Source organism: Mytilus californianus, unplaced genomic scaffold (assembly GCF_021869535.1).
Source record: "Mytilus californianus isolate M0D057914Y unplaced genomic scaffold, xbMytCali1.0.p SCAF_8, whole genome shotgun sequence".
Taxonomy (NCBI): Eukaryota; Metazoa; Mollusca; class Bivalvia; order Mytilida; family Mytilidae; genus Mytilus; species Mytilus californianus.
This window is the reverse complement of record NW_026262734.1, coordinates 43,173,681-43,245,769: the sequence shown is the minus strand read 5'-3', so window position 1 is coordinate 43,245,769 and position 72,089 is coordinate 43,173,681. Positions and strand designations below refer to the sequence as shown.

The following is a 72,089-nucleotide window of genomic DNA, read 5'->3' as shown; positions in this document are numbered from 1 at the left end:
GCTTTTTAATGTTAAATAAAGTATGAGACAAGAAGGAGGTGCGGTATGAATGACAATGAGACAAATATTCACAAGAGACCAAAATGACGAAAATGTTAGCAACTATAAGTAACTGTACAACTTTCGAACCTACATGCGAAGATGTTAATCTGCATATATTGTTCAGGTCCCTTCGGCCTTGATGCTTACAGATGTACCTGGGTTCCAGCACTTTTTGAAGCGCTTCATTCTAAAACTGTACGCACGGTCAACTCTTTTACAACCCTATAAAATTACTAAAAGAATCATTCAATACTTATAATTACGTTTTTTCGTTATGATCATGAAAAATCGATTTTGATTATTTCTTTAAATAACTTGTGCATTTTTTTGTGATACCACGTCTCATCATGAATGTTAAACTTCATTGGGATATAAAGGTGAATTTTAGTATGATGCACAAGCGTTGTTATCCAATCAAAATAACGGATTCTTCTAAAACATACATGTAATGTAATTATAGAGTGATGAAAAGAAGAGAAATGAATAGAAGGACGAGTATAAAATTGAGAATGGAAATGGGGAATGTGTCAAAGAGACAACAACCCGACCATAGAACAGACAACAGCAGAAGGTCACCAACAGGTCTTCAATGCAGCGAGAAATTCCCGCACCCGGAGGCGTCCTTCAGCTGGCCCCTAAACAAATATATATACTAGTTCAGTGATAACTAATATACCTATTTACATTGCGGAAAAAAACCTTGTTGCTGTTAAAAGCATCTTTTTTATCAAATGTTTCATCGAATGACTTTTCTAACCAAAACTGAATTAATGTGTATCCGAAAGACAATCTATGGCTGTACACGTTAATTTTGGTTTTAATAATTATAGTCAAAGTGTGGCAATGTCTCAATATTGTTGTTTTGTGCTATCTTCACGTGTTTATTGTTTATAGATTAGAACATGTTTTTTTTCGATGTCTGTCATGGTATCATCTCGAGACTCCCATATTAGCCCAAGGCACCAGGCAAATTCTCATATCGGTCGAGCGGCGATAGCAGGGGCGATAACAGGGCCATTATGAACATGTTATTTATCACATATTATACAAATACTTAAAAAAGAAGAAGGAAATGAATTACTCTGTCTGGCGAGATTATATATGTTTGTCCTCCACTGAAATTATTCCGCCGTCATTTTAAAATCGACGTTTCTCATCCGCTATTGATGTTGAGAACGCGTATGACAGCTAGGGCACAATAATCAGTTACGTATTCCCTCCGAACAGGAATATAACTAGGACAATTCCGAAGTTATTGCATATGCAAAACCCAATGTTTTCGTAAAAAAATATTTGATAAATGATGTTTATATAAGGGGAGCTTTAATTTGACATTGTCTGTTATAATGTCATTGCATTTACAAAGGAAATTTGAAGAATAATATTTCAATGAAATGTGATTTGATAAAGCTATGTGCATGATCACTTTAAAAAAACCCACTGTAAGCCACTCTTGCTTTTAATCAGCTTTCTAAAAGCTTACAGCCATTACTTCATAGTTATAGAACGTTTTTGGGATATCTTCCTTTTTATATGCGTTTATTTTTCAGTACGGAAAATCAGAAGTAAGCAGTATTTATATTTAGTGTTTTATATATTTAGAATCACGTCACGAAGGAATTCCGCAGTTTTGTTAAAAATAAAATGCGAGATCTGTTCCGATAAAAGTATTTCTGTCAGTACTGAAGCGAAGTTTTTTCTTATATGTTACCGTTATTAAACTGAAATTTGATATTGAACTTCCATAAAGATATGGAGAACCATCTAGGACGTTTAACTCACATATAATATAGTCCTTGCTACAAATCATAATTCTACGGTTTGTTTTGGTAATTAAGCGCATGCGTATAATTTTCTTGACCTTCAGGGACACAAAACTAAATGGTTGCTCTGGATTCCCAACTCCATTGATTAATTTGAAACTCAAGAGATTCTTTCTGTGTCTATCTGCTATAAAGGGTTATTTTAGTTGCATGTTTTTTAATCGTGTGCAACATTTAAATAAAAAAATGTAGTCAACAACGTAAAGGTAAAACTAGAACTCCCCTTCAGCCGAAATGGAGTCTTCCATATTATCGCCCAGAGTTGTCGCCAGTACAATACTTCCGTCAATTTAAAATCAAAATATGACAGCACGAAGAGTAAAATAGGCCAGTTATGTCGATAGACGTCGAATTATATTAAAAGCGATGGCAATTTAAACAGAGGAATGTGTACGGAAAGGAGTCATGCCCACTGACCTGAAGGAAATTAAATATTTAATGTCATTGAATAAGAATTGGGTTTTCTCATAGAATTCGCGATAGGAAAATAGGTGATAACAGGATAAGGTACGAATTGAGATACCTTCTCTCTATATAATATATATCAGTGACTGCTGTAGATAGTTAACTTGAAATTGATAGTACAAAAATAAAACACAAAAATTACATTGTTCATACACTTGTATCAGAGATTGGCTATTTTTTAAAGTTGAAAAACTATTCAGATTTAATCAAATAGAGAATACATGTGCAGTTGAATTATTTTTGAGAATAATACTAATAGCAATGAAAACAATAGCAATCGTATTCCTCAGAGCAATCATGCTCTTTGATTAAGAAATGCATTTGAAAATTGATTTATTATAAACTCTTTCCCCAAAAATGGTTTATATGCGGGGAGGTAATTGTAGTAAATGATATATACAAGTTAACTTCTACGTCATTTGTTCTCTGGTGGAGATTTGTCTCATTGGAAATCATGCCACATCATTTTATTTTAATATAAACGTTTTAATGCTTTCTCAATAAAATTAATCATGTTTCTTAAATTGATTGCATTTATAATGGGATATTTGTATCACTGTTATTATTAATTTGTTTTAAATTTTATTTACTAGAAAAGAAACCTGTGACAAGATAGTAAAAGAAAAAGGATATGCCATTGTTCACACGGCAGACCATGACATTATCGCCGGACAGGTATGACAAATTTAATATCACAGAACATTCAAGAACGATGATGAAGACGACGATGATGAGGAGGATGATTATGAGCGTGTATAACGTACAAAATAAATATATGATCAAACCACACTATTCAGTTACATAAAATTATGTTCTCTGGGAATCGTACTTGGGATGTTTAGATTTCACAGACAACATCTCTTCAATGTATGAAACTTGTAATGTGATGTTGTTCAATCCAATCATTTAATCAATTCAATTCAATTCGAATCTTTATTGCAATTACACTCTATACTTATAGCATGTGACACAACATAACAAAAGACGGGCGAAAGATACCAAGAGAAAATGAAAACACAAATGCCCAATTTCAACAAGTAAAGCCTGAAATCAGGTCCTGCGTATACCTAAGTAGGCATGATACAGGCACAATTTATATAATCTAAACTATATAAATTTCATAGTATTTTACCTGGTCATTTAAAAAAATCTTGTTTCATGGTACGTTTTCTGGCTTCGGAAAGAGCTTCAGTAGCTACACATAATCAATTTTCACTACCAGAAAAACAAGAGGTTTACAGTGTTGTCTCTCCTTAAAACATGTATATTTAATCTAAATAGATAATTATTTCAATCATTCACTCTGTTTTAATTGAAAGCTAACACACTAAGTTTTACCATCAAATACAAAATAAAAAAATGACACTTTTTCACCAATTAATGTAAATTCAAGAAATAATGAATCGAATTTTCAAAGGTAGAGATATTATTCAATGTAATCAAGATTTAATGCTATGGCCAAAAATAAAAAGACAAACAGACAAATAATAGTACAGATGACACACCATAGAAAACTTAAGACTAAACAATACGAACCCCACCAAAAACTGGGGGTGATCTCAGGTGCTCCGGAAGGGTAAGTTATAAAAGTTTTGTATGAAAAAAAAACAAGGGGTTCTTCAATTATCCATGGAGGGAAATCCTTTTTTACATAGATTTAATTTATACTTAACCAATTTCTTTTATTAATAATCAGGGTACCATGGCAGTGGAGCTTTTAGAAGAAGTACCAGATCTGGATGCAATACTAGTATCGGCTAGTGGAGGCGGAATGATCTCTGGTATAGCCATTGCAGCTAAAGCTATTAACAAAAACGTAAAAGGTAATTGTCGTTATAACATATTTTTGTACATACATACACAGGGGTCTTGTCTGATCTGAGACGGGACGTTGTTCAAAAATAACATTTAGCGGATTTTCACTTGGACTTCATTTGATAAAATCCTTTAAAAAGTTATTTCTTTTATAATCAGACATATTATGGTCAAAAACTATTGTGTTTTATATGATATCTTTAATGACTTCTTAACTTTGTCTTTTTAACCCTAATTTTATTCACATTTGAACACGACACATAAATGTACTTGTCTTCTTTTTTGTAACAGAATCATACGTTCTGTATGCCCATGCTATCTCGTATTTCAGTTCATGTTATACTCCACGTGCTCTTTAACGGGAGTTAAAAGACAGCTAGTGCCAAATAAAGGCAACAGTAGTATATTGCTGTTCACAAGTCACAAATCGATTGATAGAAAACAAATCTGAGTTACAAACTAAAACCGATGGAAACACATCAACTATAATAGAAAAACAACGGAACAACAGAAACTCTGAAGCAACAAAAACAAACGCGAACATACATAGAAACGGACTTTGTGATAACAACTGCCATATTCCTGACTTGGTACAGGCTAAGTGTACTCCTGATTCGAAAAAAAAATGTTCTATAATATACATTCGCCAAGACAAATAGACTGACATCTCCTGTGTGAATTTACTACATGTAATTACATAATGTAAGACATGTAAGTAAACATTTGTTGTTTTTCTTTGCCGTAATTCCCGTTACATTTGAGTTGACGCTTTTTACCAGAAATAGTTTTCGAAATGCATGACAAATGACACCAGCCTAGCAGACGATGTTTCATTTTTAAAAACGTCAAAATCAATGCACATTGGACAATTGATATTGCAACCATGATTTTCTTTGTAATATTATGTCATCAATGACTAATGCTTTCATTTCAACCTGTGCAGATAAAATAGCAAAATTAATACAATGTTTTAAGCAGTTTTTATGTTAAACGTATTTTCTCGACTTAACATTGTTCTCTTTTCAGTATTTATGGTAGAACCTGAAGGCAAAATGGCTGAAAAGTGCATGCGATCAGGTAATATAAATACTGCAATAAGAATAGTAACTTTGAACAAAAAAAACCCAAAACAACACAAAACAAAATCAAACGAATATTGTATCAAAATAAAATCAACATCAAACAACAACTACAACTAGATTCGCCATTGCAAGCAATAGCGGATGTCACCCTTCCTCCACTGACACAAAGCAGCAGCCAATTTGAACATTTTAAAAAGTGAGTGCACATGTCACCCTTCCTCCACTGACACAAAGCAGCAGCCAATTTGAACATTTTAAACAGTGAGTGCATATTTATATGCATTGCTTTATATCATTTTGTAAATTTTCAGTATATTTAGAGCATTTTGGAATCTTTTACATTTCAGCTGTTTCCATTGCAACAGCAGCCATTTTGGAAATTCTAAAGTCAAAAGTCTCATTTATACTTGCCAGTTAATAGTCATATTCAGTTTCATTCAGTTTGGAGCATTTTGAAATTTTTGACATTTTTGCAGTTTCAATAGAAACGGTGGTCATTTTGGAAATTCCGAGGTCAAATGTCTTATCTATATTTGCCAGTTAACAATCATAATAAGTTTCATTGAGTTTGGAGCATTTAGAAATTTTCGACATTTTTGCTTATGTCCATGGTAACAGAGACCATCCCAAAAATTTTAATCACAGATGCCACATTGGATCATACCATAAAAGTTTCAATGGATTTGACCTACCATTATAAGTGAGTAAATGCTACTTTCTTTTAAGAATTTCCCATAGGGTCTAATGGCCATTGTTTCTCCAGTTTCCATGGAAATGGCAGCCATTTTGGAATTTTTCGACATTTTTGCTGATTTCCATGGTAACAGAGACCATTCAACATATTTTAATCACAGATGCCACATTGGAACATGGGAGGGAACATACCATAAAAGTTTCAATGGATTTGACAAACCATTATAAGTGAGTAAATGCTTCTTTTAAGAATTTCCCGTAGGGTCTAATGGTCAATGTTTCTCCAGTTTCCATGGTAATGGCAGCCATTTTGGAATTTCTAAATATGGTCAAGACATCTTGGCATGCCAGGCAACATTCCCATAAAGTTTCATCCAGTTGGGTCTTATAATGAAAGATTTAATGGATTTGCAATTTTTTTTCACATTTTTGCTGTTTCCATGGTAACGGCAACCATTTTTTAAATTTCCAAAGTCAGTGGTCCTTGTTATAGTCAACAATCATTAAGACTGGTTCCATTGGCTCTGAGAAAACTCCCGGACAAAAGTAGGTGGAAGAAAAATAATAATAAGAATAGGGAAAAAGAAACAGAGGAAAAGCAATATGTCACCCGACATTGTCGATCGGGTGAAATAACAATAAATGTTAAACAATAGAAACTGTCTTACAATCTCCTTGTCAAAGAATTGTGTGTAAATATAGACAGTGTATGTATGCTCTTGTGTACTACAATCGATTAGAAAATACGAAGCGATAAACGTTTACTGTATCCTTTTATCCTGACTCTAGATCTGTTGCGAGGGAACGGTTAATTAACATTCAAAGTTCTATTTAAGATTTTCGTCGCGGTTTAAAAAAGGTTTTATAGACATGTCAATTTTATTCAAAAACAATTCAGCTGTATGGGTGGGGGTTGCATAAAATATACAATTGAGTGTGACTGTTAAATTGCATGATAGAATTAATATCCGTACATTGCAGGGAAATACAAAATGTATTCTAAATATTTGAGATCGCATCGAAACAGGAGAAAAGCTCGGCAGGCCTCGCTTTTCTTCCTGTTTCTAACGACATACAAAGCTTGTACAATTGATTTTTTTTATATTTTCCTACAATGCACGAATATTGTTATTAAAATCAAGTGATCAAACATAGTTATTGTATTTAGAATATCGTCCGAATATTTGATCGCGCCTTTAAACTGCTCTGAATCAATCATAATGTGATACCGTAATATCACAACTTTCCTAATTTCCTAATTATTTGAAATAGTGAAATACATAATATATTTATCTTTTAAGTAATGCAGAAATCAGTATCTACAAAGTAAGACGGTAGAAATCCGTCATCTACAACTCCTTAAAACCACACACTGATATTTATGAAACTTTCAGGAAATTGATACTTGAAAGTATTGATGCCTTGTTGATTTTCTTTTTTCTTTATAGTAACTTAAATAGGATTTAAATTATATTTTCTGATGTCCTTGTCCCATGAACTACATGTACATTGATTTTTTAAAGATATATTTCAGTTGTTGCTGTTTTATAAATTTACCTTGAGATGAACACTTAACCGTCAGTTTGCTTTGTCTTCTTTATTAAAATAAGTCAGCTTTCAATTCGCGATCTAGTAAAACCATCTTAATGTATAATTAATTGCAGGTGAAAGATTGTGGCCAAACCCTCCAAAAATTCTGGATACGATAGCAGACGGGATTAGTCAACAGCAATTAGGTCATCTCACTTTTCCTATTATCTGCGATCTAGTAGAAAAGGATGTCTTCACTGTTGTAAGTTATACAGTAGAATGAAATATATCTGTATAATGCATTTTTGTATTGTGTCGGCTTAAGGCAGTATTGGGCAATACACAATTTTGTATCCTTTCCATGGTATAGGTTATATAAACTGTTTCGATCATCTTGTTTTCAACGTGTATGTGCAGAGAATTCTTTAATTTCATATTGATGATACAGAGGGAAGTATGCACATGTATTTTGGAATAAATTAGGAGACGATTGCTATTACATGTATTAAGTTTCTGCAGATTAAAAGAAGAAGAAATGGATTTACACCAGTCACCCTTGTTTTATAACAAACAGATGAAATTGTGCTAAAATGTGTTTTATAAATACCGAACTCTGAGGAATATTCAAAACGGAAAGTCAGTAGTCAAATAGCAAAATCAAAAGCTCAAACACATCAAACGAATGATACACAATTGTCATATTCCTTATATTGAATTAAACTATTTTGATTTGATACAAAGATTATTAGTATTCGCCTTAAATATTGACTTGCATTTAGAACTTGACAAGAGGGTTTGATAAGATCAAACTCCAAGACAAAAGATATGATTTCATCTCCCAATAGTGACATTTCGTTTTCTTTGTTTTATTATTCCAGCAGTGCCTGCATACTCCCAGTTGTTTCGATATACCAGAGCTTGCATTTATTACCATGATTTTTATGACAGTTGTTGACCATTCGTTTGATTGGTTTGAGCTTTTGATTTTGTCAATTGTTGAGGGACTTTTCATTTTAAGCTTTATTTGGAGTTCGGTATTGTTGTTGTTTTGCTATTTCTGGATGTACGGTTGTTGCTTATAAGAAACGTATTATACGAAGATGTCTACTTGGGGAAGTTGAAATCGCCCTTCGGAAATATACGGACGCAATCACGAGTTGGGTGAACGTTGTTTCACAGATGACGACAAATCTTTTCCAACTGGCATAACCACAATCCCGTTCTCTTTTCCTCAACAACGACTTAACGAATTAGACTTATCACCGGGTTGCATTCACAAGAGCAATACCTCGGGTACCACAAGAGGACATGGGATTACTTACCATTCCGGAGCACATAAGATCATCCCCGGTTTTTGATGGGGCTAGTGTTGTTTAGTTCTTAGTTTCTATGTTGTGTTACGTATACTTTTGTTTGTCTTTTGATTGTTTTTTTTTACAATTTGTGTCAAGGAAATTTCAGTTTGTTTTAGTCTTCTGAGTTTGAATATCCCTTTTGGAGCATAATAAAGCACCCTCGATTTTTGGTTGGGTTTGTGTTGTCCATTCGTTATTATGATGTTTTTTGTGTACTGTAGTTTGTCTTTATTGTCAGTGTGTTTTCAACTCGTGAGATGAATTTCCCATTGGTATATTTTGCCTCACTTTTTGTATCTTTCGTCTTTCTTTTAATTACAAAATTATGCAGTCAAGAAACCAATATACGCTTGGTCTTATAGATACATTGTTTGTATTACACAGCTTTGGCAATGTAGGCACACCTCTTTCGAGTATTGTAGTTCACAACATGAATAAAGATTTCTTCCACCAATATATGCCAATTCAATTTCCTTATCTACAACTTGCAGACAGACGAAACTCAACTCTACTTTAGCATTATTCTATATATACATGTAAGTATGGTTGCTATATATTTGACGGATCTGTCGTGTACTTATTTTTTTTCTAATGTATAATTATTTAACCACATTATTTACTACTAGAGCATTTGCATTATTCACGTGTATGGATACGTGCCCGGATCGACGTATTCGTGTCGGGCATATTGTAAAAAATAATGATTTAGCCCCGACCTCAATTAAAACTTTATTAACCTCAAATGCATTATAGAATATCTTCATCGGGACCAACTTGACTTAATTTATCAATTCCTTTGATACGTGTTACACGATACGTCGATACGGATACGCTAGCAAATACGTGAATAATGCAAATGCTCTACTAAAAGTATTTACAAAGACCACTTGACATAACCGCTTTCTATTATTCAGGGTCATGAAGATATTATAAAGGGGATGAAGTTTGTATTTCAACATATGAAGGTAAGTTTTAAATTTATATTTTAGTAAAATATTACATGTTTGGTTGGTCTTTGTATATCAGACCTGACATTGCGCTATATGAAATTTACCAATTCGTCATTTAGGGGATTGTCCTATTCATGAAAGCTAATTAACATGATTAATATTATTCTTGTGATTGACCATCGTCAATGCTTATTACTAAAACCGTTTCAAATTATGCAGGGATTCAAAGTTGTTTATTGTCAGTAACTTAAAAACTTATGGTCACTTCAACAAATTTCCGTGTAATACCATATTCTGCACCAATATAAAAAAATCATAGTCAATACCAAATGTCAAGATCATTTATTTTCTTAGTGGCATCCAGCCCTAAGAGTAAGACTGTTAGACAACATGGTGTGCTAGCTCGGTGTCAGAAGCCGTGCTACGTTGTGAGCTTTATTTTTAGTACGTTAAAAATCCGAAATGGCTTTTGATTAAATACAAAGCAGAGTATATTTGTTTCACATTTACAAGTCATGATAGTCTTGATCAAACAATGAAATATATGTCTTTGATTGCCAAATAGCCATCAATCAAATAATCTGTCTTACTAGATTCATTTTTTAAAGATTTTGGTCTTGCAATGTTTCTGCATATGACATGCCTTTCATGTTTTACTAAGCGTGGAAAAAACTGTCATAATATCAATATAGAAGATGATGGTTTTTTTTCAAATGGACAATAAATAATGATGTTTTACCATAGAATGCAATAAATAAAGTTGTTTCGGGAAAATAAACGAAAACGTTACCAATTTTACTGCACCAGATACGTTTTTCGCCAAATAATGTCTCTTTAGTAATGGTCAAGGCCAAAATATTTGAAAATCTATAACTTATTCAAATAGCTGCTAAAACCAATAAGAACAAAAAATATAGTCAAAACTGGGCAAGGAATCCGAGCTTTGCATGAGGGAGATATAGTCTTTTTATTAAAAATAATATCCGAATTTTGTAACATTTTTAAAACTATATTTTGTTTTACTTAAGTTGGTAATAGAAGCCGCTTCTGGAGCAACAGTAGCTGCTGCCATGTCAGAAAAGTTAAGACAAATGGATCCTAGTATAAAGAAAATTGGCATTATAATATGTGGTGGAAACTTTGATATAGACAAACTACCATGGTTCTCGCAGAAGGAACCGAAGGGATAGCAAGCTATAAAACACGAGCAGTTTATTTTGTATACTAAATACTGTATGAATCAATAGAATATGCTTATATACTTCTACATGACGTAGCTGTGCCAAATCGAAAAATAGCGGCTAAAAATTTCAATCAATATTAATGCTTTCATATTTTAAATTAAAATATTGGCACAAGACAAACAAGTTGACCATCTACATGCATGGTTTAAAATATTTGATTTTATAAATTGTAGGTTTAACATGTTTAATGTCTTCAAAGGAGCATACCTAATATTTTTAACACAAACTGTTTGCAATATGACAATAAGTCAAAATAAGATATATGAAGCTCTGTTTTAATTTGACACAGATAATTATCATGTAACTCACAAAAGGAACCACATGGAAAGCAAGCTTTGAGATAGTTAGTTTGTAAAACTTGGTACTGTATGCAAACATATTTTTTTTAAATATTTTTAATGACCTCACACATCCTATATAACACAACAATTGGTGAATAAACATACTTTACTTGAAAACAATGCCTGTATCCTACACATCAGAGTTTTAGATTGTAGAGCTGTTGTTAATATACTCACGTCTCTCTGACCCCGGCTTGCCATTGCCATTTATTGTTTCCAATTCATAATGCTCAAATGCAACTTTGTAAACGATGTGCCATATATTTTTTACCATTCCCAGTTAAAGGCAGCTAAAGACTTTTCATGTCAACATACTTATCTCTACAGACATGAAGGAAAGTGGGGAATTTTCTACACTTTGGATCCATTGTCCTGCGTCATTTAAATTAAAATAATATGTTTTCCTCTGGTATTCTTTGACAAACGTAACCAAAGTGTCACATGTGTCTTTGCACCTACTGTATAGTATCATTTGGTTTTTTTCAAAAACAAAAATTACCTATGAACATAACGATTTAGAATATGCAAATTATCAGTTTCCATTAATATGGTTGTAAATGGGCGAATGGTGAATTTTAATGAGTATATATGAATATATGAGTTACCTTATTGTAGGGAGTATCAAACCAAATAGGATGTCAATCAGGTCTATACGTAGTTCCAAATGTACGTCCACAAAGGTTGTTTACAGGTAACTAATTCAAATCGTGGTTAACGCTATCAGCTGATCGGTATTTCCGGTTTGACCAATTACCACTCAACCAACATATCACAGCAACTTTACCAATGAAACACTATCACAGCAATATTTGAACTAATTGTCTTACAAGGGATGGGAAATTGATAGCTGATTAGTAATTGAGAGGTTACTTTACCTTGACCTGAATTAAATAATAGAAGTTAAACAATGGGCTGCTCACTGATGTACTGTCAAAGGAGGGACAAGAGATACCAGAGGGACAGTCAAACTCATAGATCAAAAACAAACTGACAACGCCATGGCCAAAAATAAAAAGACAAACAGACAAATAATAGTACAGATGACACAACATAGAAAACTAAAGACTAAGCAACACGAACCCCAACAAAAACTGGGGGTGATCTCAGGTGCTCCGGAAGGGTAAGCAGATCCTGCTCCACATGTGGCACCCGTCGTGTTGCTTATGTTATTACAAATCCGGTAAATAGTCTTATTCGGTAGGTCACATTTGTGAAAAGGGAAGGGTATTGTAGTTACGACATAAGGAACATTTCCGATATCATCTGTGAAACGGTTATTTTATAACGGTCAACCAACTCGTGATGGCGTCCGTAAAATTCACGAAGGGATGATTTCAACTTCACCATTTGGAACTCTTGGTTTAATAGCTTCCTTGTGAGCAGCAATCCTCTATCAAGGAAATCATGATAGGAAATACAAGCCCGGGAATATCGTATCAATTGGGAGATATATACTCCGTATGCAGGCGCTGCTGGAATGTTGCTACATAGAAATGGAAAGTTCACAATTGGGAAGCTGAAATCATCTCTTTTGTCGTAAAGTTTTGTTTTCAACCAACTGTCACCAATCCAGTAGTCTCCACTTCTGTTGATCATTGATATGGTCAGTTTTGTAAATTGTCTGTTATACAAACTGTTGGATTGTTCGAAACACTACCATTTTGTTTTACCTCATGCATAAATTAACAAAGCAGTATTTGTAAAACTTATCGTAATTTTGGGCTCATAATACTCTTCAAACTCATTTGGCTATTCAAGTTTGTTATTCGATGTCACTGTAGTGTCTTTCATGACGAATCGCGCTTCTGGCGTTCCAAATTTAAAACCTGGTGTCTTTGATGAGTTTTTTTCTGACAAATTTTGCAAAGGAAAACGACAAGTTGGTATCAATCAAATTCAATTTTATGATACGTGTACCATGAAAAAGGTGTAAAAATTCGTCATTTGAAAAGAAGCAAAGTAAACAGTACGAAATGTACATATTGCTTTACATTAAAAGCAATTTCAAGTATTGCTAACTTGTATCACAATTACTGGCCATTTTCTTTTATACAATACAATACAATAATAATTTATTAACGTTTCACCATGAATAATACAGTATACACATTTCACATTGTAAAAGTAAAGTATTAATGCCATTCTTAAAAGTATTGTAAGAGACGGATTACAAAGGAACTAGTATTTACACATTCTCAAAAAGCTTTTATAAAACAAAAGTTAAATCATAAAACAAATTTACATCACTATCGGTATTTAAAACGTCTCCTACGGTCTAAAATAAGTGTGCGGGTTTTGACACATTTTTGTATCACTTTAATATTGTCATTCGCTTAAATAAATGAAATTTTCACGGAATTCCTCCAAAGACTGAAATTTTCTTTTTCAAAATTTAACATTTTATATAGTTCGGCTCTAAGATCGCCTTTCAACGAACATTCAGTCATTATATACATGCTTCTCCGTTTCAATTGTATTGTCACAAACAAAACAAGTTTTGTGATCTATTGGGAGACTCTCGTAGCGTCCTTGTCCACCCTTATTGGGGCAACACCGCAGCGAAACTGAGAGTAAGCCCTTTGGTGTGGTGGTATAATTAGTTATCAAAGGTACCAGGCTTATAATTTGATACGCCAGACGCGCGTTTCGTCTACATAAGACTCATAAAGGCAACAGTAGTATACCGCTATTCGAAATTCATAAGTCGATTGAGAAAAAAAACAAATCCGGGTTACAAACTAAAACTGAGGGAAACACATCAAATATAAGAGGAGAACAACGACACAACAGAAACTCAACACTAAAATGCAACACACACAGAAACGAACTATAATATAACAATGGCCATTTTTCTGACTTAGTACAAGACAGTGACGCTGAGATCAAAATAGTAAGAAAGATAAGTTTATCTAAGTAATAATATTTTCCTGCATTTCGATCAGTATGGCGGTAAAATGTTGTATTCTCGGTATGGAATCGTTAATTTTCGGTAGGCCGATGTAAATCTATCCAATCAGGGGGCTGAGTTGTGTTCATATATAAGGTGTTTTTGTCTGGTAGCTTCACTTTCTAGCCGTTGTATTGACCGAGTAAACTCCATTATTTTGAATGATGCTGATATATCTATTGTATGACAAATATATTTGCTTTTTGTAAACTGTTTTGAACCGACGAGGTCCGACGTCATTATCCTGAGATAGGCTCGAGCATTGATTTGGATACAGGTTGCCGTAATACGGTTTTTCCTGGTCGGCCCTGGCTATCAATGAAGGGTAATTTATTAAACGTACAGTTTCCACTGTTTTGCTGTGTTTTGTACATAATGATATGATTGGTGAATGAAAATGCAAAATGATTACTGATTTATATGTTATATTTGACGATGTGTCACGATTATATATTATATACAATTATATCTGGCTTCCATCACGTACGACGGGCTGTCGGCAAATTTGAATTTGAATTTGCGTTTGAGTTTATTTATTTTTCTGCCATGCGTACATATAAGGTGTTGGTGTGCTGTCAAGGCAGAAAAGGGTGTCATTTGTGTGTTTGTCGTCTGTAGTATAGAGAATACAGTTATGTATATACATCCTGTTTAAATGTTCTTTATGTACGTAGTTTGTTACCCCCTGGTCCATTTCGTCTAGTAGTGTCTCTATGCAAATCTTCATTCAATTTCCGTTTGAAGTCGGACATAGGTTTTAAATCTATTAGCAACTCGCTGCTTATCAATGTCAATGTCATTAAACCAGTTCGCTATCCCACATAATTCAAATTGTTTATATATTCTAAAGTTTTGAACACTCGATGTCGTCTGACAATTTGCTCTGCCCGATTGTGTATTTCCTTATTTAGTCTATTCACATCAACATTTTGTGACCGATTCCAGTAGTTTATGATAACCCGCCATTGTTTCACAAACGGTGGTGTACATCCGGAATCTCCATTAACTGCAACAATTGGCGCCCATGAAAAAACGGATTGCTTTGTTTTGAACTGAATTTATACATGAGAATGACTTATCTCGCCATATTGCCGTACCGTAACTAATAGTATTCAACATCATATAGAGTCCCTCCAAGTCCCTTGTATTTTGAAATTACAAGACCAAGTGCTCGACTAGCTGCTGCTGCAACATAATTTTTCATGACGTTAAAGTCCAAAAGTTCTGTAAAAACTAAGCCTACATATGTGTAACGTTTTACTGTCTGTAAAAGAGATTTTCGCAATGAAAGCTTGTTTGGCTTTTAGGGATCGAATTTGGTCGAAAACGAACTATAATGGTTTACTTTTATAAATTTTGACTTGGATGGAGAGTTGTCTCATTGGCACTCATACCACATCTTCTTATATCTATATATTTGAAAAAAGTAAAATTACAAAAATACTGACTGCGAGGAAAATTCAAAACGGAAAGTCTCTTATCAAATGGCAAAATCAAAAGCTCAAACACATCAAACGAATGGATATCAACTGTCATATTCCTGACTTGGTACAGGCATTTTCTTATGTAGAAAATGGTAGCTAGCTAAACCTCTCACTTGTATGACAGTCGCATCAAATTCCATTGTATTGCCAACGATGTGTGAACAAAACAAACAGACATAAAAAATAAAAATGTCAAAAAGAGGGTACAGCAGTCAACATTGTGCTATAATCTTAATCACTATAAAAACAAACAAATACAAATGTATATAACAAAGAAGCACAAAAAGGCAAATAGACACAGCACATTAGCAAAAATGAGACAAGAATACAAACATTTACTATAGCACAATAACACAATGACGGGATGTATAAGTACAGAGCCAAGTCATATGTATCAAAGAAACATAAAAAGTAATATAGACTAAGCACATTAGCAAAAGTGAAAAACAAGAATACAAAAATTGTCATAGAACAGTAACACAATGACGGGATGTATAAGTACAGAGTCGTCACGTGGAATGCATATCACTAAAAACAGACTAAACAGTAAAACCAATATTCATAAAGACAAATAAAAGATTAATGGTCGTTTATTGTCATCTTTTTATCGTTACACCATAAAGCAAATGAATCAAGTAATGTTTGTCGTTCTGTTTCTGTGTTTGATAAAACACTAAATCATCGGCGTAAAGTAACATTGACACTTTCTCCCAAGCGATGTCAATGCCAATATCTAGTGAATTGATATATGCAGCTAATCCGTTTATATATTAGTTGAAAAGTAATAGCGACAATAAACAGCCTTGTTTGAGTCCACATTGAACGTTAAACCAGTCGGTTTGTTGTCCATTTATGCGAACACAGCAATCCACGAACTTCGCCAGAGACAATATAGCGTTATAAATGTTCCCGCATATACCAAGGTCGAATAGTTTCTGGAATAAAATCGCTCGACTTATCCCGTCATACGCATTACGAAAATCAATAAAGGCCACGAATGTCAAACGTTTCAATTTCCTAGTCTCGATTATCGATGTAGACGATTTATGGTGATCTACAAATTTATTATACTACACCCTTTCCGTAAACCATTTCGATTGTCGTGAAGAATATCATTTTGGTCCTCCCATTTTACTAGCCTGTTATTAAGTATATGACAGTACAGCTTATATCACACTGGCACTAATGGTATAGCTCGATAGCACATGGAGTGTTTCAAATCTGATGTTGACGATTTCGGGTTTGGATCTATAATTCTTTTTGTCCACGTTGTAGAGATAACACCGCTGGAAAAGCACTTGTTGAAAAGTTTGTATAAAAAGTTCAGTAAACTTGGTACTTTTAGGATTTCTGTCGATATTTCGTCTACGCCAACGGCTTTCTTACGCTTCAAGCTATGCACAGCTTTCATTTCTTCAAAGATTTTGATTTTATTATTCACTTCACACTCTGTATCAATTCTTTGGTCCATTACGTATTCTGAATTGTAAGTTTCTGGATTAAATAAACTACAATAAGAGCGTTTCCATTCAGTAACCACTGCTTCATTACCATGGGCTATGCTTCCTTCCGGCAATTGAACCGACATATACTTAAGTTTTTATCGTTCTCTACCAACGGCAATACGTCCGATTTTTCCCCTCCAAAATTTGCTATGATAAGTCCTTTCCATGTCATTTATTTCAAGCATTTGTTTTCTCCAGTATGTTCGTTTTGCCCTCTGTGTTTCACGATCGAATGTTTTCCTTTTATCAATGAATTCTATTCGACACTGACGTTTTCTTGAATCAGATTCACTTCCAAGTATGGCTTTCTCCGATACACAATCGTTATTCCATAGTTGCGTGAGTTTATCTGTCAACTACGGTTTTTTAATTCGTCGTTCTTTTATGTTTATTAACCCGGATGACATTTTAATCAATTTATAGCTAAAATTTTCCGTCATTTTGACTCAATAAATTCATAAAACCACTGTAAATTTGATCAATTTCGGAACAATTTCCACTTTGGTCTTCAATTGATGAAATTAAATCTTCTATATTCTGTAAATGTGTTGCTCAGAATGAATTGGAAATATTATTATGATCATACTTTTCATATTCACAAGTATTAATTTCTTCATTTCTATTTTCTCTCGCAATTGTATCTTTACTTATATTCCATATCAATATTGAGTGATCCGGTTTTCATCATAAATAAACTCATCATAGATACCAGGATAACAAATTTGTATTTGCGCCAGACGCGCGTTTCATCAACAAAAGACTATAATCAGTGAATAAAAAAAAGTAAAAATAGGTCAAATTAAGTACGAAGTTGATTGACATATTCTAATAATTTGTGCTTTTCTAATAATATAGTGATATAGTGATAACATCATAATTTTTAACACAATTTCGTTCATTTAATAAACAACAACTTGAATTAATGAAATATTCACATAATAGTTCTCCACATAAATTACTCTTACAATCGACTATATTTTTTTCCGCAATTTTATCAACAGCGGGTATACAATCCTCCCTGTTTGAACAACTACTGTTGAAATCCCCCGCATAATAAAAATAAGGAATCTTTTCCGTACATGTGAACCTGGCTCAGTAAAGCACCATATATCTAAGGAATTGTATTTAAAATGGTTGAATTGGTGTGAAAGATAAATGTTCAGAAGGAAACTGGATATGAAAGTTGTATCTCCCGTCAATGAAACGGATTTGACGTATTCAAAATGTACCTTCTTGTAAAAAGATTTATTTATTCAAGGACACCGTCGCGTACTTGAATACTTACATGTGACGGTAGTTGTAACATATTAAATTGTCTCCATTAATTGCCTGTTGTAGTTATATAACAGTGTAAAATTGTTTGTATTATTGTTAGGTTTTTGTCTTGGCGCTAAAATAAAGATAACCAAAAATATTTTTTTGGATACTGCTTCACACTCAAATTAAAAGAGGATGTAACATATATTTTCTTTAGCAACATAACAACACTATTCTGGTGTTATTATTAGCTTAAAATCAAGCACAAGGTAATTTTAGAACCTAACATTGAGAAGTTATGTTCATGACAAAACAATAATTTGCCTAAAATGTTATAATTATATTCTATGGTTATTTATAACTAGTTTCGGTGAATGGAAAAGCAGTATGGTTTATACATTCAAGGCAAATTATGTACGATAATAGGTAAAATGGTCAAATTGGAGTTCAGCAGTTAATGTTATAACATAATCTCAATAACTAGAACACATAGAGACATCTAAAGACAAAGTACAAATGAAAGACTATAATTCATAGCTAAATAACACAAAGGCGGAAAGTACCGAGCCACGTCAAAGGAGAAATACCTAAATTGGACTAAACGGTAAAAGTTAAAAATATACAGGTACAAATAAAAATAGCACTAGAACTCGTAATTAAGATGGTAAACAACGTCAGTATCTAGAATCTATACTCCAGGACCATCATGTATTATTTGTGAGGTTGGGACGGACTATTTCAAAACAAGGTCTTGGTAAAGGTTACTAGGAGGTCTTCAACATAGATTTAATTTTTTCACTTCATTGTTAGTCAGTAATAGTTTGAGTAAATATAAAAAAAGGGAAAAATAACAAAAAATTCCGATCTCCGAGAAAAATTCAAAACAATAAGTTCGAAATCAAATGACAAAATGAAAAGCCCAAACACATCAAACGAATGGATAACAACTGTCATATTCCTGACTTTCCTGGACGGTAGTTCAAAACCAATATAACACTAATAGAAAAATCATGAATCCAAGACAAATCGTTACTTTTTTTAAATTTCACGATGAAATTCTGCTGCCAATATTCAGCTTTATATATCGTATTATCTTTTATTAAGAACGATGATTTCTTGTCTTGTCGGGTCAACAATAAAGTCTTACTCTGTTAAAATGCACTTTTAATAATGATTGATAAAAATGGACATTATATCGACCTCATTCTAATTCAAAATTGTTTTCTTCATATATTCAATTTTGGAACTTTGTACGAAGTTTTCATAATAATTTCTTCAATTTGATAGTTTGTTAGACAAACTAGTTTTATTTAAATTTTGTTATAGAAAACTATACAGGTAATTCTCATCCAATATTTTATGGTAATATTCTTTACAAAGCACAAAAATGTCAGCATTCACCTCAAAAGCTAACATAACTTTTAAACAGACTTATCAGAAAGGGTTATAGTTACGATACTGTTGTCAGGTCACTAAAGATGGCACATTTTGGCTTTAATATGTATTCACTTATAGGGTATTTGCATCGGAAATAAACACATTTATTCTAAAATCAGTTGTTGGCATGATACTGGTTATGTTCTTCTCATATAGTTTATGATGGTATGATACTATACCTCTAGCGGGAGGGATTGTGCTTGATATTCATATGATGAAGACATAATCTATCAATCAGTTTAATTGAGGTCTGGAGCTGGCATGTTAGTAACTGCTAGTAGTCCTTTGGAAATTTATGTATCTTTGTCATTTTGCTTAGTTTCTTTTGTTACCGTTTCTGACATCGGACTCGGACTTCGTTTGAACTGAGTTTTACTGTGTGTTTGTTTTGAGAGGGTTGAGATATCAAAAAATATATTTAACCCCGCCACATCTTTGCGCCTGTCAGGAGCCTCTATATTTTGTTAGTCTTGTATGATTTTTAATTTTAGTTTCTTTTATAAATTTCGGAGTTTAGTACGACGTCCATTATCACTGAACTAGTACACAATTTTGTTTAGGGGTCAACTTAAGCACGTCATCGGATGGGGGATTTTCTCGCTGTATTGAAGACCCATTGGTGACGTTCGGCTGTTTTCCACTCTTTGGTCGGGTGTTGTCTCTTTGACACATTCCCCATTTCCATTCTCAATTGTATGTGTTGTTTAATGTCTTTACTGAATAAAAGGTGATGTGGGGGGGGGGTACGCCCATGATGCAGTAGCTGTCCAAAGTCCAAACTTGGTAATGCAGTGGGTGTCGTTTGTTGCCTTCTCGATATCGTTTGGTTAGTTTTATAGGTGAGTTACTGCATTATGGGCGTACAACCCCCACATCTCATTTTATTCAGTATATGTATATTTTGCTGTAACTAAATGTTAAACAAAAATTCTTTTTTGACTAGTAGCTTGGTTTGCAAATAAAGGTAGACGTCTGTAACCATTTGGCTAGTGACACCGCTCAAGAACTCTCCTGAAGTCCATCATGGACATACAGAGAACAGTTTCAAGGTGAAACAGAACCAACTGTTTTCTCTTTTTTTTTTGTAGTTTATTGAATTTAAAGTAATGCATGATAAAAATAGCAGTGTCTTTATTATTCCATTTGAGGAAACACACAAAAAGTAAAAATGTGTAATGTATGGTTTGTCAATTACGCCGACAAAGTTTTTTTCAAAAGGTTTTTTTAGTCGATTGGTAAATTGTGTAACTTCAAAAGCGCCTTCACATTAACTCTTTTGTAGACGAAACGCGAATCTGGCGCAAGTATGAAATTTCAATCCTGGTATTTATGATGAGTTTATTTACATTTGTCTTTTAGGGGGTTTTTTAAGCTTACTATGCGGTAGGGTTTTGCTCATTGTTGAAGGCCGTACAGGGACCTAACATTTTTAATTTCTGTGTCATTTGGTGTCTCTTCTGATTTTTATATCAATATTAAAGTGAAACAAATATGTACTAATTTTGATCTAAACAAGGACAATATGACCAAAATCAAGATGAATTTATAGACACTTAACTGAACCATGACAATCGCTTAACCGAACCAATTTCGAAATGTTAATTATCCGGCGTTAATTTCTAAGAAAAAATCTTTCAATGTAGACCGTTTGACCTACAATAAAGATACACACATCATATTTACGTTTATGCTTATTTAAAAAGAATGGAGGCAATCGTTCTGGGAAGTATCCTAACTAAACCATGACTAATTTAACCATACTATGACAAAATCCCTGTACTAAACGCTTCTCTGACGACATTACTACCTACTTAAGGTGAAAACTTACACGATAATCAACAGAAAGCGACAACAAGAAAATACATCAAATTGCAGAACAGCTTGTTAAACAATTACCCGAACTCTAAATGTGCAAAATGCATGCCAGTAGACGCCTGAACTAGCAATCCATCATATTTTAATTAATTTCAGTTCGATGACAAGCAAAACATTTATCAGATTATACTTAGATGAATATGTTTAATCTGTTCATATTGTTAATCATAAATATGCTGTTTGATCATTACGTCTTGTCTCCTTTTCATCGATGGTTACATTATATAAAAAGTAAAATAACAAAAATACCGAACTACAGGGAAAACGACAAGCCCCTAAGATAATGACAAAATCAAAAGCTCAAACACATCAAACGAATGGATAACAACTTTCATATTCCTGACTTAGTACAGGTATATCATGCTCTTATCCTTTTTTTCTTTAAAATTAGTATACTAATAACTAAATAAAAATACATAAAAAAGCAAATGAATAACAATTTTATTGCTGTGTTTCTGCATTATGTGGCCGTTTTTGTTATATTCAAACATCACTTATGGAGACAGGGCACCCGTCAGTTGGCGTGGTACAATGTTTTATGTCGTGTATTTTTGTTTGTTCTTTTTCATTCCTAAAAATCATAGAGGACTTTAAAATAAAATTACTGCTAATTTAAGACAGCCCTTTAAATGTTAGCACATATTTGCTTCTTGTTTTTTGGTAGATACCATAACGTGTTACTCTAGCTTACCAACTATTCCTACATGTGTATTCCATCAATTTCTAAAACGGTTACACTAATGATAAAAAAAGAGTGAACACAAGAATAAATAAAATGCTCCGCAGGGCGCAGCTTGATACGACCGCAGAGGTCGAACCCTGAACAGTTGGGGCAAGTATGGACACAACATTCAAGCTTTATACAGCTCTGAATTTGGATTGTGATTAAATATTTGACACAGCATAGGTTTCTGACACAGAATGAATGTGGTCTAAGAACTTTAAAATTTTAAATTGGACATTCACCTATTATGGTCCAATATTCAAAATCTAAATACATGGTTAGATTCAGCATATCAAAGAACCCCTAGAATTCAATTTTTGATGAAATCAAACAAAGTTTTATTTTAGACCCTTTTGACCTCAATGTGGACGAAGTTGATAAAAAGAATGGCGAACGTAGATACAAGTATCTTGTCTTGGGGAGGGATAAATCCTACTTTGTAAAGAATCACTCCGATTCAAACAAAAAATTCTCTGAAACTGACATTATCAAGATGCTTGATTTCTTGATTGACAACATATTTGTTACGTTTGGAGGACGTGTTTTTCAACAGACTGTCGGAATTCCAATGGGAACCAATTATGCCCCTCTTCTTGCCGACTTGTTTCTTTATTATTATGAGGCTGACTTCATACAGGAGCTTCTTAGGAAAAGAGATAAGAAGTTAGCAATATCCTTTAACTCTACGTTCCGCTATATAGATGATGTTCTCTCACTAAATAATACAAAATTTGGTGACTATGTTGAACGAATCTATCCCATCGAACTAGAGATAAAGGATACTACAGATACAGTTACGTCTGCCTCATATCTTGACTTACTAGAAATTGACAATGAGGGTCGGTTGAAAACAAAACTTTACGACAAAAGAGATGATTTCAGCTTCCCAATTGTGAACTTTCCATTTCTATGTAGCAACATTCCAGCAGCGCCTGCATACGGAGTATATATCTCCCAATTGATACGATATTCCCGGGCTTGTGTTTCCTATCATGATTTCCTTGATAGAGGCTTGCTGCTCACAAGGAAGCTATTAAACCAAGAGTTCCAAATGGTGAAGTTGAAGTCATCCCTTCGTAAATTTTACGGACGCCATCACGAGTTGGTTGACCGTTATGGAATAACCGTTTCACAGATGATATCGGATATGTTCCTTATGTCGTAACTACAATACCCTTCCTTTTTCACGAATGTGACTTACCGAATTAGACTATTTACCGGATTTATAATAACATAAGCAACTCGACGGGTGCCACATGTGGAGCAGGATCTGCTTACCCTTCCGGAGCACCTGAGATCACCCCCAGTTTTTGGTGGGGTTCGTGTTGCTTAGTCTTTAGTTTTCTATGTTGTGTCATCTGTACTATTATTTGTCTGTTTGTCTTTTTATTTTTGGCCATGACGTTGTCAGTTTGTTTTCGATCTATGAGTTTGACTGTCCCTCTGGTATCTTTCGTCCCTCTTTTATAATCACTGGGTCGATGTCTCTGCTGGTGGACATTTTGTCCCCGAGGACATCATCCGCCCAGTAGCAAAATTGCATGAATTTACGAAGATCTCTAACAGGATACTGGCTCGGACGTCGCCCAGTATAAAAAGGTCCGAAACAGATGGACACGAAGTCGTCTGATAAGGCAGGTGTCCCCTCATCTTCAGACATGACAAATATCCCAAACATGACTCATTCAGATCATCATACTAGTGACAATAGCAATAGTACACATACACAGCCATGTTCAGTTCTCCTTAAAGACATTTTGGATTTTGATGACTCTGAACAACACTGTCTCATTTCGAAATGTGGAACTAATGGCTGCAAAACTTGTGAAATATTAATAACAGACGCTCAATTCACTAGCAATTTAACTAAAAAGTCTTACTTTACTAGAAGTTACGATGATCTGAATTGTAAATCTATAAATGTCGTCTACGGATTAGAGTGTAACCTTTGTGGATTGGTTTACGTCGGTGAAACGAAAGGAAGGCTAAACAAACGTATGTGCGGCCATAGATCAGATATCAACCTCAATGCAAATGACATTCTGTACCAGCATTGTAATCAGCCTGATCATTCCATCGTTTCTATGACAGTTCGTATAATCGAAAAAATATACCACAAGACTAACAATCCTCAACTTGCAACGCCTCTCCGTAGACAAAAAGAGGACTACTGGATTCGACAATTGGGAACTGCGACACCATATGGTTGCAATGACAAAATTGATGGTATAGGTATTCTATCTAGTCCTTCCTGTAGATCGGTGAATGTGATGAATATTTTCAACTCTACTCCTCGACGTAGACGCAGTCATGGTCATCGTCATTATACATCACCTTCTTTGCATGATGTCTCTATTAATGACTTGCTGCCATTTATACAAAAGCCGTTAGGTATTCATCACATTCGCACGAAACTGTATTTATTACCCCTTTCAAAACTTCATTCTCTGTTCAATTTATGTTTGGAAACCACGGTTACAAACCCTCATTCAAACCAATACAAACTTACAGCTATTATTTCGGATATTGCAAGTCACAGACTTTTCAAACCAGTTCGCATTGGAAAAGATGAAAAAGAGAAAAGATCTTTTCTTAAACTTTCCTTTGCCAACAAAGGTCTAGATGGCGTCAACTTAGGCAATATCCTTCATCATAAATTAGTTCAGTCGAAAATACCTCCTTATTTTAAAGATCAGTCTGTACCAATAATTTCTTATACCTATACCAAACCAATTGCAACTAAAATTTTCAATTACAAACACGTTTTGCAGGATCTCAACATTGACGACTTCAAGTCTAAACCTCCTGATTGCACCTGTGCTAGTTCCCAATTCACATATAATCCGGCTGGCCACGTTATTACCGGAGACCTCAACATTGTCGATAACACTTCCCTGCGAAATTTGTTATCCAAAGGTCCGAAATATCGTGAGCCTAAATCCATCAATTGGAAATACAACTTCAAAATACTGATGGATTCAGTCGAGGATTATGCCAGGCAATGGGCTAAACGCGAGAAAGAAGACGTAGATACTCTTTCCGAATGGATTAAGGCTGTGAGGTCGTTGATACAAATCCGAATTAAGAAACTAAATGGGCATATCAATACCCACGCTACATCAATTTTTAAAGACCCAAATGTTGCAAAACACTTGTCCTACCTCCATGACAAATATGTTGTTGTCCCCGCAGATAAAGCCCCAAACAACATCGTTTTTGTGTGTAAATATCATTACATAAACTGCTTGATAAATGAATTAGGTATTGACAATTCACTTGGAAACTCAACATATACCCTCACGACACTTACCAAAGAGGAAATCCTAGATAATCATAGGTCTGTTCTATGTTCCTTTGGAATTTCAACCAAAGACGAAGAACTGGATCTTCCATCACTGTATTGGATACCTAAACTACATAAGTGTCCTTACAAACAACTGTATATTGCTGGGTCTTCCAAGTGCTCCACGAAACCTCTTTCTAAATTATTAACATCTATTTTATCAGCAATCAAAGCCGGGCTCCAAAGTTATTGTGAAACTGCCTATTCTAGAGGTGGCGTGAATCAGATGTGGACACTAAAAAATTCCAAAGATCTTTTAGAGTACATACAATCTAAGACTCTCTCATCTTGCAATAGTATTAAAACATTTGACTTTTCTACACTTTACACAAGTATTCCACATTCCAAACTAAAAGACAAATTGAAAGAGTTGGTATTACTTTGTTTCGTTAAAAAGAATGGCGAACGTAGATACAAGTATCTTGTCTTGGGGAGGGATAAATCCTACTTTGTAAAGAATCACTCTGATTCAAACAAAAAATTCTCTGAAACTGACATTATCAAGATGCTTGATTTCTTGATTGACAACATATTTGTTACGTTTGGAGGACGTGTTTTCCAACAGACTGTCGGAATTCCAATGGGAACCAATTGTGCCCCTCTTCTTGCCGACTTGTTTCTTTATTATTATGAGTCTGACTTCATACAGGAACTTCTTAGGAAGAGAGATAAGAAGTTAGCAATATCCTTTAACTCTACGTTCCTCTATATAGATGATGTTCTCTCACTAAATAATACAAAATTTGGTGACTATGTTGAACGAATCTATCCCATCGAACTAGAGATAAAGGATACTACAGATACAGTTAAGTCTGCCTCATATCTTGACTTACATTTAGAAATTGACAATGAGGGTCGGTTGAAAACAAAACTTTACGACAAAAGAGATGATTTCAGCTTCCCAATTGTGAACTTTCCATTTCTATGTAGCAACATTCCAGCAGCGCCTGCATACGGAGTATATATCTCCCAATTGATACGATATTCCCGGGCTTGTGTTTCCTATCATGATTTTCTTGATAGAGGATTGCTGCTCACAAGGAAGCTATTAAACCAAGAGTTCCAAATGGTGAAGTTGAAGTCATCCCTTCGTAAATTTTTCGGACGCCATTACGAGTTGGTTGACCGTTATGGAATAACCGTTTCACAGATGATATCGGATATGTTCCTTATGTCGTAACTACAATACCCTTCCTTTTTCACGAATGTGACTTACCGAATTAGACTATTTACCGGATTTGTAATAACATAAGCAACTCGACGGGTGCCACATGTGGAGCAGGATCTGCTTACCCTTCCGGAGCACCTGAGATCACCCCCAGTTTTTGGTGGGGTTCGTGTTGCTTAGTCTTTAGTTTTCTATGTTGTGTCATCTGTACTATTATTTGTCTGTTTGTCTTTTTATTTTTGGCCATGACGTTGTCAGTTTGTTTTCGATCTATGAGTTTGACTGTCCCTCTGGTATCTTTCGTCCCTCTTTGATAACGGGGCCCAAAAATCAAAAATCTAAATACATGGTTAGATTCAGCATATCAAAGAACCCCATATATTCAATTTTTGTTGAAATCAAACAAAGTTTAATTTTGGACCCCGATTTGGACCAACTTGAAAACTGGGCCCATAATCAAAAATCTAAATACATGTTTAGATTCAGCATATGAAAGAACCCTAAAAATTCAATTTTTGTTAAAATCAAATTAAGTTTAATTTTGGACCCTTTGGACCTTAATGTGGACCAATTTGAAAACGGAACCAAAAATTAAGAATCTAAATACACGGTTAGATTCGGCATATCAAAGAGCCCCAATAATTCAATTTTTTGATGAAATCAAACAAAATTAAATTTTAGACCCTTTGGACCTCAATGTGGACCAATTTAAAAACGGGGCCCAAAATCCAAAAACTTAATACACGGTTAGATTCAGCATATTAAAGAACCCCAAGAATTCAAGAATAAAACCCCATTGAAATTGATCAAGAAATAAGCAATTTATACGAGGTATCTTCTTTTGCACAATACTGTGCAATTGAATATTTCTTGCTATTGCGCAATACTGTACAATTGACAATTTCTTGCTATTGCGCAAAATTGTGCTATTGGATATTTCTCGCTATTGCGCAATACTGTGCAATTGAAGATTTCTTGCTATTGCGCAATACTGTGCAATTGAAGATTTCTTGCTATTGTGCAATACTGTGCAATTGAAAATTTCTTGCTATTGTACAATACTTATTATATAATAATTTACACATCCTGTTTGGTGTGTATCTCCTACCATATCATTATTATTTGCTTTTAAATATAAATCAGAAATAACCAACTTAAAATGGAAAATTTTAAAACAAAAAAAAAGGAAAAAAATAAAAAAAAATAATCCCCCCCCCAAATTTTTTGAACCCCCTTATGATTCATCACCCCCAAACTCAATCCCAGCCTTCCCTTTGTGGTATGGTACCTTGCAGTACAATTTCAGAGAGATCCGTACACTTGAACACAAGTTATTGTCTGGAAACTAGAAAAATGCTTATTTTTGGCCCCCAATTCCTAAACGTTTAGGGCAATTACCCCCAAACTCAATTCCAGCTTTCCCTTTGTGATATGGAACCTTGTAGTACAATTTCAGAAATATCCAAACACTTACACACAAGTTATTGTCATGAAACTAGAAAAATGCTTGTTTTTTACCCCTTTTTTGGCCCCTAATTCCTAAAATTTTGAGGCAATTACCCCCAAAATCAATTACAGCCTTCCCTTTGTGATATGGAACCTTGTGGTACAATGTCAGAGAGATCCATACACTTACACACAAGTTATTGTCTGGAAGTTACAAAAATGCTAATTTTTGGCCCCTTTTTGGCCCCTTATTCCTTAACTGTTGGTACCATAACCCCCAAAATCAATCCCAACCTTCCTTTCGTGGTATTGAACATTATGGTAGAATTTCATGGAGATCCATTCACTTAAACTAAAGTTAGAGTGCGAAATCCAATGTGTCTTCGGACGACGCAGGACGACGCCGGACGACGACGACAACGACGACGACGACGCCAACGTCATACCAATATACGACCAAAAAATTTTTAATTTTTGCGGTCGTATAAAAAATAGTATCGGAAAAAGAAATGTTTTGAAATATTATCATTGTATTATTGACAAACAGTTCTGTTGACATGTTAAAAATAAACCTTGATTCACAGGATTTTAATATAACATGCAGTATTGAAACGAACATCGAGAACTTGTACTGTCGTACACAACATAGGATGCAATATAATGTCTGTACATCAGGATGCATTCAATATATAACGAGTTGTTTTCATTTTTTTACAGCACTGGGTCGATACCTCTGCTGGTGGACTATTAGTCTCCGAGGGTATCATCAGCTTAGTAGTCAGTTCTTCGGTACTGAAATGACTTACAACAAACATTTCTAAAGTTTATGAATGTTGAAATATAAAAAAACCAGAAGTTTCAACTCCCTCTGGCAATGTTGACATTAGATGAATTTGGCAATTTTTTAGGTACTTTTGGTTCATATATCTCATCAACTGTTTCGGTTCTTATACATCATTGGCTTTCAAACAATCGGCTTTGAGCCGTCCTGATGCAAATAAATCCAGAAAAGCGTTTTGGACGAATCAGATTTATATCGGGTTGTTTTAATTTTGAACGTGTATCTGAGTTTTATTTATATTTTTTTTAAATGTGGAACAATTGCATTACATAGATACACAATGGTCAGGGTGAGTGAAGTTATTTTCAGCAATAATATAGACATACAAAATGGAACATATGACTATTAATAATGATGGTCAATATTTGTTACCGTAAATAGCTATTGACAGTTTGTTTTACCTACATATATTTATGATCATGTTCTTATTTGTTATAGTGCGTGATAACATTTTTTGAGGGAATTCGATGTTTGCTATACAACGGTTCATTTCAATACACTTTTCGATATATTATTTTGCAGTGTTTTAAGAAATGATTTCTTACTCTGTATACATGTATTATTTGTGAAGTCGTATTTTCTATATAAAGTCAATAAGTATGAAGACTTTTGACGCCAAAACATTTTATTCCCTTGAATATGCCGATGAAAGTCCCGAAAACTATACCAATGCAGAAAAATTTTTAAAATCATAGCAAAACTTTTGGTTGGCTAATTTTTGTTCTTTGTAACAAAAAATTTAACTTAAAACATTTGTAATTTTCTCCCTACCCAGTTTACCCTCTATTACTAATTAAGATGTGGACTGGTCATAGTTATTGTATCTTACGCAATTTGATTGGAGTAAGTTATTATTAGTTAACCTTTAAACTGTTTAGTATTTTTATACACGTGTAGTTATTAAATCAGAATATGCATGAAGGTGTACAGTAACTCAAACTGTACACTGGACAAATTCATATAATTACCTATCTATGAAACTAAAAGTATGAAAGGTAAGAATTTCCACTTCTTATATTGTCACAAAATTTTTCACATATAGAGTAGATACGTTATTTTTAATAGCCTGTTGTGAAGAAAAAATTGAAATTTACAAATCACAAGTTTTATTCCATTAAAGAAGTCATTTTTCGAAGAGAAATGCCGAAATACATTTTTCTCACGCCTACGCCAGGTAAAATTGTTGTCTATCTCAGCAGGTCTCATTTTAATGTTATAATTACAAGTAATCTCAAACAAAAGTAGTCAGTAAAAAAGGCAAATACGTTCGATCTGTCAATTTTTGGACATCAAAATTCAATACGATCGTTTTAAGGTCAATTTCGTCTACTTCACAAAATCTTGTAAGGCACTTTAAACAATTTTTAATGAAACAATCGCTTTGTCATTCCCGATTTATTTTGTACCACACTTTTTAAGTCATAAGTATTTATAAGGTTTAATATATCTATTACATAGATTTTTTACGTTTAACGTACTAAAATCATGTATATGAATTACAAGGTATCGATTTGATATGACACGTTCACTTTGCTGAGATTATTTATTGTATATTTTTTTGTATATGAGATGGCTTAAACAGCTGCTTTATTGTTGCATCCTTCTGAATTTAAACGCATTATGTTTATTGTTCAAATGATTGATTCAAATGTATGATATTTTTCTCTCATTTGTCGAATTTCAATGTACTTAATTTTATCAGATAACGAAGTAAAATGTCTCTGTAACGTTTTTGGGATCAATGAAAAAGATTAAGTTATGTAACATTTTAGCACGTTTCTTGACTCATTTCTTGCTATATGTTTTAATATTAATTTCATTCAATCTGATCAAAAATTGGTGACTATGTTGAACGAATCTATCCCATCGAACTAGAGATAAAGGATACTACAGATACAGTTAAGTCTGCCTCATATCTTGACTTACATCTAGAAATTGACAATGAGGGTCGGTTGAAAACAAAACTTTACGACAAAAGAGATGATTTCAGCTTCCCAATTGTGAACTTTCCATTTCTATGTAGCAACATTCCAGCAGCGCCTGCATACGGAGTATATATCTCCCAATTGATACGATATTCCCGGGCTTGTGTTTCCTATCATGATTTCCTTGATAGAGGATTGCTGCTCACAAGGAAGCTATTAAACCAAGAGTTCCAAATGGTGAAGTTGAAGTCATCCCTTCGTAAATTTTACGGACGCCATTACGAGTTGGTTGACCGTTATGGAATAACCGTTTCACAGATGATATCGGATATGTTCCTTATGTCGTAACTACAATACCCTTCCTTTTTCACGAATGTGACTTACCGAATTAGAATATTTACCGGATTTGTAATAACATAAGCAACTCGACGGGTGCCACATGTCGAGCAGGATCTACTTACCCTTCCGGAGCACCTGAGATCACCCCCAGTTTTTGGTGGGGTTCGTGTTGCTTAGTCTTTAGTTTTCTATGTTGTGTCATCTGTACTATTATTTGTCTGTTTGTCTTTTTATTTTTGGCCATGACGTTGTCAGTTTGTTTTCGATCTATGAGTTTGACTGTCCCTCTGGTATCTTTCGTCCCTCTTTGATAACGGGGCCCAAAAATCAAAAATCTAAATACATGGTTAGATTCAGCATATCAAAGAACCCCATATATTCAATTTTTGTTGAAATCAAACAAAGTTTAATTTTGGACCCCGATTTGGACCAACTTGAAAACTGGGCCCATAATCAAAAATCTAAATACATGTTTAGATTCAGCATATCAAAGAACCCTAAAAATTCAATTTTTGTTAAAATCAAATTAAGTTTAATTTTGGACCCTTTGGACCTTAATGTGGACCAATTTGAAAACGGAACCAAAAATTAAGAATCTAAATACACGGTTAGATTCTGCATATCAAAGAGCCCCAATAATTCAATTTTTTGATGAAATCAAACAAAATTAAATTTTAGACCCTTTGGACCTCAATGTGGACCAATTTAAAAACGGGGCCCAAAATCCAAAAACTTAATACACGGTTAGATTCAGCATATTAAAGAACCCCAAGAATTCAAGAATAAAACCCCATTGAAATTGATCAAGAAATAAGCAATTTATACGAGGTATCTTCTTTTGCACAATACTGTGCAATTGAATATTTCTTGCTATTGCGCAATACTGTACAATTGACAATTTCTTGCTATTGCGCAAAATTGTGCTATTGGATATTTCTCGCTATTGCGCAATACTGTGCAATTGAAGATTTCTTGCTATTGCGCAATACTGTGTAATTGAAGATTTCTTGCTATTGTGCAATACTGTGCAATTGAAAATTTCTTGCTATTGTACAATACTTATTATATAATAATTTACACATCCTGTTTGGTGTGTATCTCCTACCATATCATTATTATTTGCTTTTAAATATAAATCAGAAATAACCAACTTAAAATGGAAAATTTTAAAACAAAAAAAAAAGGAAAAAAAGAAAAAAAAATAATCCCCCCCCAAATTTTTTGAACCCCCTTATGATTCATCACCCCCAAACTCAATCCCAGCCTTCCCTTTGTGGTATGGTACCTTGCAGTACAATTTCAGAGAGATCCGTACACTTGAACACAAGTTATTGTCTGGAAACTAGAAAAATGCTTATTTTTGGCCCCCAATTCCTAAACATTTAGGGCAATTACCCCCAAACTCAATTCCAGCTTTCCCTTTGTGATATGGAACCTTGTAGTACAATTTCAGAAATATCCAAACACTTACACACAAGTTATTGTCATGAAACTAGAAAAATGCTTGTTTTTTACCCCTTTTTTGGCCCCTAATTCCTAAAATTTTGAGGCAATTACCCCCAAAATCAATTACAGCCTTCCCTTTGTGATATGGAACCTTGTGGTACAATGTCAGAGAGATCCATACACTTACACACAAGTTATTGTCTGGAAGTTACAAAAATGCTTATTTTTGGCCCCTTTTTGGCCCCTAATTCCTTAACTGTTGGTACCATAACCCCCAAAATCAATCCCAACCTTCCTTTCGTGGTATTGAACCTTATGGTAAAATTTCATGGAGATCCATTCACTTAAACTAAAGTTAGAGTGCGAAATCCAATGTGTCTTCGGACGACGCAGGACGACGCCGGACGACGACGACAACGACGACGACGACGACGACGCCAACGTCATACCAATATACGACCAAAAAATTTTTAATTTTTGCGGTCGTATAAAAAATAGTATCGGAAAAAGAAATGTTTTGAAATATTATCATTGTATTATTGACAAACAGTTCTGTTGACATGTTAAAAATAAACCTTGATTCACAGGATTTTAATATAACATGCAGTATTGAAACGAACATCGAGAACTTGTACTGTCGTACACAACATAGGATGCAATATAATGTCTGTACATCAGGATGCATTCAATTTATAGCGAGTTGTTTTCATTTTTTTACAGCACTGGGTCGATACCTCTGCTGGTGGACTATTAGTCTCCGAGGGTATCATCAGCTTAGTAGTCAGTTCTTCGGTACTGAAATGACTTACAACAAACATTTCTAAAGTTTATGAATGTTGAAATATAAAAAAACCAGAAGTTTCAACTCCCTCTGGCAATGTTGACATTAGATGAATTTGGCAATTTTTTTAGGTACTTTTGGTTCATATATCTCATCAACTGTTTCGGTTCTTATACATCATTGGCTTTCAAACAATCGGCTTTGAGCCGTCCTGATGCAAATAAATCCAGAAAAGCGTTTTGGACGAATCAGATTTATATCGGGTTGTTTTAATTTTGAACGTGTATCTGAGTTTTATTTATATTTTTTTTAAATGTGGAACAATTGCATTACATAGATACACAATGGTCAGGGTGAGTGAAGTTATTTTCAGCAATAATATAGACATACAAAATGGAACATATGACTATTAATAATGATGGTCAATATTTGTTACCGTAAATAGCTATTGACAGTTTGTTTTACCTACATATATTTATGATCATGTTCTTATTTGTTATAGTGCGTGATAACATTTTTTGAGGGAATTCGATGTTTGCTATACAACGGTTCATTTCAATACACTTTTTGATATATTATTTTGCAGTGTTTTAAGAAATGATTTCTTACTCTGTATACATGTATTATTTGTGAAGTCGTATTTTCTATATAAAGTCAATAAGTATGAAGACTTTTGACGCCAAAACTTTTTATTCCCTTGAATATGCCGATGAAAGTCCCGAAAACTATACCAATGCAGAAAAAAATTTAAAATCATAGCAAAACTTTTGGTTGGCTAATTTTTGTTCTTTGTAACAAAAAAATTAACTTAAAACATTTGTAATTTTCTCCCTACCCAGTTTACCCTCTATTACTAATTAAGATGTGGACTGGTCATAGTTATTGTATCTTACGCAATTTGATTGGAGTAAGTTATTATTAGTTAACCTTTAAACTGTTTAGTATTTTTATACACGTGTAGTTATTAAATCAGAATATGCATGAAGGTGTACAGTAACTCAAACTGTACACTGGACAAATTCATATAATTACCTATCTATGAAACTAAAAGTATGAAAGGTAAGAATTTCCACTTCTTATATTGTCACAAAATTTTTCACATATAGAGTAGATACGTTATTTTTAATAGCCTGTTGTGAAGAAAAAAATTGAAATTTACAAATCACAAGTTTTATTCCATTAAAGAAGTCATTTTTCGAAGAGAAATGCCGAAATACATTTTTCTCACGCCTACGCCAGGTAAAATTGTTGTCTATCTCAGCAGGTCTCATTTTAATGTTATAATTACAAGTAATCTCAAACAAAAGTAGTCAGTAAAAAAGGCAAATACGTTCGATCTGTCAATTTTTGGACATCAAAATTCAATACGATCGTTTTAAGGTCAATTTCGTCTACTTCACAAAATCTTGTAAGGCACTTTAAACAATTTTTAATGAAACAATCGCTTTGTCATTCCCGATTTATTTTGTACCACACTTTTTAAGTCATAAGTATTTATAAGGTTTAATATATCTATTACATAGATTTTTTACGTTTAACGTACTAAAATCATGTATATGAATTACAAGGTATCGATTTGATATGACACGTTCACTTTGCTGAGATTATTTATTGTATATTTTTTTGTATATGAGATGGCTTAAACAGCTGCTTTATTGTTGCATCCTTCTGAATTTAAACGCATTATGTTTATTGTTCAAATGATTGATTCAAATGTATGATATTTTTCTCTCATTTGTCGAATTTCAATGTACTTAATTTTATCAGATAACGAAGTAAAATGTCTCTGTAACGTTTTTGGGATCAATGAAAAAGATTAAGTTATGTAACATTTTAGCACGTTTCTTGACTCATTTCTTGCTATATGTTTTAATATTAATTTCATTCAATCTGATCAGCATTTTGCCTTGTAAAGTTTTTCAATCAGTGACTACTAATACTATGGATATATTAAATGAGCACTATAGTAATTTACCACTGTTCAGCTCTGATAAATCGAATTAGAAGATACAAATTAAGATAATAAACAATAACTGAAGTAACTTCTACAAACCTGCACTTCTTTGGTAAAGGGGTCAAACGACTAAATTCCACACTCATAAGTGTTACGGTCACCTTCACGTACGGTTTGGTTGACCGATACGACGAGTCTGTGTCTCAACTCAATAGACTTGTTTTCGCGGTCTTAGATCTTTAGATATCAGAACAGTTGAGTGTTCGGAAAATGGGTGAATTCGCACGACAGAAGATGCATACATACCATGTCGAAGCAATCGGTGTTTCGGAATATGACAGTTGTTGTCCATTCGTTTGATGTGTTTGTGCTTTTGATTTTGCCATTTGATTAAGGACTTTCCGTTTTGAATTTTTCTCGGAGTTCAGTATTTTTGCGATTTAACTTTTTTCTCTATTTGGAGTTCGGGAAAGTTCTTAAGTTGTTGTTTATTACATTAAAAATGTGTCTTTTCTTAATCAATTTGAGAGATTTGAACATCGATAAACTGCTGCCGTCTTAATAAAAGCTAGACTGGGTCCGCTAAACAGCCCGTCTATGAAATCTGGTAGAAGCATCAAACGGCCTCAACCCCTTTGGATTTTACTAACCCTCTATGGATCTGTAGGGGGTCAGTAGCGAACCATATAACTCATATTATTGTCCAAATACGCAATTGGTGCAGAAAAATCGGTACTGTTAATGTTATTCTGAATAAATTAAACCTATAGCTAACCAGGCAATAATTCGTTTTCTGGATCCTAAAATGATGATATTATCAGCAGCATGTAGTTAAGTAGAAACGATATTTGACAATATTGCATTGCAAACAGAATGTTGACGAATCTTATTGCCCCATTGAATCGTCTGAGATGTCTTTTAAATTGTTGACATAGTTAAAATTGAGAATGGAAATGGGGAATGTGTCAAAGAGACAACAACCCGACCATAGAGCAGACAACAGCCGAAGGCCACCAATGGGTCTTCAATGCAGCGAGAAACTCCCGCACCCGGAGGCGTCCTTCAGCTGGCCCCTAAACAAATATGTATACTAGTTCAGTGATAATGGACGTCATACTTAACTCCAAATTATACACAAGAAACTAAAATTAAAAAAGATACAAGACTAACAAAGGCCAGAGGCTCCTTTCTTGGGACAGGCGCAAAAATGCGGCGGGGTTAAACATGTTTTTTTGAGATCTCAACCCTCCCCCTATACCTCTAGCCAATGTAGAAAAAACAAACGTACAACAGTACGCACAGTAAAACTCAGTTTAAGAGAAGTCCGAGTCCGATGTCAGAATAGGAAACAAAAGAAAATAAACAAAATGACAATAATACATAGATAACAACAGACTACTAGCAGTTACTGACATGCCAGCTCCAGACCTCAATTAAACTGATTGAAAGATTATGTCTTCATCATATGAATATCAGGCACAATCCCTCCTGTTAGGGGTTTAGTATTATACCATCATAAAATATATGAGAAGAACATAACCCGTGTCATGCCAACAACTTGTTTTTAGAATAAATATGTTTCATTCCGATGCAAAGGCCCTATAAGTGAATCAATATTAAAGCCAAAATATGCAATCTTGTTTCATACTGATTAGGATAATTCCACAATGGTAACTACTGTACCCCATTTTTTTTTTTTTTACATTTTTACCAATTATGTCTGTTTGTTTTGCTTACACATCGTTGTTAATATAATGGAATCCACTACACAGTTATACAAGTCACAGGCACTTGTCTCAGAAATTACTTTTTTCCTATATACCTTAATATAATACAGGCACTTGTCTCGGAAAATTTTGTTTTCCTATATACCTTAATATAACACAGGCACTTGTCTCAGACGTGTGTCCCCCTATATACCTTAATATTAAAACATGGCAATATTAAGGTATATTGGAAAAACAATTTTTCTGAGACAAGTGCCTGTGATACAAGTGGGAGCTTTTATATAATAGTTAGCTATAAAAACAAGTTTAAAAACCCATATTCTACATGAAGAAATGCATTTACCTAGTGACATGAGTCAGGAATATGACAGTTGTTTTCCATTCGTTTAATGTGTTTGAAATCTTGATTCGGTGATGAACACAAAAAAACATAAGTTAATCTGACAAAATTGGGATCCAGCAGCCATTACTGTGCAAATTGATATCACAGAAATATAACACAACAGTACAAATAAAGCTGCCCTAAGATAACTTGCAATTCAATTTAGGTCAATTCTAAATATATAACACATAACGTTACTTTGTATTTATACATCACCTGCTTACGAATGTTTAAGTTTGAGTTTGCCATAAAAGCGACACACACGCATGTAATCTATAACGTGTATTGTTATTTGCATTACTTAGTTCAATTGATTATATCACTGTGTTCTTCTATATTTCTGCCCGGATTTTTAACTAAAAATAAAAGTTAAGGACTTTGAAAAATCTATTTTTAGTTGAAAATTTTCAATAGATAACTAGTGTATACTGATTATTTGATTGATGTTACCATTCCGCAACAAAATAGAACGTAAAAACTTTTATGATTTAGACAAGGTAATTCAAAAGATTTAAACAAAATGAAACAAAAGATTTTGGCAAATTTTGAAATGCTATAAAATAGGTGAACCTAACACGCACAAGAATTATCTTAATTTCACAATGCATGATTGTCATTTATCTTGAAGGCGTAGGAATATTGGTTATACTAACAGCCTTTGTTCTGGATTTTAGTAAGTTCAGTGTTGGAGAAGCGATAGGCTGTCATGGTAAGAAAGTTTAAGATTTACATCTGAGGAAAAACTATAAAAAAAAACAATTATGTTATGATTAATATAATAAAAAGTTGTTTGAGATGCTCAAAAAATAATGCGTTCATTAACTACATAATTATTTAGGGGTGTCATAATAATTTTCTTTTTACACAACAACACTAGGAAATAATGAAATTAAGTTACATGCGGGTCAACGGTCCGTGTAACACTCATCAATTCAAATTTTAAAAAAGTTTTCAAATGAGTTTTAAAAATTTTTGAAATAAGTTTTAAAATTTCCAATTTCTAATTGTTTTTAAAATTTTGAAAATTTCACCAAATGATTAAAATTTTAGAATTGTACACTTCGTTCTAAAACTCAAAAGTTTAGATATGTAAGCAAACTTTGAAAATACTAAACTGAACTAACAGTAAACGACCTATTTTGAATCATTGATTATTGATTGCTTAACGTACAGTGGCAAATATTGTATGCACTTTCAGGACGATATGAAATTAACAATAAATTCAATAGGAAGTCGTGTAGTTGAATCCGTTCAGGATGAAGGTCGGCAAACTTTAGATCGTCGCTGGAAAAGGATGGTATATTTGATAGGGACAGAAATTATGCCTTGCAACTGGCAACCAACCAGTTGTTGTAGGGGTTCCTAGCGTTCAGAGAGCATAGCACTCTCCTTACACGCCACATTCTGACTGGACGTAGCTGCATACTCGTAATTTGCTGAACAACTATTGTCGTACGATAAGTTACAAATGCGCAAATAAGAAATACGGACTACCCTTTAATACAAAAATCAAATATCTCGTTTCCTTTTATCTTTATTTATAACAGAGGTGGGTCTAGGGGACAGGGGCGCTGCCAACTCCTAATTGAGCTTCATATTTGAAAAATGCAACTTCACCTGCATAATGGATATACATTTCCCAACTTATTCGATATTCAAGAGCTTGCAGCTCCTACTCAGACTTTGTAAAACGTCACCAGTGTCTGAGCAGAAAGTTGATGAACCAGGGGTATGTCAAAGAACGTCTCGTCCTTTTTCTAAAAAAGTTCATCGGAAGGTACCAAGACCTTGTTGATAAATATTCCGTATCAACTTCACAAATAATACTTGATGGTCTTGAAGTATAGATTCTGCATACTGACGTTGTTTATCATCTTAACAACGCGTAATATTGTTCTTTTATTTGTCTTTGTTCTATCATTAATATTACTTTTACTGTTTGGTTTGTTTTCTGTGATATCCATTTGACGTGGCTAGGTACTTATACATTCCGTCAATGTGTTTGTATTATCTTTCATTTTTGCTGGTGTGTTTTGTATATGCGACTTTTTGTGTTTCTGTGGTTCTTATAACGTGACTCTGTACTTTAAAAGATCCCGTCATTATGTTATTGTTCTATTATATGTCATTATGTTATTGTTCTATTATAAATTTGAAAATACTTTGAACGACAAACGACAAATTTATTTTACTCGCGTAGTGGTATTAACCATATGTGGATTCTTAAAAATTCTAAAGAACTTCTGGACAATTTTAAATCTCGGTCTATTTCTGAAATTAATTCTAACATAACTTTTGATTTTTTAATCCTGTATACCAACATTCCCCATGTGAAATTATAAAATTGTTTTGAATAAACATTGAATGACAAAATTTCTTCTTATGTGACGTTTACATTTTCTGACGTCAGACACGCGAAGCAATGAATGTGGTTTTTAATTTGATAGATGCTTTTGTGCTTTTTTGTAAATAATTGTCTGTTTTGATATTGTAACACAGTGACGACTGCTGTACCCATATTTTGACTATTTTATTTATAATGTCTGTTTTGTTCACGCATCGTTGTAAATATAACGGAATTTGATAAGACTGTCGTACAAGTGAGAAATAGCGAAATGATCAAAACTGTACCATGTGTACGTTCAGTTTAGTATTATTAAAGTTTGCTTAAATATCAAAACCATTGATTTATAACGAAGTTTCTAATTTAAAATTTTAATTATTTGGTGAAATTTAAAAAATAAAAAAAAAAATAAAAAATTGGAATTTTGATATTTTGAAACTTTGATAAAAAATACCAAAAAATCAAAATTTGAAACCTTTTTAAAATTTTTAATTGATAAGTGTTACACGGACCTTCAAAAAATGCCGAAAGAGATCAAATATGTAAATTCTAGTCTTAACATTTCTCCTTTACTTTAAAACATTTGAAAACGTACTTAATGATATTGTGTTTACTAAACAATAAAAGGATGAAAATACATGTACATTAGACAAGTAACTCAACCCATAATCCATGACAGAAAAATGTGACAGCTGTCTCGGATAGATATTTGATATCGTAAAAAAAATGAAATAAACTTTTCAGATTTAAAAAAAATCGTTGAACTAGCTATAGAGAGAGTAAAATCACAAAAATACTGAACTCCGAGGAAAATTCAAAATGGAAAGTTCCTAATCAAAATGACAAAATCAAAAGCTCTAACACATCAAATTAACGAATGGATAACAACTCTCATATTCCTGACTTGGTACAGCCCTTTTGTATGTAGAAAATGGTGGATAAAACCTGGTTTTATAGCTAGTTAAACCTCTCACGTGTATGGCAGTCGCATCAAATTCCATTATATTAACAACGATGGTTGAACAAAACAACTGACATAATAGGTGAAAATGTCAAAAATAGGGGTATAACAGTCCATATTGTGTTATAATCTTAATCACTATAAAAACAAACAAGAACGATCGTCTTAAAGCAAATGATAAAATTGACAATTGATTTAGTGATTGATCAATGGTTGTTTGACATGTTCTTGATTTGACCTTTTAACTTATTCTTTTAGAGTCTTATTGGTCATTATATCTTATGCACCTGCCGTACGTAGCGGAGGGGGCATTATGTTTTAACCTTGTCCTGTACGTGCGTTCGTCCATTGCTTCGTCTGTACGTCCGTACGTTTCACAGATGGTTTCCGGTTATTAGTCTCCTACCGAAAAAGTCGAAGGGGACTTTAGGTTTGCACTCCGTCCGTCTGTCTGTCCGTCTATCCGTCTGTCCATCCGTCAGTCCGGCAAATCAGCTTTCCACACTTTTTTTCTTCGTTCTTGAAGATATTGATTTGATATTTACTATATAGTTTTATCATGAAATGTTATACATCAAGTTCGAATTTTGTTCCGGTCTGATGATTTAGTCGAGAGTTATCATGGTCCATATCTAATGTTAGAGTACTACATTTTGTATGTTAAACCATATTTCTGTACAAAGAGAGATAACTCATTTTTGTAAAGACATTCTTTTGTTAAATATTTGAAGTGTTTTTTTTATTTTGTATAAACTAATTTTCTGAATGCTATATACATAAAAAAATTATAAAGTGAAAGATAATAATCTATTTTTATCAAGGAATATATTTCATTACATAACATTGTGTATAGATAAAAGTTGTTGACATTTTATAGATAAGTTACAAATATATATTAGTTTGTGACAAATGAAAGAAAAAATATTTGGAACTATTAATTATGTTTGATCTAATGTTAGAGTGTTTTCCACCCTTTTTTTTCATCATGCTTGAAGATAATGATTGATAATTGGTATATAGTTTTATCATGACAAGTTACAGATCAGGTTCAAATTTTTGTTTCGGTCTGATAATTTTGTGCAGAGTTATGGTCCTTGGATTTGAAAAATTCACTCATATAATCAGTTTTCCACACTGTTTTTAGTCATGCTTGAAGATATTGACTTGATATTTTCTTTTTGTTTACACCATGACAAGTTATAGAACAAGTTAGCATTTTGTTCCAGTATAATAAATTTTTACCCGGTAGGGGACTATGTATTGCCATGCAATATTCTTAGAATGCTTGTTAACTTAAGTTTGACTTAACCAAATTTTATGAAACCTATTCACATTGCTTATTACCATAAAATACAGATCAAGTACAAATTTGGGAAGCGTCACTTTTACTGTTCTTCAGTTATGTTCATTTTAATTTGATATCATATGCAAGCGGTGGCATCATCTGTGGCCCATGGACATATACCCCATTTATTGTAGAAGAAACGTGCGTCTGGCATACAAAATTGTTTACCTTGGTCCGTATGCGTGAAACATCCTCACTTAAGTATTCCTCAGACTTAGTTTTCTTTAAGAATTCCCTTAGTTTAATAAAATTCTTAAGTCGTATGCATAAAATTACTTAAGTCACCATGCAACAAAAGAATACTAAATCGTAACCTTTCTCTTATTAGCGAATGATATATTATGTTAGCTCATCCCATGTACTCATCCGTGCGAAACTTTGTTTTGATTATTTAGTATATTATTTAAACAATATATACTTTTATTAAGAATGAATGAAAAATTGATATTAGTGTGTAAAACAATCAAATCATACGTATAACCAACTAAAATGTTAACACAAAAAGAATATTTTTTATGCAAAATAAAGCTTCCCAAACTGATGCTAAAGAGGGAACGGGCTTGGAAGTGAACTGATGGCTTTATTGATTTTAGAGCAACGTCTCGTGGTTATTTTTCCATGCATGTTTAAGAGGTAGTATCAATATTTTTTTTAAAAATCACTTCCCTTTAGCCATAAAAAGGGAAAATCTTCCATGAACTAATATCAAGACAATAGGGCATTTTTTAAAGATTTTCAATCTTTACTAAATTACACATTTTTTGGTTCAAGGTTGCGTGAAAGGTATACACAAATTGTCGAAGATATTTTTAATCGAAACCAAAATTATAATTGAAGTTATAACATGAATGTTCTTACAGATATGCCATGATTTATTTACAGGCGCGGATCCAGCCATTTTTAAAGGGGGGTTCCCAACCTAGGAGGAAGGGGGGGTCAAACTATATGTCCCCATTTAAATACATTGATCGTTCAAAAAAAGGGGGGTCCGACCCCCGGAATCCTCCCCCTAGATCCGCCATTCTGGAGCACCTGATATCACCCCCAGTTTTTGGTGGGGTTCGTTTTGCTGTTGTATCCTTATTTTTGACATTTTTACCTATTGTGTCTGTTCACACATCGTTGTCAATATAATGGAATTTGATGCGACTGTCATACAAGTGAGAGGATTAGCTAGCTTTAAAACCAGGGTTAATGCACCATTTTTTACTTACGAAAATGCCTGAACCAAGTCAGGAATATGACAGTTGATATCCATTCGTTTGATGTGTTTGAGCTTTTGATTTTCCATTTGATTAGGGACTTTCCGTTATAAATTTTCCTCAGAGTTCAGTATTTTTGTGATATTACTTTTTAGGTAGTTTCTTTCTTCTGTGCAAACTTTTAACTCCAATATTTAACAGCAATATATCACTGAATACTTGAGAAAATATGAAAAAAAAAATGATACGGTTTAAGTATCATGAGTATGTTATATAAATTTCGAATTCCTTGGAGTAGATCTTTAAACTTTTTTTTTCTGTCCCAGTGAAATTCCCAGGGAATTTGCCGTATGTCTTTAGAATAAACCTTTATCATTGCAAATGAAACCAATGTCCTTCCTCCACAAGAAAACAGGTTTTAAGGATGTTGGCTTCTCTTGTTTTTGAATTTTTGCCAGATATTTGAAATCCTCTGGTTTTATCCATGTAGTATCATTTAAACAATTTGCTAACTAACCCCTTCTTTTCTTTCATAATTTGAATAAATATAGTTTGAAATGCCATCTTTGAAAATCTTATTAAGTCCTTGTATTTTTTTCACACATTTTGAATTTTAATGTTTAAAAAATCTAGAGATAATCATTTCCTGCCTAACTGTCAAAGCCTTATATCTCAAAATAAGAACAGTTCAACACGGAACCTTTAATTTTTTCCTGCGTTTATAGTTCCTTTATTTATATGCTATCAATCTATTATAAACAAGGAAATTTTGAATCTGGAATAATTTTGAATTCTTGAAAATTGATTAGAAATGTATGATGAAAACTAACCCAACTAAATAGGGTTAGCCATGCGCGCATGGTTAAGTTTAATTTTACTTTTACTATCATTTCTGTATGAACTAAATAATCCCCCTTAGCCAAACCTATTTAGTTGGGTTAGTTTTCATCATAAATTTCTCATCAATTTTCCAGAATTCAAAATTATTTCAGATTCAAATAATTCCTTGTTTATAGTCTTTTAAAAAAATTGTTATCCTGAAACAGAGTTGCGAACATCCTTAACATGCCTACAGATCATCGTCGACTTCTTCATACCGTTTTGTACTAACAATCGATTCCAGGTTGTGTATTTTAACAATATAACGTTCAATGTTGTTTATGTAAGTATTCACGAACAGGGAATCAATAGAATAATAATAATAACATGAATTTCATGCGTGTAAAAACCGTGAGTACATTTTGCTTATTTTGACAAAACTGAACTAAACTGGCTGCTAAAAGCGAATTTTATTTCACTATTTAACTTTCCTTAAAGATTGAACAAAATACTAGTAAATCATATTTTATTATTTTCTATATCTGGTAGCTAGTGCCCCTTTGGAATCAAGTATATATTTAACAAATCAAGAGATAACAGAGGGCATCTATATTATTTCATTCTACCCATGTTTCTCTATTTCGTTGTTGTGAATACCGAAAAGCCTCCTGTTTTTACACGCATGGTATTTATGCCATTATTTTTCTTTTGATATCTCTGTACGTTCATGCTTACACAAATTACTCTGAATGTTATATTTTTAAAATACACCTCGTTGTATCAATTGTAACCAGTAGATAAAAACAGTATGAAGGAAGAAAATTATTTAGTTTTACACTAAAGATGTAAGGCGAAGTTCCCCTGAAAGACAATGTTGTAATCACTTCCAATATGATTATTAATCTCGCTACTTTTGGATAATTGCATAAATTTGTCTAAAATCTAGCAAGAATGTATGTAGGTCTGAGTAATCTTGATGCATAAAGATATTGGTAATATCTTACCGTAAACATATAAATCTAATAATATATGTTTTAGTAAAGATTGTCGGACTGAATAAATTAATGGAAATTTGATCCTACCCCTTTTTTGTTGTAAAATGAAGTAACAGAAAATTATATTTCAAATCGAAATTGTGTTCATACCAAAAAGATATTATTAGCAGGGGGTCTGGACGGTGGACCGGCAGCCCGCCAGAAACTGAACGATTAAAGTGGAATAAATTCTTATTAAAAAAGGTTTTTCAAATTATTTGTAAGTACATATTAACACAAGTGAACATACACTGAATGAATAAATTTGATCTATGATACAAAATCAATAAAATAAGTGGTGAATGAATGAAGGCAATAGAAGTATACCGTTGTGATAGTCTTAGCTTTCGTTTTTCTTAATGAATATCTTAACTTGTAGCTTTATGCATACGAGCCCTGATTTCTTTGGTGAGAGTTTATTTTTAGTATAATTATTTAAATGACAGAAGCATTTACCATGAATTGATTGTTACATAATTGGTGCTTGTTCATCCCGATATTTAATGTGTATAAGAGTTTTATTATTATATTTTTTTAATGTCGAATAGTGGCATTACTAAAATAGACATCGTTCAATGGTGAGGGTTTTCTCTTATGCATGCATAACTCGCAATGCAAACCTAGATTCAGTATACGTATGTCATCATAGGAAAAAGACACAAGCAATAGATTTTAAGAATAGACTGCTGATTCGGTGCTTTGAAAAATTAATATTCTCGATATATCTATACTTAGCATAGACTCAAAAAAGTACACAATAATGGCTGTTATAATATTTATCCTACGTAAATCCATAAGTATCGTAACCTACATGCAAACGCTATGCTGATTTTGCTGTAAAAAAAATAGCAATTGAAAAAAAAAAAGCAGCAGAACCTTTATTCTTAGTCTGATCCATAACAAAATAATGTACGAAATAAAAAATGAACTGCAAAATTCGATTAATTCTTTTGGCACATTAAAACCTTTTCAAAACATGACGTCATACAAATTAATACGTTAAAGCTGAAAGATTTTGTTCCGTTACGTGAACCCTCAAAATGCGGATGATATTGAATTAAAATGGAGTTTTGAGATATGTGTTGTTTTATTTTCTATTCACTTGCATTATTCGCACATTTACCGATTTCAGCACGTCAACATGGTGACTTCTTAGTTACAAAATGTCAACTGTGAATTTGACGGTAGCTTACGAGAAAGAAATGTAAATTAAATAAGGCAATTGTTGGGGTTGAGAATAAAAAGAATTAAACACATTTTTCTAGCGTTTATTTAAGAAATAATTCATACAAACTATAAATATATATTGGATATTTTTTTAGCTTTATCAAACAAGAGGTAAAATAGACCAGGGCCCGTATGCATCAAGCTAATTAAATTGAGATTTTCCTTAGTAAACTCTTAAGTTACGGAACTCCGCATTTTTTTATTTAAGTGGTATGCTTAAAAAATCTTAAACTAAGTATTTCCTTTGTAAAATCTTAGTTGTTTTAGGTCACGCCCCCAAAAATTAAGTGGTATGCATAAAACCCCTTAAACTAAGAATGCGCCTAAGATTACACTTAAGTCTAAGGTACCTTTAATTTTCAAAAATAGTTAAAAATGAGTCGAAAGTATGCGTTTTTTGCAGAAAATTAATAGATTAACTACAATTTAATTGATTAATAATTATATCATTTATAAAATACTAATAATTCGTTTGTTTATTTGCTCCATATTAACGATCATCGTAATTTTCTTCAAATCACGTATATCAACAAATCAAGAGATAACAGAGGGTACATATATACTTCATTATATCCTTATTTCTCAAACTCGTGTGTGTGTGTGGGGGGGGGGGGGGGGGGGTATAATTTGAATTTTCAATTATTTGGTTTTATTCTAAAGATGTAGGGCAAATGTAGGAGAAATTTTCACTTACAGGAACAAAATCGATTAAGTTTGAAGTTTTATGATCTACCAAGAGGCGGATTTCAGGGGGGGGCATGAACCTCTATTTTGTTGAATCAATTTGGTTTATTGTTTAGGGAATCACTGGAGCGGTCCCCCTCTTATGGCAGTCAGTACCCCCGTTCCCCCCCCCCCCCCCCCACCCAAACCCTTTTCCCCAATCCCTTATGAATATTTCTGGATCAGCCACTGCTACTCCATGTATTTCGAAGTTTATATAACATATTTATGATACCTAAACCGTATTAAATTATTTTTCAGATTTTCTTATATATTTAGTGATATATTGCTGTTAACGAAAACATTGCTGAGTAAGCTAAGATGTTGATAATACCTTAACGTAAACATATGAATCTAATAATGTGTTTTAGTAAAGATCATAGGACTTTTGAAAAATGCACTAGTTTTATATGGATTTGTAGAAAATTGAACCTAACCATCACCCCCACATCCCCCACCCCCAAACTCCCGCACCCCCAAACTCCCGCACCCCCACCCTTTTTTGTTTTGGTTGTAAAAGGTAAGTGATATGAAATGTTTTTTTTTCAAATCGAAATAGATTTTTTAAAACCCAAAAAGAAAATGTAAGTAAGGGGTCTGGAAGGGGAGATGGCAGCCAAATTAAAGTAAAATTCTTATCGAAAAAAACATTACATCCATGAAATATGAATTAAAGATTAAGGAGAAGTAGGGGAAATTTTTGGATTACAAATATTGTTTTTTTCTTCCCATGCTCATCCATCAAAACGTCAACCTTATCTCCTATGCGCCAATTTTTCATTTGTTTCAACATTGTACTATGTTACGTACTATTGAATTGTTTTACATACCAATATCAGTTTAACCCCAGCTCTTTAAAATAAAAGTATGTATTGATCAAATTGATCAATGTAAATAATCACAACAAACTTTTACACCGATGAGTACATTACATGTGGTGAGCTAATATATATATATATCATACGGTAATTAGAGAAAGTTCCAATTTAAATATTCATTAGTTAAGTGAAGACTTAAGTAAGTTTATGCATACGACTCAAAAACTTTACTTTACTAAGGGAAATCTTAGTGAAATCTAAGTTTAAGGAACACTTAAGTTAAGATGTTTTATGCATACGGGCCCAGTCACACACACAGCATACTCACTTCATTTGTTTTACATTACCGTATTTGTCCTTTTATAATCGAAATTATTCATGGAAGCCATAGATTTGTTTGAAATGCCTTGGCCGTTATATTCGAATTTTAGATAATGCTGTAAATTTGTTTATTAATTCTGTTGAAATAATAAAAATTCATTAAATTTTCATCATTTAGGAAAACAAAACTGCATTTTTGCTGTACATTTATCTAACTGGAAAAAATCGTTGTTGATTCGTTTTACCTTTAAATTTTTGTACAAAGGTTACGATACATGTAGATTCACATGGGGTTAACTGTAACAACCATAAATATGTTCATCTGCATATTCTGCACTAAGTATAGATATACAATGTATGTAAAAAAAAAACACGCCGTTGTTCACAAAGCGAAAACAGTTAAAAGGCACGTGTTTGGAAGAGACAGCCATTCTTCCCTTCAGTGTATATGTTGTTCCTGAATTTGTTACCCCTTTCATCCCTTGATTTAACCGCTGCCGAAACCAATCGTTATCTATTGCAGCATAATATATTTTATATGATAATTAACATTGACATAGTCTTATATGTATATATATGTATACTTGTAGATTCCTTAATTGGTATCATAATGGCAGATGAGAAACTACTAAGGATATACTGTAGTTTATGTAATTGGTTATTACATGAACATGCAGATTCATTTAGGATGAATTACTTTAACATTCAAAGGAAGAGGAGAAAACAATTCAGAGGGGTTGCTTGTGCGGTTGCTTGTCAGATGCCTGTTCACTAGGCTGGTATTTTTGGTTTGGCATTTCGCGGCCGCGAATGTCAGATTAAAATTACTTTGCCAATCAAACGTGAAATTTACAATGCATCACTAAAAATTGATCTGACATATTTTAAAATTTCCATTCCATGTGTTTCCGAAATCTATTATACAATTTCCCTTTACAACATATATTTGTATCAACTGCCTGTTGAGCTTTATGCAAATTATAATACGTTATACTCTTATAAAGACATTGTTTTGATTCCAAAATACTCACAAGACATGGTATGTGAAGGTAACAAACTAGTTATTATCGACGAACATTGCCAGCGGATATGTAGTCGAGGACATCACGTAGTATTGGTTCGAAAGCATGGCAGAAATATTTACTGTTATGATAACTTTCTTGTCGTTTGTAGTATAAGTTGTATTAAAACAATACTCGAAAATAATTTTATTCAAATAGCTGTTTTTTGGTCTTCAAAATAATCATGCATTATTAGCTATGCCCCATTATTGGCTATCGGTAAAACAGATAAAAATCTGCTTTACATGCATGCACGATGGTTAAAATTAATGGTAGACAACGCAAATCTTAAATGAAACCAAAAGGTTGTTATTCACCATAGCAAAAACAGTTTGTTTGAACAACAATCGGGAAAAAATCCCATTGTATCAGCAGTAAAAAACAATATTATCTCATTGAAAATGTCAATGATTTAGTAAAGTAAGGGAAATTATAAGAATGTGATATATTAATATGATATAACGGTTTACACTTTTTTGAAAGGAGTTTAGAAAAATTGATGATCACAAAACTGGGTTTTACCGAACAAAACTATCATAATCATTACAAAAATCATTTTCAACATGTCCATTTAAATTTAGGTTTGGAACAACCCAGTTTAAATTGTTAATAAATATATAAAAAGCATAGAAAGTAGAATTTTGTCGTCAAATATGCATCTAAAAGTGTGTTCAATGCCATTATTCATCATCATGATTCATTGATTGAATAATTAATAGGGGTTTAACTCTAGTTAAAGCACGTTTGTTGGCCATTTTGTATTTACGAATAAGGCTTCGTGCTCGGAGAGAACCACCGACACTTGGTAGGAAATTATCCTAGCTCACAATACATATTTAAGAGTGCAGATTCGCATTTTGATCCTGTTGGATTTTTTTCAAATATGAAAGTTATTGTGCAATGATATTCCTTTTTAGACATATACATGTAAGTACTAATCAAACATGTACATGTAAGTACTCATCAAGGTTTCAAAGTCGGTTTATATGAACATAAAGATGTTTTTTACATGTTTTATAATTATAGTTATAATTGTATTGGCGTTCTGTTTTCTGCTTTTTTTCACAGGCAGCTGTCGAGAGACCACATGAGCGACCTCTTGAAAACCATTGTTTATGTGTCTGGTTATGGTGAAAGAGTTTGCCTTGCTAACGGCATTCTCTGTCGCAAATAGCCAAACCATTAATACTGGTCCAGAGAAGAGGTCACTTCAAATATGTAAGAATTGTTGCAGGCAAATGAATATAAAAAGGCTGTACCATATATCAAAATAAAAATTATAACAATTTGAAAATTTATTACAACTTTGGTTACAAATGTGTAAAATAATAAACTTGTAAAATTACTATAATGCGTTTAGTCACAAAACTCACCAGAACAAAATCGATCGAAATACACCACAATTTGTGGGATATTCTTATCAATATCTAAAGTAGGTTCCTGTTATAACAACTGTACCAGCCGTAGACTTACATTCCGAAACCTGATACATTTTTTCAATAATAAAATATTAAACTTCCACTCAGGTACGGGTACATACAAAAAAAGTGATGGAGAAATCGGCATCTCATTATTTGGCAAGAAGTATGATGTAATATTTAAATTTGTAGTAAATTCTGTGTATCTGGTGTTTATTAGCAGCATGCCATCAATTCTTTCATATTTGAAGTGTACGTTTGGTTTGACATGTATTTTTGACAGTTATGTCGTTGAATACATGTGATTTTAGTATTGTTATTATTACCTAATAGCAATATATAAAAGAAAAGAAAACAAAATAAAAATAAAAAAGGTATAAAAGGTCCCAGCGGTAATTATTGATATGTGTTATATGAATACCATATCTGATTCGTGTAACGTATCTTGTTAGAGATTCAAAAAAGTTATAAAATAAACAAATTGTATCTTGTTAACGATACAATATGTGTTATATAAAAAAATGTATCTTGTTAAAGGTATAAAATTGTTATATGAAAACAAATTGTATCTTGTTAAGGGCAAACATTGCATTGTTATATGAAATCAAATTATATATTGTGCAAGATAAATCAAATTGTTTTATACCAAAAAAAAAAAAGACATGTATCATGTTATAGATAAAACAAATTATTGTGTATTGGTCTAGATAAAAGATGTGCAAAAACTGTGGTATACAAAAAATTCATGGTTAGGATAAAAAAAAATTCTAACAAAACAAATTTCATCTTGTTAAAGAAAAAAATGTTAGTTCAAGATAAAACAAATTGTTATATAACAACAAATTGTATACTGCACACGATGTGTTATAAAACAAACATGTATCTTGTTAAAGATGAAAACACATTGTTATTTAAAAAAACAAATTGTGTATTCTTAAATATAAAAGATGTGTTATACATAAAAAAAAACAGGTATCTTGTAAAAGATAAAACAAATTGTGTGTAGACAAACAAAAACTAACAGGTGTCTTGTTAAAGTTACAAAAAAAACTGTGTTATACAAACCAGACATGTATCTTATTAAAGTTAACACAGTATGTAACATAATAACGAATTGTAAATTGTTCAAGATAACAGCTGTGTTATACAAGAACAAAACCAGGTATCTTGTTAAAGATAAAAAAAAACTTGTGTTATACAAAAAAGACGTGTATCTTGTTAAAGACAACACAGTATGTTACATAAAACACATTGTAAATTGTTCAAGATAACAGATGTGTTATACAAGAATAAAACCAGGTATCTTGTTAAAAATAAAAAAAACCTGTGTCATACACAAAAGACATGTATCTTGTTAAAGACAACTAAATATGCTACATAAAAAAACAAATTGTAAATTGTTTAAGATAACAAATGTGTTATAGAAGAATACAACCAGGTATCTTGTTAAAGATAAAAAAAATCTGTGTTATACAAAAAAGACATGTATCTTGATAAAGACAACACAATATGTTACATAAAAAAAAAACAAATTGCGAATTGTTTAAGATAACAAATGTGTTATACAAGAATAAAACCAGGTATCTTGTTTAAGATAAAAAAAAAACCTGTGTTATAAAAAAAAGACTTGTATCTTGTTAAAGACAACACAGTATGTTATATAAAAACAATTTTAAATTGTTCAAGATAACAGATGTGTTAAACAAGAATAAAACCAGGTATCTTGTAAAAGATAAAAAAAAAGCCTGTGTCATACACAAAAGACATGTATCTTGTTAAAGACAACTAAATATGCTACATAAAAAAACAAATTGTACATTGTTTAAGATAACAAATGTGTTATAGAAGAATACAACCAGGTATCTTGTTAAAGATAAAAAAAAATCTGTGTTATACAAAAAAGACATGTATCTTGATAAAGACAACACAATATGTTACATAAAAAAAAAACAAATTGTAAATTGTTTAAGATAACAAATGTGTTATACAAGAATGAAACCAGGTATCTTGTTTAAGATAAAAAAAAAACTGTGTTATAAAAAAAAGACTTGTATCTTGTTAAAGACAACACAGTATGTTATATAAAAACAATTTTAAATTGTTCAAGATAACAGATGTGTTAAACAAGAATAAAACCAGGTATCTTGTTAAAGATAAAAAAAAAAGACTGTGTTATACAAAGAAGACGTGTATCTTGTTAAAGACAACACACTATGTTACGTTAAAAACACATTGTAAATTGTTCAAGATAACAGATGTGTTATACAAGAAAAAAACCAGGTATCTTGTTAAAGATAAAAAAAAACCTGTGTCATACACAAAAGACATGTATCTTGTTAAAGACAACTAAATATGCTACATAAAAAAACAAATTGTAAATTGTTTAAGATAACAAATGTGTTATAGAAGAATACAACCAGGTATCTTGTTAAAGATAAAAAAAAAAATCTGTGTTATACAAAAAAGACATGTATCTTGATAAAGACAACACAATATGTTACATAAAAAAAAACAAATTGTAAATTGTTTAAGATAACAAATGTGTTATACAAGAATAAAACCAGGTATCTTGTTAAAGATAAAAAAAAAACCTGTGTTATAAAAAAAAGACTGGTATCTTGTTAAAGACAACACAGTATGTTATATAAAAACAATTTTAAATTGTTCAAGATAACAGATGTGTTAAACAAGAATAAAACCAGGTATCTTGTTAAAGATAAAAAAAGCCTGTGTTATACAAAAAAGACGTGTATCTTGTTAACGACAACATACTATGTTACGTTAAAAACAAATTGCAAATTGTTCAAGACAACAGATGTGTTATACAAGAAAAAAACCAGGTATCTTGTTAAAGATAAAAAAAACCTGTGTCATACACAAAAGACATGTATCGTGTTAAAGACAACTAAATATGCTACATAGAAAAAACAAATTGTAAATTGTTTAAGATAACAAATGTGTTATAGAAGAATACAACCAGGTATCTTGTTAAAGATAAAAAAAACTGTGTTATACAAAAAAAGACATGTATCTTGTTAAAGACAACACAATCTGTTACATAAAAAAAACCAAATTGTAAATTGTTTAAGATAACAAATGTGTTATACAAGAGTAAAACCAGGTATCTTGTTTAAGATAAAAAAAAAACCCTGTGTTATACAAAAAAAAAGACTTGTATCTTGTTAAAGACAACACAGTATGTTACATAAAAACAATTTTAAATTGTTCAAGATAACAGATGTGTTATACAAGAAAAGAACCAGGTACCTTGTTAAAGATAAAAAAACAAGTATCTTGTTGAAGATGAAAACACATTGTTATCTGAAAAACAAATCATTTTTGCAAAATGTAAATTGTTCAAGATAAAAACTGTTATACAAAATAAAAAAAAGCATATATCTCGTTATAGATGAAAAAACACATTGTTATTAAAAAACAAATTTTATATTGTTGTTAATAAAACAAATTGTTTTTTACAAAAAGACATGTATCTTGTTCAAGATAACACAATATGTTACATAAAACAAATTGAAAATTTTCATGATAAAAGATTTGTTATACAAAAAAAACAAGTATCTTGTTAGAAATAAAATTTTAAAAAACAATGTTATAAAAAGCATGCTACTTATTAAAGATAACAAAACATTGTTTTGGAAAAAACAAATTGTGTCTGGTTCAAGAAAACAAATTGTGTTATATATAGAAAAAATGTATCTTATATTTTTTTTATATATAAAAAAAAAACGTATCTTAAAAAAAGGAACTGTGTTAAAATATGTATCTTGCTAAAGATAAAAAAGTGAATATATAAAAAATGTATCTTGTTAAAGATAAAAACTGTGTTATATAAAACAAATTGTATCTTGCTAAAGATAAAAACTTTTACATGAAATAAATGTATCTTGTTATAGAAAACAAAATGTGTTATATAAATTGGGCAAATTGACTCAATTATATGATCTGGAGCTTCTTTTACAATTTTGATTCCCAAATTACACAATTGTCCTTACAAACAACATTGTAATGCTCGAAAGGCTTTACATTTGTACGAAACCTCTTTCAAAATTGTGTACGTCTATCTATATCTGCAATTAAAATTTGTCTAAAAAGTTACTGTTCAACAAACTACGCAAGTGGTGGTGTGACTCATATGTGAATACAATAAAATATTTTTTTGTAAGAGTAATTTAAAAAATTGAAGCATATATCCTCATGAAAAGTATAAAACGATTAAATTATGTTCTCTTTATCTCAATTTTCTTTGTCTTAACTGAACAACAGACAATGAGACAACTCTCCAGAAGAGACCAATCTGACACAGACATTGGCAATTATAGTTCATCGTACGGCCTTTATCAATGAGTAAAAAGTAAAATAACAAAAATACACCGAGGAAAACTCAATACGGAAAGTCTGTAATTAAATGGCAAAATCAAAAGCTCAGACACATCAAACGCATTGATAACAACTGTCATATTCCTGACTTGGTACAGACATTTTCGTATGTAGCTTAATTTCTCACTTGTATGACATTCGCATAAAATTTTATTATATTAACAACGATGTGTGAACAAAACAAAAAGACATAATAGATAAGAATGTCACAAATTTAGGGTACAGCGGTCAACATTGTGCTATAATCTTAATCACTATAAAAACAATCAAATGTGTAACAAAGAAACACAAAAAGGCATAAAGACAAAGCACAAGCACAAAAGAGAGACAAGAATACAATTACGGGATGTATAAGTACAGAGCCACGTCATATGTAACAAAGAAACACTAAAAAGGCATATTGACAAAACACATTAGCAAAAATAAAAGACAAGAATACAAAACATTTACCATAGTACAATAACACAATGACATGATGCATAAATACAGAGCCACGTCATTTGTAACAAAGAAACACAAAAAGGCATGTGTATGTTCACTTGTTTTTGTTAATGTGTCTTTTGATTGAGTTAAACCATTTCAAATGATATTTTATAATGTGTCTTTCTATGTTGTGATGTTACACTATTGTTTCAGGTAAGGGTGAAGGTTGGTACCTATTAAAACATTTACACCCGCTGCATTTGTTTGCACCTGTCTAAAGTCAGGAACTTGATGCTAGTGGTAGTCGTTTTTTGATGTGGTTCATACGTGTTTCTCGTTCCTCGTTTTTTCATATAGAATAGACGACCTTTGGTTTTCCTGTTTGAATGGTTTTACACTAGTCATTTTCGGGGCCTTTATTAGCTTGCTGTTCGGTGTGAGCTAAGGCTCCGTATGAAAACTATACATTGACCTATAATGGTTTACTTATACATATTGTGACTTAGATGGAGAGTTGTCTCATTGGCGCTCATATAACATCTTCTTATATTGATATCGACAAAGCACTTAGGCAAAAATGAAAACCCATGCCGCATAGTCAGGTAAAATGGACCCGAAATAGCAAGTGCAAAATAATTCAGACGATAAAATTAACGGCCTGAATTCTGACTTTGGACAGGCACATACAGAATGTGGCAGGGTAAAAGTAGTTTGAAGGCGCAATACATCCTCTTTACCTGGGACAGTGATGTGACAATACAACATAAGAACAGCTAAAAAGGGCTTAACTCGTCAGATGGATACACAGCAAAAATACATCTTACGAAAACACAGAGTGGGCGTGGCAGGGCACTGTTCAACTAAAGAATTGTCTATTAGATTGACTAAAATTATTTCCTCAGTGAAAGAGAGTCTTCAGAAATACTGTGAAACTGTTTACTCGCGTGGTGGTATTAACCATATGTTGATTCTTAAAAATTCTAAAAAAAACAAACTTCTGGATAATTTTCAATCTCGTGTCTTTTTTCTGAAATTAGTTCTATCAAAACTATTGATTTTTCGACCCTGTATACCACCATTCACCATGTGAAATCGAAAAATCGTCTAAAAGAAATACTCCACAATGCCTTTCAACATAAAAATGGTAGCATACGCTATAAATTTATTACTTTGGGGTACCATAAGGCATATTTTGTTAATAGTGAACAAAAGGGTAAGACATGCTACACAGAGGAACAAGTGATCAGTATGCTGGAGTTTCTTATCGACAACATATTTTTTGAATTTGGAGGTAGACTTTTTCAACAAACTGTCGGCATTCCTATGGGATCGAACTGTACGCCTTTCTTTGCCGATCTCTTCTTATTTTCATATGAATCGGAGTTCCGTCGGACACTTGTCATAAACAAGAAGATCAAAGAAGCCAGGTTATTTAATTTCACTTTCAGATATATTGATGATGTTATTTCCATTAACAATCCGAACTTGGGTTCTGATTGGGTTTCATTAATCTATCACCGAGAACTAGAAATAAGAGAAACAACAGACACGGCTTCCTCCGCCTCATTTTTAGACTTATACCTCGAATTTGACATACACAACCAGAATCTATGACAAACGAGACTATTTTAATTTTGAAATCATCAATTTCCCCCACCTTAGTAGCAATATACCAACTTCACCTGCATATGGGATATACATTTCCCAACTCATTCGGTATTCAAGAGCTTAAAGCTCCTACACAGACTTTGTAATACGTCACCAGTGTCTGAGCAGAAAGTTGATGAACCAGGGGTATGTCAAAGAACGTCTCGTCCTTTTTCTAAAAACGTTCATCGGAAGGTACCAATTAAGACCTTGTTCATCAATATGCCGTATCAACTTCACAAATAATACACGATGGTCTTGAAGTATAGATTCTGCGTACTGACGTTGTTTATCATCTTAATAACGTGTTATAGTGTTCTTTTATTTGTCTTATTAAAATCATTTTTACTGTTTGGTCTGTTATTGTGATATCCCTTTGACGTGGCTCTGTACTTATTCATTCCGTCATTGTGTTGTTTGTATTATCTTTCATTTTTGCTTATGTGCTTTGTCCGTGTGACTTTTTGTGTTTCTTTGGTACATATGACGTGGCTTTATACTTAAACATCCCGCCATTGTGTTATTGATCTATTATAATTTTGGTATTCTTGTCTTTCATATTTGCTAATGCTTTGTTTATAACTATGCTCTTTTGTGTTTCTTTGATACACAATGACGTGGCTCTTTTTTAGAAGAAATACACAATAAACATATAGACAAGCGGCAAGATGGACAAGGTTAACTTCCAATTTACATTCTGCAGATGATATACCTAAACGAACTATAGACTATATTCTTTCCATACTTTGAACGACAAAATTATTTTATATTTTTTCCTGTGTGACGTTTACATTCTGACGTCAATCGCGCGATTCTACGTCAGAGCTAATGTTAATCTAACCATTCGGTCCCAGTACTTAAAATCTTTCAATCCTTTATGTGTGGATTTAAAATGCAAAAATTAGAAAGCAATGAATGAGGTTGTTATATTTGATACTTTTTGTACTTCTTTGTTAAATATTTGTTTGTTTTTAATGTGATTAAGATTATATCACAATGTTGACTACTGTACCCCTATGTGTGACATTTTTAACTATTATGTCAGTTTATGTTGTTCACTCATCGTTGTCAATATAATGGAATTTGATGCGACTGTCATACAAGTGAGAGGTTTAGCTAGCTATAAAGCCAGTTTCAATCCACCATTTTTTAAAATAAGAAAATGCCTGTACCAAGTCAGGAATATGACAGTTGTTATCCATTCGTTTGATGTGTTTGAGCTTTTGATTTTGCCATTTGATTAGGGACTTTCCGTTTTGAATTTTCCTCGGAGTTCAGTATTTTTGTGATTTTACTATATACATCCCTAAAACAAACAAAAAATTATTTACAGATCCGGGAGTATTCGCAGTGAATGACTGCTAGTTCTAAACCCAATAACAACTAATAAAAGAATTCATGCATCTATGACTGAAATACCAATCAGCACACATCCAACTTCCAATGAATTTAGTGAAAAGACATCATTAACAGTCAGAGAAGAACTAATTTACTGATAACTAAATCTATATGTATACCAATAAAACAGCATTCAAAGATCTAATAAAGGTATTGAATGGGTAACCTTTTCAAATAAGTTTGAATTTCCGGTTCGCTAAACAACATCTCCGTAAAAATTAGGATGTGCTATCCCGTTAGAATTACGTTTTCAATAGGTACAACACAACTTTTAAACTACTTGTAAGAATGTAGTAAAGGTTTTCAGTAATTTGGGGTCACAAAATCCCTGACTTACTAAATTTACCAGTAATATATAGATTACGTTCATTGAAATATAAAACATTACAACAGACACGGGCATGGCGAACGAGTTGTGATATATGAACACTGGTAGATGATGCCAAAGGGACATCACCGTAAAAACAAACGAAAAATGACAATAGGAAACGAAAAATTCCCCCCTTTCACTTATGTTAATAAAATTTAAATAAAAATATTTTTGTTGATACAGTCATGTCAAAAGACTTTGTTTTACCTATGAAGATGATGAGGGTATTAATAACTTCAAGATTAAACTTTTATTACCTGTATGTGCAGATAAGTTTTTTATTACTATGTTAGCTGTGAAGAGTTTAAAGATATTAATTCGTGGATTTTAGTTTTCCAAAAAAACAAAAAGAGTGAAGAATTGAAGCCATTCACTAGAAACGAAGATTACAAATTGTCTCCATTGAAGAAAATTACAAAGTAAACATTCAAATTGTTGCACCAGTGTAAATCGTAGGGGTGACACTAATTAGCCCGAAATCGAGTGATCAACAGATTAAAGAACACCAAAGGTGTTAATTAGGCCATAAACATGTCACTTAATAAAAACAGTGACATATTCATATGCTATAAATGTACATTGAGTTGTTAAATTAATTCTTATCAAAAGCAAGCCCAGCATGAAATTACTATTTCCCCATACGAATTATGAGGATATAAAATGAACACTTCATCATAGCATATCATCAACGGAAATCTGACTTTCATCGATCAAATTTTTTTATTTTTTTTTTAATTAAAAGATCAAAAGTTGTACAGTTAGGTTTCTAAAGATTAAATGCGTATAATCCATCATGCAGTTGTAGTTCATAGTGCATTTGCCCTATGACTACTATTATAGTTGTCATAGATTTGCCGATCTTTAAATGTATTCTCTAGATCTTATCGTTAGTCAAACCTACATGGGGATCTTTTCATGTCTTGATTTGGACAACAATTGTTATATTTCGTTGAACAATTAAATTCGTGGATAAATCATCCATGAAAACCACGAAAATTGGTTCCCCACGAATAAAAGTACTTTCACAGTACCTCATTACCTCGCGTTATATTACCCGATACCTAACAGGGGCGCATGAAAACCCTCATTCATCACTACTAGAAGTAAAAACAGGTTGTTTTGCACTTCCAGACTGGCTTTTGGAGGATGTAGATTTTTCAAAGTTCCGCCGTATGTTTCATATTATTGAAAACATTCCAATTGCGCTTGATGATCATCCTGTGACCATTATTGACAAAAATCTAGCTTTTGGTTTATTCGTGAATTGACAGTGCTATAATTTTAGAGCAATATTGAGATGGGCACATAGAAAATGTTTATCATCTTAATAACGTATTATAGTATTCTTTTATTTTTTTTTTGTAAATTATTTCTTTAACTGTTTAAGAGTTATTTGGCAATATCTATTTGACATGGCTATAGGTACCTATACATCCCATTTCGTCAAGGTTAATACACGGCAAATTCTCGTGTTATTTCTGTATTTATTTATTGCGATGAACGTTGAATGACCTCTCTGATCCGTTTTACCTTTCTTAATATTAATTTTAAGTTGACGATCTGACAAGATCACATCCGACAATTGCAGTGCTTTGGTACTAGAATCAGGTTTATTTTTTGTTGTAAACTCACTTACACGTAACATAGCGAAACGTCCCAAGATATATGAAGATTTAAACAAGCATTCTGTGAGTATTGCATGGCAATACTTAGTCCCCTACCGGTAAAATATTTGTGGTATTGGAACAAAATTTTAACTTGATCCATACCTCGTAATGGTGTAACCTATATAACAAATATCACGTCAATATATTCAAGCATGACGAAAAAAAGTGTTGAAAACTGATTATTTAAGTGACCATAGCTCTACACAAAATCATCAGACCAGAACAGAATTAGAACTTGATCTGTAACTTGTCATGGTACAACTAGATATACCAATTTTCAAATCAATATCTTCAAGCATGATGAAAAAAAGAGCGGAAAACTAATTATTTGACTGAATTCGGTAGGGGACTAATAATAATGATTCGTAAGTAGATGTACAAACACTAGGGAGAGCGTCTGAAATCTGTCGTAGTAATGATAATGTTATCGGGGCCCTATTGTCTCTCTGTGGGTGATTTCTGTGTAAACCTTCAAGCATTTTCGATACTACAAAATTCATAGTAGTATCCTCTAAATTACGTGCCTGGTGAGAAAAGGAAATGCCACTTATATATAATCAAACTGTAGCTGGAGATAAATGTTTCAACAATAAATAAGCGATGAATTGTAATAACTGTTCAACAGGAACTGGCCATACTTCTTCCAGTGTATATAGAAGTTGGAATAATGCAAGAACAGATATCGCTCTTGAATAGTTTTTCCATCTATTTCCGGCTTACGAATCGGAAAAGAGTCTAGCTGATTCCTCTGTTATAGAATCCATACTTGGGTCGGAATAGGACATGTTGGAGTTGGTGTCAGAGATGCATTTGGTGCTAGTTCCGGTAGCGGGACGACTGGCAACGAGAAATAGCATCAGCTATAATATTGACTTACCTGGTACGTGATCTGCTTTAATTAATATGTTATTATGTAATGTTTCTAAAACTAAATATCTGACTAAAATCATGACATTCGATGATTTTGATGTTTTCTTGTTAAGAATGTGTACTGCTCCTTCGTTATCAATATGAAACAATAATTTTTTATTCCTAAGTTCAGACCCCCACAGAATGATAGATACCATGACTGGGAATAGTTCTAAAAATGTAATGTTAGCCAATAAACCGCGCTGATGCCACGTTCTCGGCCATAACCCGTGAGCCCATCTACCCTTAAAATATATGCCGAAACCAAGTGTAGACCAACCGGCACTATCTGTGTAAAATTCTAGCGCTTCGTTAGAGGTCCAAATCTATCTGGCATAAGAGTAACACCGTTAAAATTTTCCAAAAATGATTTCCACAACAAAAGATCAGCTTTTATGTTCGAAGTTATTCTTATTCTGTAATGTGGTTTATTCAAACCAATCGTTGAATCAATCAATCTTCTGCAAAAAGCTCTCACCGGCGCGACAACACGGCACACAAAGTTTAATGAACCAAAAAGGGATTGCATTTCCCTTAGCGTGACCTTCTTGTTTTTTAAAACAAAAACAAAAATTCTGAAGTATTTCATCAAGCTTATCTGAAGGTAAGCGGAGAGTCATGTCGGAAGTGTCAATTTCTACACCCAAGAATTTCGTGGGAGAGATCGTTTTCTCATCCGCTAATGGAACTCTCAGATCATTGCAAATAACCTTGAAAGTATGAAGCAGGTCACCACATTGACGGGTCCCGCCCCTTCCCAGAAATAACAAGTCGTCAATGTAGTGTACAATGGCGCCTTCAAATTTTCTTACAGAAAAAGCCCAGTGTAAAAATGAGGCAAACTTGTCAAATAAAGCACAGCTAATTGCGGCTTCAAAAGGGAGGGCTTTATCAAAATAAAATTATTGATTAATTTTGAAACCAAGAAGATCAAAGTCAATCATCGAGATAGGGAGTAATCTAAATGCCGAGCGGACGTCGGACTTGCTTGCTAATGTTTTATTTCCGTATAATTTTATATCATCAACAGCGTCATCAATATTTGAGTAGACTACAGAACATTTCTTTGGATCAATTAAATCATTGACGGATGAATTTTCGGCATAAGATAAGTGGTGAAAAACTCTAAAAGAGGGGCGAAAGATACCAGAGGCACAGTCAAACACATAAAACGAAAATAAATTGACAACGCCATGGCTGTCTTTTCCCTTTGGAACTAAACCCAATGGGGAAATTCGGTATGTAGGAATCGGCCAAATCTTAAAAAGACCGGCAACACACCCTGCATCTATTTCCTTCTTAACTTTTTTTAAGAAGTATATCTGGTCTCTCGATAGCGCTTTTTAAGTTTTTGGAATCTGTAGGTAAACGAGGGTCTGAGTAATACAAAGAAACACCAAAACCCCTTGTCCTCTAGCTGGAGTCCCTTTCTTTGAATTCCCTCTTGACATGTTGGTGTTGAACCTGGTTGGCAAACAAACAGCTAGAATGGTACTTAATGTAGACAATGGTAACGTCACACTTTTAATAGAGGCTGGTGTTTCTTCGGTATAAAAGCTATAAATGTCAACAAAATGTTTGTCAACGATGATACTCGGGCAATAATAACTACAAAGGTGAGGGTTGCACGATAATTCTAGAATATAGACTATGTCGAAAATATTTTGTTTGTATAACAATATTTTTTGTATAACAAAATTTTTGAATGTACAAAATGTTTGTATGAAGGTAAACAGATGCTTTGTGAGAACGTTTTAACGTGCTTTACACTCTTGAGAATAAAATGCACGTGATAGTAATCATTATAAACAAAAAAAGGCGTTCCTGAATGTAAGCCAGTGTAAGCAGACACGTTTGATTTTAATACAAACACATTATAATCCAAACAAAAACAGCATACGCCAGTAGCCTCATTAAATTCAATTATCTGATAAACAATAATCGCTATTGTATATTTTTATTCTTATTATCGATTACTTATGTTACAGGGGTCCTATTATCATTCTGCAGTCAGCCAACTATAACAGGTTTGCTCTATATTTTAAATTCTGCCAAAATTCGGTGCTGTGTCATCTTATGTCTTAAACACAACCTACAACACTTTCCAAAATAAAAAGACAGTTCTCGCATCACTAAAACTAATACGAAAAATGAAAAGCATAAAAAGGAAGTCATGCATTAATTACAAACATTGCACTGACAATGAAACTAAATACTACCAATCAAGAGATCATTTGAGCCTTGAGCACTTAACAATATTCTAAGTTTGAAAGCTAATGAGTATCCCTTTCTTTATGATAAGTTCTCGCCAACGCTCGTACGTAGTCATGAAGAAAAGGATTATCATTCTCTTACAGCACTACCTGAGGTTATTATATTGCACAAAAGTTGTCATGATTATTAAATTGCTTTACACCCAAACTGAATCTTTAATTACATGTTAAGCTCACTCATGCAACATGTCACATCATGACTTATGTATTCATTAAAGAAGGAAAAGACTTCTTATTTAAATTTACAAAGAAATAAAACTCTTGAACATGTACAATAATGAAGGTAAAAACGCTAATATTTTTTTGTATAAATGTAAAAAAAAAAATTTTAATTAAAAAAAAAACATCTAAAGTTGTGTATAATACGCACTCCTTTACACAAACGTTTGAGGGTAAACAAAGAGCGTACTATACACACATAACTACGATTAATCCCAAACTTTGGCATCCCCTAAAAATCTCTTGCACATCTTTTTTCTAAGAGAGACGATATCCTAAACAATAAATTGAAAATAAACCAGAGAAAATGAAGAGTGGCATATATCAGTATATTAACAACATGATATGCAATGATGATTTCATGCCAAAATTTCTTCTGGAACTATATTAAGAACAAGAAGAATGACCGCTATGGGGTGGCTCCACTAAAACGGAATGGACTTTGTTTTAGTGACAGTGAAATCAAGGCCAACACCTTGAACTCACAATTTTCATCGGTCTTCACAATAGAGAACATGTCCAACTTACCAAACTTTGGACAAAGCTCAACCCCAGACATCAAATCCATCTATGTTAACCTTACCGGTGTCCTCAAACTACTACAAAAGCTTAATCCTCATAAAGCTACTGGCCCAGAACAGTATTACAGCACGTTTCCTGAAAGAGACTGCAAACGAAATAGCGTCTGCCCTAACTCTCATATTCCAGGCCTCGATTGACCAGGGTAAAATTCCATCTGACTACAGTCGCACCTGTACTCAAAAAGGGTGACAGAAGCCAAGTTTCCAACTGCATGCCTATCTCCTTAACTTCCATCTCATCTGCTGCCAAATTAATTATCATACGATCACATTATCCATAGTAGCATTCTTACTCATCTAGAGCATTGCAACATCCTTACTGAAGAACAACATGGCTTTCGTAAACGAAGATCCTGTGAGACACAGCTCGCATTAACCATGCTAAAGACATCGATGGTGCCGAACAATATAGATGGGATACTTCTTGACTTTTCCAAAGCATTTGATAAGGTTCCTTCTCCTTAAACTCAACCACTATGATGTCCGGGGAAGTATCCGCAAATGGATTGAAGACTTCCTGCCGGATAGAACCCAGAAAGTCGTTCTAGAAGGTAAATCGTCCTCAGTAGACCCTGTTACATCTGGTGTTCCACAAGGTACTGTACTCATGTCCTTGGGCCTCTTCTTTTTCTCGCCTACATCAACGACATGCCTAGTTGTGCAAAATCAGAGACTAGACTCTTCGCAGATGACTGTCTCATGTACCGCAAAATTAGATATACTGAACATGCATGATTTCTACAAAAAGATCTTGACTGCTTCATCGATTGGGAGCAAAATGGCTGATGCTGTTTAACCCAGACAAATGCATAGTTATCTCTATCACTAAGAAGCGTAACCCAATCCACTTCGACTACCTCATCCATGGTCATACGCTTCTTCATACGCTCAGCAAAATATTAAGGCTTAACATCTCAAAAAATTATCTTGGAACACCCAAACTGATAAATCGGATGTTATTAAAAAGGCGAACAACACCCTGTCTTGCATAAGAAGAAACATCGGACATTGCCCACCAAAAGCTAAAGAACGAGCATTTAACACCTTCGTCAGACCAACTGTAGAATACTCCACAAGTGCATATGGGACCCCTATAAAAACAGAATATCAACCAACTTGAAGTGGTACAACGTAGAGGGGCAAGATTTGTTTGTAATGACTACCAACAAACAAGTAGTGTTAGTACCATGATCACCAATCTTGGATGGGAAACCATACAATCCAGAAGAGCCAAAGTAAACACCATCCTACTATACAATAATTCGGCGTGACTTTTTACCCCAATATACCCCAACATACCGCAAAAAGCAGTTTCAACATAATTTGGTGGAATAACAATGTTACACTAGGCATTTAAATGTCATTTTAACGACATCAATACTTTATTTTATGAAGATATTTAATTTTAAATCACTTTTTTCCTCGTAACTTGTTCTGTTCATGACAGCCGCTTTAATACGATCACAAAATGACTTTTTACCCCAATATACCCAAATATACTCCATAAACAGTTTCAATACAATTTTCGTGATAAGGAATGATATTACATGCAGATATATTAAAATCTAACACAACTGTTTACATTTTTTGTGCATTTAGAGGCTTTTAAAACAGTACTTTAGGGACCGGTCAAAATTTCTCAACGCATGGGACCGGTGCAAAACCAAAATGAACTGTAAAAAAACTTGAAGTCCCATGGTTATGCAGGTGAAGAAAAGTTGATGTCCCATTCTATTTTGAAACAAAAAAAGTTGGTGTCCCATGCAAATTCATACAGTATAAACTCACACAAAGTCCCTCAAACCAATGTGCCAGACAAGCATACATGTACATCATTCAAATAATGCCCACATTCTTTATTTAATTTTTTGAAGTTATTATCTGAGGTTATTTTTTTTGCGATTTGTTTACTTTTTCTTGTCCCGCCAATTTTGTTGTACAGAAATTAGTTATTTTCAAAAATCTTTTTGCTCTCTGGCCATGCTAATATTTATTACTTGTCCAGGTTTAGTTCTATGAAAAAAATCTTGCCCTGCTATAATATAATCAGAAAACTTATATATATATCAAAACTTAAAATGATAATTTATTTTTAACTAAAATGTGTATATACATCAAATTAAATACTTACTAAATTATTTTGATTGTTTTCGTGTTCATCAAATTACAAGAAAATCTCAATAACAGACATTTGGACCTGCAAGGAATTTGGAAATATATACTACATTCAGATTGTATTACCAGTACATGTGCTTTAACTGACTCTTTATTTATAGGAGGGATGGGCCAGTTCATTCTAATTTTTACTGAATTTTATATTTATTTGTGTACATGTAATTCCACATGATTTTAATCAAGTAACCATATCTATTATTTTTGTCGTCCTGTTACACTAAAAGATTCTTTCTAATGCAGTTTGTTACTTCATCTTTCCTGATACATGATACTTATAAATGCACCAATCACTCTGTGTTATAATTTTCAAAATTTATTTGTATGAATATCAAATTATTAATATGAGTATAAATGCTAAATCCTACTCTTGGTTTTAATTTAGAAGCATGGAAGGAACAAAGTAAATCTGACTTTAAATTGTTTAATTTCTGATGACGCTGGTCATCAATGTGGATTCTTTCAAGTCTCAGCCTGTTTTCCTTGACAGTAATGAAATTATAGAATATATTTATGTAAATTCAATGTTCTGACCACTGCACAGAAAATATTGACTTTGTTCCTAGAACCCCCAAAAAAAAAAAACCAAAAAGCAAAAACAAATTCCTTCAAAATTTCATATCTAAGAATCAAACAAAAGAAATAGTTCTAGATAAAATTACTATTCTGTTTCATAACCTTATTTAAACAATGTTTTCACAAATACATTTTTAAGTGTCAAAACCAAACTCCTTTATTCACAGCAACAACACCTATTTGTACAGCCCCCTTTTTTAAATAACCATTTACTAGTAGATATTTGTATAAAGGAACTACAATATTAACTCACAACAAAGGCTTTTTGAGGTATCATCCTGTGTTTGTTTTCGTTCAAGGGATGAATAGGTGCAGGAGTGAAACAAAGGCTCTTCCTTAGTTTTATGTGGGACTGATATTGATCCCAGGTTTTACATGTTTTATGCAGATGAAATTGGAATAACAAATTGTAAAAAGATAAAAACTAGTGAAGAAAAAACTTATTGCATACATTTATTATGTCAATTTGAAGTGTACATAAATACATCCTAATTTGAAAATAAGCTTAGTGTAAGAATTATTCAGACATTCCATCTTTGAAAATGACCATTACTTTTTCAAATCAAATGGGATTTTCATAACGCTTAAAAGCTATTTTCAATATCTTCTTACAAGTAGCAAATATTATTTTCATAAAGAAGTTTTGCTCTCAATTGTTATAAACTTATACGTGAAAAAAAAATATTCTTCTCAGTTGGGATTAAATTCATATAGTTGACTTTAAAAATTTCTTGAAAGTTCTATCTCCTTTTAAAACTGTGTTTAAAATGGAAAATTTTGTAGATTTATTACTGTTAAATTTTATGCTATATAAAAAGGTGAAAAATCCAGTTGGGAATAAATTCAGATACCAATAGTCACCTTTGAGAATTTCTATGTCTTTTTAAAATAACCTTAGATTTTCATTTAATAGGGTCATTATGTCATGTATATACTGTTCTTACAATATGCCAAATTTTAAAATTTGGAGATCTACTGTTTTTAAATAAGCAAATTATATAATTGTTTTCAATAAATGATGATTGACAAAGATAGAGATTATCATTTTCTTATCAAAATATTTAAGATTTTTATAGACCTTCACAAGTGAAAAAAAGTCAATGTCCCATGCACATTCAACTTGAAAAAAATCAGGTCCCATGGAAATTTTGTTTTAAAAAAGAGCATGTCCCATGCGCCTTTGCACCGGTCCCACGCATTGAGAAATTTTGACCGGTCCCTTATTCATGTATTGACGAAGGTTACACTAAAAACCAGAAGGAACGAACCTAAATATATACCCGTAAATTTTTGCAATTTCTTTTTTCTCCATAAAAATTTGGAGATTGTAAATGCACTTTGTGTTTTGTTTTCTCTTAAAAATAAGATATGATGTTTTTTTCTAAAATAAAACTCGAAATTTGTTCTCAAATTTTGAAATATTTTTCTCGAATATTTGTTTTCTTTGAAAATAATATATAATCCTTATATGTTTAACCATGGAAGTAATATTTAAAATTACTTCCATGGTTTAACATTTAAAGTTTTCTTTTTATGTTTATAAAATGTTTGTATCTTTCACTCAGTTAGGACATTGGTCAGCGGAAATTCAATGTTGGTCAGGTCGGTGTGTTCACGTTTCTCGGACCTACATCTGATAATTTTTTGTCATGCCAAAAAATCCTTGCTCAAAACTCCGAGGGACCTCCTTCGGAATCCATTAGTAGTTAAAGATTAAATAAAAAAATATTATATATAATAAACCTTTCAAATGTAGCGTTCATAAGATAATTAAGACTATTCCCTGTGGAACACCCTCAACCCCCTTCATTTGCGATCTCCATTTTCAACCCTCGAATTAAGCTTTCCAATCTAATTAAATTAAAACCCTGCTTTCTAACTGATCTATTCATGTACCGGACCGGCAACTCTCTTTATTTAATATGAAAATCTTCAATGACGTTATACACATGCATGTTGTCTGCTTGGAGTCTCTGTACAGGCACTTGTCTCAGAATAAATACCGAATATGGAAAGTGGAACTACAATTCAAAACATAAAGTCCGAAGGCACATAGAAGAAAAATAAGTTTGTTTTTTTTTTTGCAAAGGTTGCCGGGGTAACCCTCCCTGTGTTCAAAATATACATGAAATGTTTGCCACTGCACCTTGTCTGTTCTATGAATTATATAACCCAGAGTTTTCGATCTGTTACATGCCAAGAAATCCTAGCTCAAAACTCCAGTGGACCTCCTACGGCACCCATTAGTAGATTTGATTTCATTCAACAAATTAATTTATGACCAGCTGCATGTACGTATCGCTTTGAACACGGACATATATACCAAATGGTCAATATTAATCATCCATTCATTTGCTCTATGGGATGTTTGCAAAATTTCAACGGAGGCATTTTTTTTGTCTTGTATAGGTAAAAAATTCCATGTCGGAGAAAGGTGGTTTTTTTGTGGTTTTTTTTTTGTCAAAGAGGTTAATAAATTTTACCGGTATTAAATGGAGTTACAGTGAATCCAACTCAATTTAACAATGGTGGGTTGAACCTGGTTTTATGGCAAGCCAAACCTCTCTCTTATCATGCTTATAGGCAATGTTGAAAATACCGTTAATATGACAATACAATTTGTATTTATGGCGAAATAATACACTATAAAATCTTGAAATTACTCAGGCAAAGGTTTTTTTTAATTGCGAACATATTTAAAGTATTATGCAGAAAAAAAATCGGCACTTTACAATCTTTGATTAAGCACAAAAAAACTTAATAAAAAAAAGAAGAGTGCACTCGAATATCTTGGCTGCTTTATTTATCATGATTGAATAATGTTGAAAATCTGTAATATATATATCTCGATTGCTGTTTCATTGAATATCTTACATCTACTTTATCAATATTCAGAATGCTTTAAAAAAAAATTTAAAAGCAGGAAAAGAAACATGAATTGTGTCTTGTGTCTTACTTATCGTTGACTGAATAAAAAAAATCAAGACACATATTTTATAATTCAGTCTTTATATTTCTGTGCTCTATGACGGCTACATCGTAAGTAGGATAGATCGATATGGTGAGGGGTGAATTAATCGGGTTATAAAAAATTTGTATTTTTTTTTTTTTTTAATTGTTCACTGATCCAGGAAACGAGGTCGAGGTCAAGTGAAAACTGTTTGACGGGCATGAGGACCTTGCAAGGTACGCACATACCAAATATAGTTATCCTATTATTGATAATGAGAGAGAAATTAACATTACAAAAAAAAAATTTTTTTCAAGTAGTCACTGAACCATGAAAATGAAGTCAAGGGCAATGGTCATGTGACAGACGGAAACTTCGTAACATTCACACTTTTGAATGTTCTGTATATCAATTTCATATGTTGTTTTCGGACCGAATGAGAATATGTTTATATTCAAGGAAACATATTGAGTATCAAATTAATTTCGGTGGTTTTTATTTAACTTGGTATTAAATCACAGAAATTTTCAAATACTATTGCTTGTCTGGTATTAAGCAGTATTCTTGTCTGTTTAGAGTAGGAACAATGTGTCGGTACGTCTAAACACTGCTAAGGAGTCCTTGGTGCACTAAGGACGTATACTATGCCACTAAGGACTAGAAGTATTATTATTTTTCCATATTAAGTTAGAGATTGATATTTAATGCATAAATTATGTGCCCTACTAAAGAATATGAATGACAAGTCTTGCAAAGGTACAAGATATAAAGCACATGGAAACCCCGATTCTTCGAGATAAGAAAAAAATTAGAATATGATTTCGTTTGGTTCAATCATTAATAAAATGAGGTCGATACAATGATATATTGACCTGAAAGAAGTATATGAACTGAGGACGAAGTCCGAGGTCGATATACTTCTTTGGGTCGATGTCTCTTGTAATGATCTCATGCATAGGCTATAATTGTTATATTATTAATTTACTACCATATTTGTATCAAAGTCGTCAGTGCAATATAAAAAAAAAGAAGATGTGGTATGATTGCCAATGATATATTCTCTTTTTTCGATCATTTAGTTTTGTTTAAGTTTTATAGATACAATATTGTTTCCTTGACAACAACAACATATTAGTTGTAATTTCATTTATTTTTATGTATTTTGTATCCATCTTATGTATTTGAAGATTTTTTTTCCCAAAAAAAACTTTAACAATATCATGAATTAGTTAGATGACGCAGGAACATATATATAGATATTGGCCTTTGAGGGATTTAGCTCTTATGTAAATCAAGGAGATGTGGTATAGCTGCA

At 32.8% G+C, this 72,089-nt stretch overlaps 1 protein-coding gene and 1 long non-coding RNA gene across 5 annotated transcripts in view; both read left to right on the top strand.

Moving 5' to 3' along the window:
* The window catches only part of LOC127712023 (probable serine racemase), a 17,183-nt gene extending 6,161 nt beyond the window's left edge, over positions 1-11,022 (top strand). The window contains exons 4-9 of the mRNA XM_052218180.1: positions 2,924-3,005; positions 4,027-4,153; positions 5,172-5,222; positions 7,585-7,712; positions 9,720-9,770; positions 10,784-11,022. Coding sequence (XP_052074140.1) covers positions 2,924-3,005; positions 4,027-4,153; positions 5,172-5,222; positions 7,585-7,712; positions 9,720-9,770; positions 10,784-10,945 — 601 coding nt within the window. The 3' untranslated portion in view covers positions 10,946-11,022. The remainder of the gene's footprint in view (positions 1-2,923; positions 3,006-4,026; positions 4,154-5,171; positions 5,223-7,584; positions 7,713-9,719; positions 9,771-10,783) is intronic.
* Positions 11,023-38,541: 27,519 nt separating this feature from the next.
* On the top strand, positions 38,542-53,829 carry LOC127712391 (uncharacterized). Of its 4 annotated transcripts, XR_007987059.1 has the most exons (4): positions 38,542-38,630; positions 49,306-52,493; positions 52,633-52,912; positions 53,475-53,615. It is a non-coding gene; the product is annotated as an uncharacterized LOC127712391 (long non-coding RNA). The 4 variants fall into 4 exon arrangements; XR_007987060.1 differs by lacking the exon at positions 53,475-53,615 and adding an exon at positions 53,759-53,829 and having other exon boundaries at positions 49,306-52,912; XR_007987058.1 differs by having other exon boundaries at positions 49,306-52,912; positions 53,615-53,662.
* Positions 53,830-72,089: the final 18,260 nt, after the last annotated feature.